Consider the following 66318-nt stretch of genomic DNA (forward strand, 5'->3'; position numbering starts at 1 on the left):
CACTAAACCTACTATGGGACCAAATCTGATGCCAGTTCTGAAAACAATCTTGTCTAGAGTGTTTTTATTTTTTAAAACAGTCTAAATAATCATAATCTAAGATAATTATGTATTTTTTGAAGGGGTGTTAAAAGTTAAAAAGAGTTTTTTTTTTTCTTTCAGAAACACATAAAACAATAAACAGAAACAATAAAAGCCAGTGTCCAAAAATAAAAGCAACATAAAAGAGGTGGCGCTTCCTGTCTGAATGTGGCCTGTGGACCAACTCATTGAGATGAACGTCTCAGAAACTCATTCATCACAGTTTTGGTTTTCCAATTTAACAAAGACAAGGCGGATGTTGGTTTCACTGACAAGTAAAGAAGAGAATATTACTGTTCTCTGTCGGCCATTTTCTACTATTATGATTAAAACAGATTTTCCTCCATCTAAAGAAAGAATTCAGCCTCGTTCTGTTCCTTTAAGGAGGGTGAAAAACACATTGACCATCTATCATACTGTACTACAGACACCCTCACCTTCACTGCCTTCTTCCTTATTCTCACTCCCATCCTCTCATCTAGTCATCTTCATCTCTACATGATTGTACTTCACCTTCACTGTGGTCAAATGAAAGTCTTTCACCCTTTTCTTCATGAAAGAGGAACAGAAACGATGATTTTATTCCGTATATGTAGGAAAACTGTTGGAAATATTGTGAATATGTAACACTGCAACAGCAGACTATGGCCTACAGAGTATACTACTAGCATGCATTTTATTTTAACACTGCCAACATCAAATTCCTAATTATATTTTAAAAATCTAATTAAGATAATGAAGAACATTTTACCTTAGCTGGGGCTGGAAGTTTCTGAGACCACATCACTTCCTGGCAGCAGAGTCTAGATTGGTGATCGATGATTTATATAATGCTGCAGCTTTTTCTGTCTTTATACAGCACCATAAACCTTTACAGAGTTAAATGTTTGCAGTGTGATGAAAACAGATCTGGCAATCAGAATTTTCCTAAATATTCGTGTTGATCACATTTGACCCCGATCATAGAATAAAGGTGTAGCCTGTGAAAAATATGTAAAGGTGAAGAGTTGAAGGGCTCTGTTTGAGCTTTACCAAATGAATGCACAAAATAGACTCATCTGAGTCCTCAGCTGATGTCTGAGCTGAATGACCAGTCAACCTTAAGGAGATGGACGATTTTATTCATTCTAGAAAGCTGGCATTAAAACTGAAAACCACTGAGAAAGGTAAAACTTCATACTGACAGAAACCATCGTTTTCTGTTTCTGTGTCCAGTTTAGATCCACGGGCGTCCATATCTCTATTAATTAGTTATTTTCCCTCAGTTTGTCAGTTCAGCTGCACCACATGCTGGAAACTTTCCTGACATGCTTCCCATGTCACTAATCGCCTCCCGAGCAAGTATAAGTAGGTCAGTTTCCTGCACCTATTGTCAGATCCTTCTGTTTAGTGTCATGTCTGCTTGCTGGAGATCTTTTTTCAAAAAATCATCACCTTCCTTATGAAACCTCGGTTTTCCTCTCTGTATTTAGGTCCTGCTCACCAAGTCATACGAGTGAGTTAGCATCATTAACTAGTTCTATCCCACCTTCAGCCCACTGGGCCAGAGGACAGGTGTCTTTGTCACGAACATGTGAAAAATCTGAGAGTTAGTTTTATCTTTATGATGCTTGATTTAAGGCAAAAAAAATACAAACAGTGAGTTCCAACACCAGGGGAGTCATACTGGATTAAGGATTAATTGAACTATTGCATAGGTAATAGTAGCTAATAGTTCTTAGCTAAAAATGCAAATTGTAATATCCAAATGTAAAACATGGATGAGATGTAATTATTTTTATTTTCTGTGACTATCTGACATTCATTAGTGTTGTTGCTGTAGAACCAATCAGCTTGTTTCTTCGGCCTGCGGTAGCAAGCTGACATAAGCATAATAATTAGCTTTCAGTAAAAACATCAAAACATGTTATTCAGTAATACTATTACTGAGTTGTAGAAAAGATTTATCCTAAAACCACAATTCAAACCAGGAGTCTAGAGAAAATGCTCAGGATCAGCTACAACAACCTCACGGACCTCGTTATTAGGAAAACCCTCTAACTTAAAAACAGACATAAACTGGGTAAAGTTTAAATAGGTGGGTGCTGATTTTTTTCACAATGACAATAAAAGTTTAGCATGTCACTAAAATGAGAAGAAAACAAAAAAAATTGCTCTAGGACGATATTTTATGACGGTTTGGGATCCTCTGCCATCATTCCATCAGGTAAAAACTAGAACTGGAGGAACAATTTCATTGTTTTGCTTTTCATCTCAGCCTGACAAAGCTGCAAATCATAACTGCAAAATGCAAACTTCAGGAGTTTAAAAGAGCTTCAGATATAGACCGGATCTGGGATCTGAACGTTACCTGGAAGAGCTGGGTCTTCAGTCAGGTCCAGTTTGAAACCTTTCAGACCTTTTTACAAGCTGTTTTTGCTGACCTTGTATCCCTGCCTTTGAATTACAGGTCAGAGCAGCGGCCCCTCTGAATACTTTTAGGTTCTGTGAATGTCTACATGATGGACATTTACATTACACATGAGATAAGAGGAGAAAAAAGGGACGTTCGGGGAACACAAAGCTGCTCTGATACGTCAGGTATGCAGCTTTAAAACCTGTTAGACGTGCAGATATCAGAGTGTAAACACTCCTGTGAGACTGCCGTTAAGTTTAGAACATCTGATAGCACCTCAGGGAAATTCTGCGAACCCCGCACCAATATAGGATGTGGGCTATTTAAGCCAAACAATATAAGTTAGAGGCTAAAACATTTTCCGTCCTGTCAGTTGAGGCTGATAAAGTCCCAGCGGAGAGGCTCGGAGAACATCTGCAGTTATGCTTCTGTGCCTGGGAGCAGCTTTGTTAATGTAGCTGGACCTGCTCAATGTCACCCTGAGGAGCTTCGTTCAGGAATATTTTAACGGCCCAGAGGAATCCAACCTGCTCACATTTAGCGCTCCCTATGCTAACGGTTCAAACGGCTCCTCATGATGGGCCCCCTCACCCGTTTTTTACCCATCAGTCACAGACAGGCGCCTCAACTGCATCTCATGAAATTATTTCCACCTCAGCACTTCTGTCTGATATGATGAATCACAGCAATATCATCAAAGCATCAAAGAGCCTAAAGAGATAAAAGATCAGCGGAACAGAAACAGGACAAGAATAATCCTGCTGATAGCAGCACACAGCTTCTTCATCCACTTCATCCATGTGTTTTAGTTTCCTTCGTAGGTCCCTTCCAAACGTCCGTCCATCCAGACTCAGCTCTTGGATTGCAGGTATCTAAAAGTCGAATGGGTGGCAGATCTTCAGGCTCCTCTTTATTGGAACCAGCTTTCAGTTTTTCACTGTTTTCAAGACGAGGCTAAAAACGTACTTTTTGATGAAGATTAAAATCATTGCATGACAGAGGTCTGAGGACGTCTTTGCCACTCCACACCGTTAGACGTTTGAAGGCTTTCTTGCATGTACAGCCCCTTCCATGTCACCCCACAGCATCTGAAACGGATAAAGATCTGGCCTTTAACTCAACACCCCGTTGTGTGGACATCTTTTCTTACAATCCCAAACTCCCATTGACTGGATATAAAAGAAGAAACAGAAACACACCTTAACCCTAACTCCCAGTTTGGGTCTAACTAACAGATACTTTTTTTCTGTGCTTATGTTGCTCCCCTGACAGATTGGCGCCCTGGGCGGAGAGCCATTTTGCAAAACCTCCAAACAGCTGATTTAAATAAATTGGTTATTTAATCACCCAGACTCCAAGATCTACTGGATCCTACCAACTAAACACAGCCCTGTGAAAGTATTCATACTCGTTGAACCTCTAATCGGGTTATGCTCCCAAACTTAAATATATTTCATGATCCTGACAACCCAGAGTTGAGCATAATTGTGGAAAATGATACATGGGTTTCAAAAATGTTACCTTAAAAATTCTAAAAAATGTAGTGGACATTGGACTCATGGGTGAACACAGCACAATGCTGCCACCACCATGTTTCACCATGAGGATGCAGTGATAGTTTTCTGCTACGCACGGGTTCTGCATGCAGGTCAAGAAGGTTCAGATTTGGTGTCATCTGTCATGAGCACCTTCTTCCCCATGCTGCTGTGTCTCCTACATGGCTTGTGGTAAACTGGATTTTTCATGGCTTTCATTTAACATTTGCTTCCTTCTTCCCACTCTTCCGTATAGCCGCGGTGGATCTCTGCTGCTCCCCCAGAGTTATCATGGGCTCCTTGGCTGCTTCTCTGATTAATTTAGGTGGACAACCATGCCCTGCAGGTTTGTAGTTTTCCATTCACTCCCTTTTCACGATTGAACTTTTGATATATTTAGACCCGAACCCTGTGTTCAACTTCTCCAGACCTCTCTGCTGTGTTCCTTGGTCTTCATGATGCGGTTTGTTCTCTAATGATCTCCTACGAACCTCTGAGACCTTGGGAGCAAATCTAGTTTAATTTACTTTAATTATTAACCAGTGCAGTTAGTTGCTCAGGATTTTTTTAAAGGATATTAGATTGAAAGGGAAAAATATAAACACATGCTGACACTTCTAATCTGTATCCTTTTTATTCTCCACAGTAAATTCCTGATTTATGGAGCTGATTGAGACATTTTTCCATGGTAATCGAGGTCTAGTGATTAATATTAAAGGATTTATTGGCAAATACCAATAATAATTGAGTATTTCTAAGTTATTGTGGGAAGGGAGATTTTGTTTCAAACCAAACATACATGCTATTTTTGTTGTCCTGCTACATTTCTGGAGTAAATGTACCCGTCCTGTTATTACTCAATGCTGACTAAATTTAAGCAGCATTCCAGAGATTAGCGGGTAAATCGGAGAGAAAGTGTCACACCGCGGGATGAAGGATGCGTCCAAGGATTACTCATTCCTGTCGAGCTGCAGAGGGACAAACACTTGAAACTAGCAGTGCCACAGTAATCCTGGGGTGAGGTGACTTTAGGACACTCAGCAGCAGCCCAGGTGACTCCCAGGGACAGCAGGAGGTGTCTCTGTAGACTCCAGAGGCGAGAGGACTCCTCGAAGGAGTGGTCTCAACTCCTGACACACCATAAAACTCTCATCAAACCACTCTGTGGCTTCACTTTAAGGGGCTTGGAAGATGGAGCAGCAACATGGCTGTGACTGACAGAAGCTTCACCGCCACCAACAGGAAATGAGCTATGAGCAGTCAGGTGAGAACTGATGGCAGCGTGTTAACATGTTAACAGGCTTTATGGAGGCAGCCTCAGGGGAATTATGATCAAATTAAAGCAGCACTAGGAGGAAACACAACGAAAGGTGTCAGAGTAACATCAATAAACCATTTAGTTCAGGCTGGAAAACAAAAACAAAACAAAAACTGAATTTTTAGAGGTTTTGAAGAGAGAATTAGTCTTGCTGGTATGATATTTAAAACTAGAATTTGGTGCAAAAGTTTTGATATTTAGTTTTTTTTCTAATCCAAACACGGTCCAAATTATACATAAAGGCATGCACACTAATATTTGGTTGAATGTCCCTTAGCTCCACCTGGGGCTGCACGGTGGAGCAGTCGGTAGCACTGCTAGGTCCATGGTTTGAATCCTGGCCTGGAGTCTTGGAGTTTGCATGTTCTCGGCGTGGATGTAAGAGTTCTGACCTCGGCTTCCTCCCACAGTCCAAACACAGGACTGTTTTCTTAATTGGTCTCTCTTAATTGCCCTTAGGTATGGGTGTGTGCATGGTTGTTGGTTGTGTGTCTCTGTGCTGCCCTATGATCATGGGTGGTTCTAGACAGGGGACAACAGGGGCCAGTGGCCCGGGTAGAACTGGTCCTGGCTTCTGTACTGAAGACATGATACTAAATCAGTTTCTATTGATGTATGTACTGGCACAGAAACCGTAACTGATTGGTTCCATGGAGCAATTAAATGTTTTACCTTTACAGTTTTACTTCAACAGTAAATTAAAAATTATGGTGTTGCACTTTTAGCTCCAAAGATGGGATCCCAGTTTTCTGCCAGATCAGGGGCCTGTAACCTGCAACTCCAGATCTGCAAGTGGTTCTGTGGCTCACTTAATATTTTAAATGATGAAATATTGCCCTGTTCTTGTTTCATTCTTTTGTTCTGAGAACATGAAGTAACAAGGTCAGGTCTCTGCTGAAACCATGCTGAGATGTTAAACCATCTCCTGCCCCTATCTGTGGAGCTCCTGATGGGTTTTTAATGTTTTTTTGTTTCTTCATAAAACATTTGTATGCTGTGTGGTCGCTGCTTCCAGCTGCTGTCAGCAGATAAAATAAATCTGCTCAGGAAAACAGTGTTTGACAAATGGTCTTGTCACAGGGGTCCAGAGCCTGAAGGCTGCTGGTTTAACCATGAGAACAGAGTTCTGACAGATTGTCATCCAGGTTACAGACAGAACCGCTGGAATAATCAGAAAAATGTTGCACTACTACTACTACTACTAGTACTACTACTTTATTTATAGCGCAGGTTAAAACCGCAACAAAGTGCCTCACAGATTAATCGAATTAACATTTAAAACATAAAGCAAGTCAAAAGGACAACAACAAGATCAAAGCAATAGAAACAGAACAAGAAATCTCAGACTGTTCCAAATGCCAGGGATTAAAAGTGCGTTTTCAAATGAGTTTTATAAATGGACGGTGAGGCGGCATGTCCAATGTGCAGCCGGAGATCATTCTATAGGGTGGGAGCAGCAACACTGAAGGTTCTGTCCCTTCTGAGTTTCCGTTTAGACCTCAGCTCCTCAGGAGCAGCTGATCAGCTGACCTGAGGCATCCAGGAGGAGAATATAAGTGAAGCAGCTCAGAGAGGTAAGACGGAGCAAGACCGTGTAAACATTTAAAAACCAATAAAATTATCTTTAAATGGACTCTAAAGTGCACAGGCAACCAGTGGAGGGAAGTCAGGATGAAGGTGATGTGCTCCCTTTTACCAACCCCAGGTAAAAGCCTCCCAGTAGCATTCTGGACCAACTGGAGACGTTTCAGGGAAGACTGGCTGAGTCCAAGGTAAAGAGCAGTACAGTAATCAAGCCGTGATGTAATGAAGGCAGGAATTACTGTTTGAAAGCTTTGCTTTGAGAGAACTGGCTTTACCTTTGCCATCTGCCTAAGATAATAAAAACTGGACTTAACCACAGCTCCAACCTGGTGATCTGATTTAAAATCGCTGTCCATTTTAAAACCAAGATTAGAAACTGTCTGCTTTAAATATGGCGCTAAGGAGCCCAAATCAATAAAGGGACATTCACAGGAGCCACTTGGACCAAATACCATCACTTCTGTTTTTTTATCATTAAAATTAAAAAAGAATTAACATAGAGGGCTTCTTTTCAGCCTATATATTTCTGAGTGTCGTCTGCATAACAGTGAAAGAGGATTCCATGTTTCCTGAGTATCAAACCTAAGAGAAGCAGGTACAGGGAAAATAACAGGAGACCTAGGATTGAGCCCTGTGGAACCCCATAGGATAGCGGAGCAGAAGAGAATTCAGAATTGGCTATCTTGACACACACCGTGTGACATTTACTGGATATGGTTGTATTGATAGTTTGAAGGAATGTTTCTGTTAAATCTGGTTGGTGAGCGTCGAACATTTCAAATTAGATCCTATCTTCTGGTGCAGGGGGGTCACTTGAACTTCCAACCTGAAACTCAGAGATTCTGACTTCAGTGAAGATCAAGTGAAGCCCAGTATTATCCAGGTGGGCCATGAGGAAACGTAGGTCCGTTTCAGGGCCAACACAGAAGAAGATGAAATGCAGCTAGGAGTTTGGAGTTAGCAGTTAATGTAACATTCCTGTTTTCAGGAATGTTACATTCCAGCCTTCTGGAGAACACCAGAGGTGGACCAAATTCTAAAATGTAGATATTATGCAAAGTTGATGGAGATCATTTTTTGTATTTTTTCACTGATGCAAACCCACTGGACCAAGGTCTGCTGATTCAGTGGAGGTGGGTTCTGTGCACACAGGTCAAGTTCAAGCACTGGATCTGTGAGGACTTTCATGTCTACCTGCTGAACAACCATCAGCTGTTGGGAAAGATTGACCCCTCTAAAAACTGGAACAGCTGACCTTTTAGTTTGTGCTGTGATCATGTAAAAACATTTCATGTGAAACATTTTGATTTGCTTTAAGTTAAACGTTTTCACTCTATTTTATTCAGATATTATTTCCCTGTTTACATCACAGAAAGAATAATCATTTTGGCCAAAATTGTCACGGAGTGACATTTTTGTACTCTGTTTGTGGATTTGTGTTTGTTTACCTTTTGCTTAGATGTTTCTATCTCGGTTTTTGTATCATGTTTACTTTTCTCCCTCTTCCGCCTCCTAGTGTTTATTTCTTAAGTTCTTTTATGGTTGTTTTCTTATTACTTGGTATGGTTTATTATTATTATTGTAATTATTATAGTTCTTCCCTGGATTCTCTGGTTTTATTTATCTTTAGTATCTTTATGTTTAATTGTGTTTTATTATTTGTTCCTTTGCAGTCTTCTTGTTTACTAGTTTATTTTCTGTTTCCTTTCCAGTTAATTCAGTCATTGTTGTTAGGTTTCTGTACTTTTGTATTCAGGTTTTCTTTATGGGTTCTTTGTTTGTTCTCAGGTTGTTATTGTTGTTCCTATGTTCCCTCTAGTTTCTCTGTTTACTTTAGTCATGATTATTCTAGTTTTCTTATTCCCCATTTGATTATTTATCTTTGTCTATAGGTTTGCTTGGTCTGTGTTTCTGTTTATTGTTTATTAGTTACTTTGCCCATCCTCATCCTTTGTATTTGTTTCACCTGTTCCTTCTGCTTCCCTGCCTCCTTGTCACACCTGTTCCGTGTTCCGTTGATTATCTGCCTTTGTTATCTCACAGTATATAAGTTGGTTTTGTGTCTTTGTTCATTGCTGGTTCCTTGTGTTCGTCACACCTCGTTTCTCGTCCATGATTATGCTTTGTCTTGCCTTGGGAAACTTGCAGTGATTTTGCTACGTTTTTGACCCTGTAAATAAATCTTTGAATTACAAAGATGATCCTGCTGAGCTCTTGTCTGCACTTTGGTCCGATCCAAAACCACATCGTGACAAAAACTGATCCATCGGATGCTGTTTTAATGTGACAGAAGCCAAAAACTGAATGTGATTTAAATGCTTATGATGTTGTTTTTTTAATTCAGCATATTTTTCATTTTATTAATATTAACTTTGGGAGATTAAAATAAGTTTTTACTGCATGAGTCATCACTTCAGTGCAGAGAAGTAGATCTGCTGAGCCCTGAGACTGTGTGGGACTGAATTGGACCCATATGTGCTGTAAAGTGGCTTCAGTTTATGTTTGTAACTGAATTTGGATCAGGTTATGCTCTAAACTTAATTAAATACATAATCATAATTTAGAAATCTGGATGGGGGTTTAAACCTTCTGGGGTTCCTGCATCAGATCTGGTGAGCTGAAAGGAGGGAAAGCAGAGATTCCTGGAGCTGGAAGAATGAAACAATGTTTAGGTTCTGTTGTGTTCTGACTGTAACCTCAGAGGTACGCTCTGAGCAGCTGAAAGTTGAAACTAAGTGAAAGAGAAAAGCCTGCGGGTGTTTGTCCTCAGAGCTCGGATCCAGCTCAGCAGCAGATAACCAACACTAAGGCATAGTGTCACAACAGTTTCAGCTTTCTGTGCCAACACACCCGAGGGCCCCATCTGATGAAAGACGACAGTCAGAGATCCTGACCGCCGGCTGCATCCTACCTAGGAACCACCCGCGAATGACGGCTGTCAAACAAGAAGCTACGTTGGCGGCTGACGAGGAGTCAGTCAGACCTTCGGCTCAGATGCCAAATTGCAAAGTTCCTCCCTGCAGCCTCATTAAATACTCGTCAGGCTTCCAGTCTGGTCGGAAAGCCTTCAGATCTGCACAGCAAACGGGATTGGAGCCAGACAGTCCAAATATTGAGCGATTTGATCCAGTTGGAGGAAACATAATGAATCTGAACTTATTTAACCGGTTTCCTCCTTCATTTACAGACCACAGGCATGACTGCTCATTTCATCACAGTGAAACCAACCCAGATCAACCTGGTGATCATCTGAGAACATCATCTCTTTCCATTTCGTGGAACTGGACGAGATAAAACGTGCCTGCCTGTGTTTTGGTGTTATAAATTGTTCCTCCTGCTTGCTCACACAGGCTCACTGATAAGCAGAGGTCACCCTGCTCTCATTCATCTCAATGAACAACGTGAGATGTTCCACTGCTCCGTCTGTAGGAGCCTGATTTGTTCTCCCCAACAGGAAGCATTTCTCACATTCTGTGTAAGGATTCCACAGTGGATGGTTTGGTTTGTTGTGCAGAAACAGTTAACAGCTACTGCACTAAAACACAGACATCAGTATTGGGTGGTTGATCGAACGATGGAAAATGAGGATCCTGAGTTGCTTTGGAGCAATCAGCCAATAAATATCGGTTTTATGCACCAAAACATGATCTAACACAGAACTTTGAGAAGAGTGTTAACAAACTTCAGTGTCTTATTGGGATTCTACGTGAACTGTGCAGTAGAAGTAAACCATGCATGGCTTGCATTAAAAAAAATAGTTTTATGGTCTTCTTGTAAAGATTTGACATTTCTCTTCGTTCTAAAACCTAAAATTAGATACAAATTTTTTGTTAGTTTCAGCAAGTAAAAAAAGATTGTAACGGTTGCTGACCCCTGACCTAGACTTACAGGACAAGCAAGAGAAGCATTATTGAGAAAAGCAGTTAAGGGACCCAGGGTAGCTCTGGAGGATCTGCAAAGATCCACAGCTCAGGTGGGAGAATCTGTCACCACAACAACTATTAGTCATATCATGCATTCCACAAACACTGGCCGGCTTGGGAATGGAAAAACAATTCCAGTTTCAGCAGAGAAATCAGACACCAGACAAGCAGCTGTATAACTCTGTTCGCCAGGAGCTGCCAAATGTTCCTTCAGAACAGTCCGCCCAGGTTTTCTGTAGAGGAGGCTGTTCCGATGCAAAGTGGTGAAGGCTGCACACTTTCATCATGTCTGTCCCTGTTTTATAGAAATGCGCTGATTATCAAGGCTAAAATAATAAAGGCCTTTGCAGTGAACAAACATGCATCTGATAACTGCAGTCAAAAGTTAAAACCATTCACACGCCTGCATGTCTGAATCTGCAGCCAAAGCTTTTCTATGTTAACTTCAGCCTTCAGAGATGAGGGATGAACATCAGGAGGACATCAGTCTGAGGCTCCCTCTGCAGACACTCTAATCGAATCTGAAATGAAACCAAAGGGGGCTTTTAATGACCACATTTGTTTTAAACCGTTTCCTGAAACTCAACCCTGACAAAAACTAATTTCTCTCCTTTTACAGTGAGCCCGGCGCCGCCCAGAACAACCTCCACAGTGAAGGTGGAGGACGACTTTGTCCTCACTGCTCCCGGGCAGCTTCATGTACGACACAAATGTGTCTGAGTCTGAGCTGGTAGGCAGCGCCGACCTCTATTTTCCCTTTGGTGAAAAAGTTCTGTAGAGATGGAAAGTGGAGTCCTGCTGGGCTGGACTTCAAAGCTTCCAGCTGAACTTGTTAATCAGAGACCAGAACCAAAGCCCATCTCTCCTGGGGCGCTCCCTGATTTACAGCAACTGAAATAAATCGCATGTAATTTTAATCCACTGCAAATCTGCACTGTCTATTTCAGACAGTAGTTCTATGAGCTCAACCTGGTCCCACGTGGATCATTTATCTTCTACATGTTTCTGGACATCTGAAGGAGATGGAGAAGGACGACTCTGTTGGTGCAAACTCAAAGTTTACAGAAGAAAAAAATCAAGCTAACATTCCGGAGGAGCTCATTAAATTGCTAATTTTGTTTCCAGTGAACCACTGATGAGAAAAGGCCTTCAGACTGTTTCCTCTTACATATATTTACGTTCTGCAGAGCACCGCGTTAAGACCCGACTGTTGTTGTTCTGGCAGAACCACTCCCTAGAATACCAACAAAGACTTCATTTTCACTCTGTACCTTAAATACACCTCATATTATTTGATTTGTTACATACACTCACCGGCCACTTTAATAGACACACCTATTTAATTTAGCCAATCAAATGGCAGCAGCTTAATGCATTTAGGTATCTAGACGTGGAGAAGACGACTTGCTGAAGTCCAGAGAATCGGAATGGGGACAAAGGGGGATCTAAATGATTTTTTATGTGACATGGTTGCTGGTACCTGACAGGCTGGTCTAAATATTTCAGAAACTGAGGCAGACTCATTTGAGACGATAGAAAAACAACAGAACCACTTGTTGCTATCAAGGTGTTCAGAATACCATCTTTGATTGGACATGTCAAACCTTGGAGTAGATGGGCTACAGCAGCAGAAGACCACCCTGGATGCCACTCCTGTCAGCTAAGAACAGGAAACTGAGGCTGCAGTTCACAGATGAGCTGGTTTCAGCTGCGACTTTTGAATTTGTAATTAACATGAAAGCAGAGACCCATCCTGTCTTGTATCAACAATTCAGGCTGCTGCTGGTAGTATAATGGTATGGGATTTATTTTATTTTCAACAAAACAAACCCAGTACTTCAACATGACGATGAGTTCACAGAAGCTCAGTGGCCTCCAGTCACCAGATCTCAGAACAACAGAGCAGCTTTGGGATGTGGTGGAACAGGAAGTTAACACCATGGTTGTGAAGACAACAGATCTGCATGATGCTACCATTACTCAGTGGACCATAAGAATGTACCTGGTGAATCACCAAGACTTTATGCAGTTCTGAAGGCAAAAGGGGTTCAAATTGGTACCTGATAAAGTGGCCGATGGCATAGGCCATCCATGTCTAACTCTGTGGTCGTCTAACTCAACAAAAAGAGACTCGGACCTCTTTTTCTTCACTGCCCCACAGTCTAAGATGTTTCCACATATAGGAACCTTGTTTGGGTTTGGTTGCCTGTTTTCGTTTAGCTCAGAATCATAACATCAAGTCCGGCTCAACAGTATTTGGACCCTGCTGGTAAAATTCTTGTTTTACTTTTCTTAAATGTAAAATTATTAGAGATATAACGTGATTTTGTTGTATTAAAACATAATATTTGTTGTCAAAGCGAAGTCTGTCCAACAAACAGTGGTTTTTGATATGGGCCATATTGGCAGTTGCACAGGGCGTCACTCATAAAGGGGGCGCAGAACACCAAGTTTTAAAAAATATGTATCTATCTGTAATTTAAATCCTGACCAGGTTTGTTACTGCTTTTACGCCAGTGTGTTGAAGAGATGCCATTGCTAACTGTCAGCCATAAGAGCCTCATCTCTCTATTTTTATCAACCACAGAGCTCATGTTGAATGAGGCACAAGTTACCTTGTGTTGAAGCAGTGCCTATGGGTTTTGTCAAACTGTTCTGTAGCAGCGGTTGGAGGCGGCTGAAGCGGAGGATTGCCCAGGACACCATCCATGAAAGGGCGAAACTGCGGAGCATTTACCAACACTGACAGTTTCTAAATTATCTGTTTGCAGGGATAAATCCAATGGTCTGTGGATAAAGTTTCCCTGCACTGTGACCTTCCACAGAAATTCAGAGTGCAAATGTTTGTGGGAAAAATGCTTTGGTGGAAAAACCTTATTAATGAACCAAGTTTAAAATGTTTTTTTCAAACTTAATAGAGTCTTCAGACTGGGTTTCCCTTCGTTCTTTATTTGGTGGTGTTTCGAGCTGTCTCAAAAAGCAGTAGACATTCTGAAGTAAGGTTTCTGTGATTGTACCAGTGACACTCAGGAGACATAAATAAAGGAAAGAAACTGAAACATATCTGAGCGTTTGCTTTTAAATGAAGACCTTCAAGTATTTTAATTTACTTGAAAATAAAAAGCGGATGGTCGGAGAGGTCTAAGGGTGACCACAAAGGTGCCTGACTGTCAGATGAACTCCCAACACAGCTGAAAACACAGCAGACTGAGAACGAGGAGCTGAGGCTCAGATTTCTGGGCTGACCGAGCAGCAACGTGTTTTATCATTTAAAATCAGTGGAAGGAGTAGGAGAGCGTATAGTTCTGCTGCAGACACAGCAAATGAAACATTAACTGTGTCAACTCTGATCCTGCTGATGAGCAAACACTCATCGTAATTTTTTCCCACCCACAAATATTAGTCTTCCTCTGATCCTCCTCTTCTTCATCTTTTTCTCCTCCTTTGCTTTCATATTCCCATCTGTTTATGTCTGCACCTCCTCATTTCTTTAGCTGTTGGCTCAGCTGGTGCAGAAAAACTAAAAACCTTCTACATCGTTTCCCACTCATAGATCTGCAACCATGCAGAGGAACAGAAGAATGTGAGAAGTTTAGATCCACTCACCCTGGGATTAAACGTCATGAAATTCCGGTTTTCCTTTTTGTAACCCTTCTTTTTCCAGCGTGGAACATGACCACAGAACATACCTGAATGATTTTTAAAAAACAAGAATTGGATCCTTAAATTTAAATCTGAACTCCTCCATTTGGACACTCAAACATACATAGGTGTACATGATGATAACATCATCACTTTCCTTTCATTTTGAAGGAGCTTTGCAGTGGTAATATCTAAAGAGCTGTCTGACGACTGGAGCAGCTAAGGAGTCTGGTGAAGGCTTTAAAGACATCTAAAAAGAATTTAAATTCAGTTGTGACCATGTATGGAAAGTAGTCCACAAGTGGTGGGCATCTAAAACAACTGCCAGCATATCCAGGTGTCACTCTTCAAGTTGAACCTGAAAGCAGGCTGCTAAACTGTCATCGCAGGACCTACAGCAGCGTCCTGCTACAGCCAACAAGACAATGCACTCATCTGATCTGAAAGAAACTGCTATCTGGAGCAGCTGGAGTCAGAAACTGTTTAACTTTCAGCACTGGTCTGAAAGGAGCAAATCATGAATTATTTGGACACAGGCTGTGTTTGGCATAAATCAAATATAGAGTTCCAGGAAAAGAACCCCATATCAACCGTGAACCATGGAGGTAGATCCCCCAGCTCACCACAATTAATCTGTAAAAACCTTAAAGATAGCAGAACTAGAACCTGCAACATGCCAATGACCCCGAAAATACAAATAAATCCACCAAGAACTGGCAGAGAATTAAGAACTGGAAAGTCCTGGCCCTGATAGAGTCCAGATCTTGATCACAATGAGGTGTTGTGGGGTAACTGGGGATGAACATGCAAGAAACCCATCGAGCATCTGAAAGTGAGAAGTGGGTCAAACCTTCCTGAGACCAATGCCAGAAACAGGTAGATTACTACAAGAAGCTTCTCACCGAAGTTATTTCAGCTGAAGGGGGGGAGACTAGTTAACTAGAGGAAGGGTGTCCTAACTTTTTATTTTTTGGTTGATATCATTTTTGTGTATCGAGTAAAACAAGGAGAAATTTAGTTTTTTACAACCAAGGAGAGACGCTAGTTATTCGACACACCACCACTTTGTGAAGGTCTGGAAAAAGACCCAAACTGTTTTATTCAGCTGAAAGAACACGGGTAAAGAATTTAAAGAACAACACAGGATTCACCAAGACTCAAGCCAGCAATGAACTGGAAACTGCTGGATCACCAGTATCACTGTCCACGGTGAAGCCAGATTGGTTTCTCCATGGACTGAGAGGTGCTGATCTTAAAGAAGCCGCTGCTCTAAAACAAACACTCGTTGTGTTAAAATCTTGTTGGGTCTTCTTGAAAAGAAAGTTTGATGCTTGGACAAGACAAAGATTGAATGTTTGTAGGATTCAAGATTAGACTGTTAAACCTGTACACTGGACCAACTGTATTGCATAGTGGTGGTAGCATCATGCAGTGGGAATGTTTGACTGCCAGTGACACTGGTGGAGGATGGGATATTAAACAAGGATTACCTCCCAGCTCTACAGTTTCACATCACGCTAAAAGCTAGATGGTAAAAACACACAGCTAAACTGGTTTTAGGAAGGGCAACGCATGCTAGCTGACTAGCTAGCTGACTTCAACCAACTGAATTATCAACTAAAGGCATGGTCTGGGTCAGGAACCAGCTCATTTAAATGAGCTCTATCAATTCTGCCAAGTAGAGTGGGCCAATATTCAGCCAGAATGAAGCATGCTGATGGGTTCAGAAGGTGTGTGGTCCAGCTGCAACTAGCTAAACACTAGTGAGGGTGTATGTATACATCTGACACTGTGGATCATCATTGCAGTTTTATGTAATTCAAATAATTCATCAATATCTTTAATTAGTTCATCTAAACTGACTGAAACAGTCTCTGCTTTGTTATGTTTGTTATGTAGACAGTCTGTAGTGGAGGTTCTTGTAAAAATGGCGCCCTGGGAAACAGTCTAACTGTTCTCACCAGTAAACACAGGAAGCAACCTACCCATCGGTCAAAGCAACAGACAGAAACATATTGTTTGATGTGGTGCTTTTGAACCCTCTCCACCCCTTTCTATTGCTGCCCTGGGCATCTGCCCAGATGGCCCCTATAAAAAACCAACAGTGGGCCCCTTTAGAGTTGAATCCATGGGCAGGACCAATCACACAGCTAATCGAGCCTTTAAAATGTCTGGTCCTCGGTAAATCTAAAGAGGAGAGGAGAGACTGGGGGGTAAATAATAGAGATTTCTAAAAGAAACACATTTCCAGAGAACATGTCCTGCTTTGAATCAATGTCGTCTCTGGATATAAGTGGTATGCTTTTGTTGTTCAGTAACACATTCATACATGCACTGTGGAGGTCTGAGTAGTTTTTGTCCTGGTACAGAGTAGCTTATGTTCCTCCATCAGCGGGTAAAAGGAAAGAAGACTTTGATGCGTGTTAAAAACGCCAGGCAGTAAAACACAGACCACTGCGACATCCGGCCAGCTGAATGTTGAATGAGAATTAAAGGAACGTCAGGAAGAGAGGAGCTGAAAAGAGACGTTTAGAGGAGAACAAAAGCAAATGTGCTAAGAGGACACACTGAGTTGTTTCAGACGCTGACAGAAAGCTTGTTTCCATGTTTTATAACGTTGACCTTCATGGCACTAATGTTAATAACTACAGCATAAAAACTTTCATTCACTGACACATAATTAGTCCTCGGTGTTTTCAAAGCAACATGTCAGGGTTTAACATCTGTGCTGTGGTCCTCATATGACCGGGCTGACAGACCCGAGTCAGAGAGCATCAGAGCTGCAGCTGTCTCACAGGCAACGTGGGGATGGTGTGAACAGACTGTAGATACCCTGACAGGTGAGTTCAGGTGTTCCAGTCACTATCCTGAGGACAGGTGTGCCGAAGTCAGCCGCTCGACATGCAGACTGGGTCTAAAGCTGTTTGTGAACGAATGAGTCACTCTCAGGAGCTCAATGAAGTCCAGCCATGGCACAGGTTTCCTCGCAACTAAATATTCAACAAACTGTGGGTGGTTTCTATTACAAAGTGAAAGGAATTGGGACAGACAGTAACTCAGCCACAAAATGGCTGACTTCATGGTGACTCTATGGTATGGGGCTGATTTCCAGGAGCTTGGCTTGGTTCTGTCCGAAGGAACTTTTAATGCTTCGACATCTTGGACAATTTCATGCTTTCAACTCTGTTAGAGTTTGGTTGGGGTCCCTTCCTGTTACATGGCTGTTAACAGAGACCTGCATCCAACCAAAATAATGGAAAGTTAAGTGGATGGAAAAACTGTGTAGAAAAAGGTACAAAAGACAGAGTGAGAACCACAACCTTAAGACCAGAACGTGAAGAAAAGTGCACCAGAAAAATGTACTTTTAGATAATATTCCAGTTTACTGAGAAGGTTTCAACATTGTTTGTATACTGTCAGATGATCAGGAAACAGCCTGATAAAACCATGATTTCCCCGGAGCTGGAACAACCAGGTGTCTGATACGCATCTTTCTACTAATGAAACGATTTACATCCCATCTCTGCTCTGCATGTCGACCACGTTAAATATAAATCAAATCTTCTGGGAGTTCAATGTGTCTTTGTCACTTAGTATAAGTAAAAGGTAACTTCAGATTTAATTTGTCATTTACATAATATAAAAAACCTAAATGACCAAAAAGATAAAAACGAAATACTTTTATCTAATTACAGCCATCAAAAATGTGCAGATTAAATTCTACATTTATATGTTTATTTCCATGCAAAGAAAAATGAAGAGGTAAATGTCAAGGTCAACTTTATTTTACATCACATTTAACACAGCATGGCTGCCAGACACGAAGCTAAGTAGCAGTGGAGCGACCCCTCAGGTGGAGGTGTTGAAATATTCAGTTAAAAGCCAGCAGTCAACAGATGAGTTTGGTTTAAACAACTGAGAGTTTCATTGTCTGACATTAAAGACAAACGTGTCGGTTCTGGCCAAACGTCTCGGTTCTGGCCGGACCACAGAGATCAATCGCTTCAACATTGATACACTAAACAACTCATTTCCTTTGCACAGACTTTTCACGCTTCACAGCTGCGCTCCTGATTGATGGTTTCCCTTTTTTCACCGTTTCATTTCTCTGCTTGGGTTCCGATTGTTCTGATATTTAAACCGATTTGATGTCAGATGAAAAACGGCAGATATTTGATGAAGGTCATTCAGTGCGCCAGGAGACGGGAGCGGGGTTTGACCCTACGACCTGAAGCAGCAGATTCAAAATGCTTGTTTAGCTGCAGATTAAAACTCTAAATAATTTCCAACCTCAACAGAACAAAGTGAAACAAACTGCGACTGAACTTCAGTACAAGAAACAAACGGAAGTGAAATATGTTAGAAAACATGAATATTGACTGCATTTGTCAGGAAATTAGAAACGTTTTCCGAGCTGCTCAGAATAAACAGATCAATAAACACAAACAATAAAAGTGCAGCTCTGATATAAACAGATCAATAAACCACTTTCAGAGTCAAACAGAAACATTTTCTCCTGGAAGCTCGTCTGTTTGCTCTGAATAAAACCTGTTTAAGGCTCGTACAGATGGTCCTCTCGTCTTCCTCGCTCTCCACCTCTGATGAAGAAAATGCTCCTCATCATCACCTCCTCTCATTAATGTCAGTTATTACTCCTTCCTCCTTATTTATTACTGAAAATATTGAAAGTGTCTCCGTCACAAATGAAGAAACGTCCTGAAATCTGGCGGTAAACAAACTGATCACCAAATCACTCTAAGCTCTGTACGGAAAGCCATTTAGACAATAGTCTGAAACATACAGAAAAATGACTTGAAATAAATTCTGAAGTAAATACAAACATAATCATACGGCAGCAAAGGTAAATAAAGGTGCCTTTATTTTATTTTTTCATTTCAGGAGACTTTTATTCCATAAAGTCAAACTAATTTGTTGGAATTATTATTATAAAACTTATGTTGGAAAAAAGATTATCTTGAAAAACCTTAAGTTTAACTCCTGAAACAATTAACAGGTACGAAATGAAATTCTCCTAAAACTAAATTAATATCAAATTTAAATTTCTTGAAATAAATAAATAAATATGTGAAATTAGCTGAAGTAAATGGAAATGAAATTTAAATTTAAAGTTCGTGGAAATGGATTTTAGAAAAAAGGTTTAAAGTAAATTATCTTGTTACATAAAATTCCCATTGATAAACTAAATCAGAAATATTAAATGTTTGTCTCTAAACATAAATAAACCGGAACTTTAGGCATAAAAGTCACCTAAAATAAACAAATGTGAAAAATGTCAAATATTATATAAATAATGTACTTTCAAAATAAAAGTATTTAGGAAAAAGTATAAACTTTGAAAGTGAAAGGGCCCAAGGAAAAAAGTCAAGGTAATATAGAAATAAAAGTCACTAAAACATAAATCTAAAATTTCAAAATAAAACACTCCTTCAAAAAAAACTAATGAAACTTAAAACATTAAAATAAAAGTATTTTAAAATAAATAAACATAAAATGTAAGAATAAAAGGAAACTGGTCCAAATGTGGTTTGATAAACTAAATAAATAAATTATTAACTCTATATTATGCATCACCTCAATTATATGTTCATATTTACTTATTAGTGTAATTCAGACTTAATTTCACAGCCATGTTATTTTTATTCTTCTTATTAATTCATTATTAGTGACTAAAACAGCTTTTCCGGTGCTTTTCCTGAATGTTTCGATGGAATTGTCTTTTGGAAAGCTGTAGCCATGTCCGCTAATCTGAGGACAGGTTATTCCCATCATAGGTCTGCAGGGAAAAAAAGCGTTGGTGCCCTAAACGGATTTAAAGGTCTTTTTCCTGTTTGAGGTCAGTCTGACATTTAAAGTTTACTATATGAGGTCAGCATGGAGAGAGTGATTTACTTTAGGAAAAAATCAGCTCATTTTAAGCCTTTTTACTGAACAACTGAAGCCTTGAAAACCCTAAAAACGTTTGGTTTTGCTTTGAAGCCGAAGAAAGAAGCGGCTCGCTCAGATTCGGCAGCTACAAACAGAGGAGCGCCATCTGATTTTGGCTCTCGAGAGAGAAAACAGCTGCTTTATTATCCCTCCACCTCTGCTCCATTTGAACCATGACCTTAATGCAGTAACATTAAGGCTGTAACTTAAACAGGCAAGCAGCTCTGTAGGCAGGAGGTCACATCACAGTAAGGTTGTGAGGTCGGGGCAATCTGGACTCTATGAGGGGGAATGATGAGGCGACGAGGACAGAAAGACGGGAAGACGAGAGGACCTTCTGACAACAGTCAGTAAAATCTGTTGCATTAACTCAGTTCATCAGAGGCGACAGCAGCTCACTGGAAACCCTCCATCCCTCCTTCTTCTCTAACAGAGACAACATCAGCAAACACATGAAGACTCTTTCTGCCTCTTCCTCCTTCCAGGCACTTCACTCTCTGGATGACAAAGATCTTCCTGCAATGAGATCAATTAGAGATTGAATAAGGATTCAGAAATGACCTGGAAATAAAACAATGTAAACACGTGTAAGAAGGTTTCCATGAATAACAGAGCAGTGATGGACAAACCTGCATCCAGTCTGGTTGCTTCCATAGGATAAAGGAGGAAGAGTAGCAGCACACTGCTGCTGATCAGACCCAAGAGATTACCTGATCATCATCATCCTCTATAGAAGCACAGCAGTTTTCCGCTCTGCTGCGGTGTGTGTTAACACAATGCCAAGAAGGAAAGTCATCAGCTGGGAACAGTTTAAGGACGGCTCTCTTCATGCTGCACCTCCTTTAACTAAAACATCATCTTCAATTATTTCTGAACCGCTTTCTGGAGAACATCCTACCAACTCAGAGTTGGTAACCAGTTAAGCTGTCGTGCTCTCAGATTATTAGCTCAGCCTCTGACAGGAAACAACAGAACAGCAGAGCTCCTGGTTTTGGGTCTAGAACCAGTTGCTCCTCACCTCTGAGAGTCTGACATGTGTTTTGATCCCTGTTATACCAAGTGGTTTTAATGTTCTACCAGTTTTACTGTGTTTTCATCCACTGTCTCTTTTCTAAGTTTGACCAGAACTTATTTTTCTCTTGACCTTAAAAGTTATCAGCGCGCAACAAAAGTTTTTTTTCTAAACTAAATCTGAGCAAATGCAGTTATTAAAATGGTTTTATTATTCAAAAAAATCTTCTTCCCAACAGGAAACGAATAAAATCTGTTCAGGGCCTGAAGGGAAAGAAGAAGCAGTAACTATGAGCCTGATTCTGTGTTGGTTTCTGTAATGCTCCTTTCTGCCACAAGAGGCACTGCAGCGACCCACCCGTCCTGACTGCTGCCCCAAGAAGAGACGGGGATGTCCCCATTTAATGTTTGTTTGACTCTAGCAAGACAGAAAAACAATCTTACTTTTCGCGTTTTTTTTTTTTACCCGTGGATATATTTTAAGAACATGACAAAAACATTTAGGGTAGATCAAAGACCTTGTTCCTGAATAACTCACTTCCTGTGGTGCATTTCCTCAGGTTAGCGTGTAAATCTGTCTCACCGTCAGTAGAAAGGAGACTGGGAGTTAATGTAGAGCCGCTGTGCTTGGGACGCAGTGGGGGAGAAGGTGGAGAGAGACGGCAGGGGGGAGAGGGGTGGTGGTGGTGGCGGTGGAGGAGATGGTGCGGGGAGGCAGGGGGTGAAGGTCTGGCCCCCGCACCTCAGGAGGCCGGGACTGCAGTCGGAGGGCGACATGGTGAGCGGAGGTGAGAGACTGCTGGACAAATCATAGGGAGCTCCAGGCAGGATGGATGAATCTGGAAGGAGAGAGGGAGGCAGGTTTGGTAGCTATGGAGACTAGACTGAAAGTTCTAGATAGAACCGGATCGTGTTGGTCGGGTTAGTTATTATAGTATCTTCACTAGTTATTGGCACAGAACGCTACATTTAAAATCAGGTAGTTAATTTTGAGTTATTTTAATCAACACAGATGTTGGATAGATCTCTGATCTCTGGTCTGATTTTAACATAATGTTTGTTACAGCTGTTTACTGGGGAGCGAGACTAGGTGGAGTAAAAGCTAACGGAGTCCCACAGAGCTCTGTGCTCAGGCCTGTTTATTTTACGTATTAAAGACCACGATAAACTATCACACTCAATGTGACAAATAAAGATCTTTTAGTTATCAGGCTCCTCTCCTGTGGAACCAGCTCCATGAGGCAGACACCCTGTCTACTAGGTCAGACTATCACAGGACAACCCATTTATTGAGACCATTTAAACTACCATGAATATTTTTAGACTGTGGGAGGAACCCACATCCACAGGGAGAACAAACAAGCTGCCTGCAGGAACGCCCTGGCCTGGGTCTGAGCAGCATTGCTACCAGCTGTGCAGTTATTCATTACTTGCATTTATCGCAGTTATTATCGCTCTATTTTCTCTCTGAGTTTCTTCCTCCTCAGACCCGTACCTTGGCTGGTGCTTCCCTGGACAGAACCAGGAACAAAGCTGTCTTTGCCAATAGGAGGCCCGCTCACATCGACTCATTTTTTTAGATAAATGACCTTTTATTAATCAGCAACGGATGATCAACTGGTTCTAATTATACTATATTATAATTAGGACTGATCTGAATATATGACTAGATAGTACTGGATGGTGTCCGATAAAAAGGAACTGCTGCTGCAGCTAGTCGCTCTGTTTGCTTACAGTAACCCCCCATGGAGGGTGCGTTTCCATGCTAGTGTCTGTTGTGAACTGGAGCTGTATACGTTTAACAGAAGTTGTATTTTTGCTAAATGAGAGCTTAAAAGGTCACGTTTCTACATGTTTAAATGAACCCGTTTTTAGCCATGCAGCAGCAGATTCATTTTGGGTCACAGTTGGTTGACAAGAGATTCTACTTCTGCAGCAGGAAGATGAAGATCGATGAAGAAATCAAGCAGAGATGAAGAAGGAAAACAAGGACACGTAGTAGTTGGTGTAAGCTCTATCAGAACCAGATATTCAGCGTCTGTGGAGCAAACTGATGCAGTATAAGAGAGTTTGATTGAAAGCAGTCTCCAGAGGATGAACCTCCAGCAGCTCAAGCTCTCTTCGTGTTCCTCCTCACACTTGTGTCCAAAACAGAAAAAGCAGCTTATAATTGAGCTGGTTCTGGCTGCTGGATTCTGCTTCAGAATGTGTGGACCTGAGTGAGATGCCTCACTTCTCTAAACCTTCTGGCCCTGAGCAACTCCCTCTCGCTCTGACCTATTTCACCACTTTGTCTCTTTTTCCATTTCATTCTGATGTCGGGACCTCCGTGAGTCAATCACCATGGATTCTGGATTAATGCTCCAGTCCAGCTACTTTATTTTTAGAAAAAAATGTCAAATCTAGGAAATGTGATGAAAGTTGATCGGTTAGATGTTCGAGAATCCCACATTTCATGCGTGTTGAGTTAGAAAAGGTTCCCATCAGGCTGGTTTCAGACTGAGGTTGGTGAGAAATATCCAAGGTTTCTTTATGCAGAAAGTGTCAAACCAGCCGTGTCATTAAACCAGTCAAAAGAGAGTTAGAAGGTTCCTGCAGAACACATCTGACCAGGAGTAAAGGGACAGTCTGGTGTGTCATAGGTGCCATTATGTGAACACCAACGTCTGCAACTAAACTCAGCATCTAATTCACAAAGCAAATGGCACTAATGATGTGAGAAAAAAACACAAGCAGCAGGGGGTGATTTTAATTGTGGTGTAAAAGCAGCATGTTAAACCACCAGTTAAACCAGTTAATAAACATGCTGGTAGTAGTGTGATGGTGGGGGGCTGCTTTGCTGCTTCAGGACCAGGTTGACCTGCTACCAAAAACTCTTGACGCACGTCCAGCAAGCAGTTTGTGACATTTTTGACAAACTCATTGGGGTTTTGCAGGACAATGATCTAAAGCACACCAGCAAGTCCACCACTAGATGGCGCAAGAAACCATCTGAGATTAAATCTGACAGATGAACTAGGCCACTGGTATTTTCAGAAAATGTTTGATGGTAGTTGCTGCTGCCAAGCAATTATTATTTAGGGGGCGATTACTTTTTATTATTTATGAGATTTGTTCCCTTGATAAATGGAATCATCATTAGAAAATGTTATTTTGTATTTAGTCAGGTTTTCTTCAGTCTGAATGTTGCCTCCAACAGAAACAGAAGAGAAACGGTGATGTTCTGATGTAGCCTGAATGGTTAAGGAACCAAACGTGAACGTCTCTGAAGAATCAGAAGATGTTCTCCAGGTGAGAATCATAAATAAGTGTTGAATATTTATGATGAACCAGCTTCGACTGGCAGCGTTTTCCTCTGCTGAAGTTTAAATCTGAGTCAGAGCTTCCACCTCATTTCCACCAGAGCTGAGTGTGTCGTTCCTGCAGCCAGGCTCTGAGAGACGCTGGCAGTCGCAGCTTCGGCTGGCTCCTGTTCACACTCTGACAGATGCTGACAGCGCCCGTCTGAGCCGCCAAACACCGTCGCCCTCTGTCATCTCTGCTCTCCAGACAATCAAGGTGCTGCTCTTTAAACCAAGTTTATCCTTCAGGGTTCAGGTGATCTGCTGTTTCACCGGGGGGGCTCCTAGGATCCTGAACCTGGTCCGAGCTCTGCCGAAGGGACAAAACATGGACGTAAACAGATGACGACGGCGAGGCTGAACGTCTGCAGACACAGAGCGGCTCCGAGCTGCAGCCGTGAGTGAGTGTGTTTTAAAATGTGCTGCAGATTATTATCACCTCATCAGGAATGTCATTAAAACTAAGAAGGTCAGTGTTTATGACGCTGCACAGCATAAAACATGGAGCCAGCTCTGCGATCGCAGAGATATGACAGAGACGACGCCATGTGCATATTTCTGAGGTTGTCCATGAGGCGCCTCTCTGACCTTTCAACAAACTGGAAACACTGGTGGATGGAGAGGAGCCAGCAGGCAGCAAAACGTTCAGCAACGATCCAGGAAACATTATTGGAAATAACAGATTTTCTGACCCCATCACTGCAGGCTTCACCCAAACCTCCAACTAAACAAGAGTTTTTATAAAACCAGCAACAATATATTAAAAACAGGAAGAACAGAATGAAGTTATTTCATTATCAATTAAAAGATTCATGCAGTTTTAACTAATTACGCCACATTTATTTATGGATTTAAGAGAAAAGTAGAGGTCCAAAGATCAGGCTGATACAGTAGCTTCCAAAAGTATTCACACCGCTTATATTTATTTCCACATCTCGTCACTATCAGGGTATTTTAGTTTCAGATTGACACAACGTAGTGCATAAATGTGAAGTGGAAGGAACACATTTTTTCCAATAAAAATCTGAAAAGTGTGGTGTGCTTTTGTAATCAGCTCCTCGGGGTCAATACCCGACATTTTCAGCCATTCGTCTTTAGAGAGCAGGTCAGGTTCAGTCAGAATGGATGGAGAACATCTGGGAACAACATTTTACATGTCTTGCCACAGATTCCCAGATGGATTTAGGTCTAGACTTTGACTGGGCCATTTTACCACAAGAATATAATTTGATCTAAATCATTCTCTTGTAGCTTTGGCTCTATGTTTAGGGTTGCTGTCCTGCTGGAAGGAGAACCTCCAGCCACATCTGACCAGAGCACCTTCTTCTACATGTTTTCTGTGTCCCTACATGTCCTGAGGTAAACTGCAAGAAGGTCGAGCTGTGTATCTCTGTAGCTCCTCCAGAGCTCCCATGAGCTCTTCCTCTCGCTAACAAACCTCTGGGGCCTTCATAGAACAGCTAAATTCATACTGAGATCAAATGAAACAGAGGTGGACTCTTTTTAAATATATATATATATATATATTAATGTATGTATAGACGTGGTGAATGTTTCTGCTTCGGTAGAGAAATGTTCCTGGCCTCACAATAAAATATCTACCAGTAATATAAGTTTACATGTTTCTTCTCTGAGCTCCGTCCATATTTCCAGCAACCCCACCGCTGCTGCAGCCAGTCGCTCTGTTTCCTTACAGTAACCCCCCCCCCATGGAGGGTGTGTTTCCATGCGAGTGTCTGACTACAGGCTGAAAGGGTTTCTGCTGCCGACTGCTTGAGTGTATGAGTGTGTTGTTACCCAGGTTCCACAGCGTGGTCTGAGCTGCCAGCTCCTTGGCATCGTCCAGCAGCACACACAGCTTATCAGGGAGGTAGGTGGCTCGTGTGGATGGCAACACCACCTACATGAACACACACACAGTAATGAAGAACATAGACTCTGGCCTCCTGATGGAAAAGATTCAGTTCTGATGGTTGCTGTTATTTTCAGAGCCCTTGGTCATCAGACCGGTGGTTCTGTTTCAACCTGGTTGGTTCGCTGATGTAAACATGAGGTGGTGTTGTCGTTTATTTCTTTACTGAAAGGTTGTAAAGGTTCCTCAGGGCACTGTGAGCAGTCGGAGGCAGGGTGAAGGGTATATATATATAACAACTCCTCACTCTGGGATCTTGTTTCAAAGCAGCTGAACTCAAAACTACTTTATTTAAGATTCAGCTAATTTATTGTGAGTCTAATAAACAAGAATGAACCACACTGAGTGCTGACAGACTGAATCTTGACAGACAACGATAAAAGGTCAGTAAGTGTGTTGGGTTTTAAGACCTTGTAGATCAGTAGCAGCTTCCCGTCCTGTCCAGGGGTGGAGTACAGGTGGTACTCGGGCGGAGACCAGCAGTTCTTGTGGCAGTAGTACTCCAGCAGACTGACGGCCGACCCGATCTGACTCTGCTTCAGGGCGAGCAGGCTGATGGGGGTCAGGGGGGTGCAGGGGAGCAGAGGGAGCATGCACCGGCCCGAGTCCTCTGAGGCAGAAAAGGCAACCATGAGATTTCTCCAGATGAGAGTGAGCGGTCTGCTGCACTCAGGCTCCTCCCACATACATGTTGCATTAAACGGCTATTTGAAATGAGTGGGTGTGTTTTAATGTCCGCTGGACCAACAGAACCCAGAGCTTAGTTAAGCCGATGCTGGTTCTGAAGGTATGATGACTTTAAGTAACGACACCACACTATCAGAGAATCACCATTTATTACACAAGCATTTAAAATGTCCTACACAGCTGTGGGACACTGTGTCGGACACAGCTGACTGACAGCTGTGTCCACCTAAGATCTGTTCTTTATAATCATCTGTGTTTTATATACAGACAGCTGTAAATAACCTTTTAATGTTTTATTTTTCTGGTAAAATGCTCCTGCAGCTGGAGTGAACCGGACTCTTCGCTGTAAGAATTGCTCTTTTGATCCAATTTGAATAAATAACTGAATCTGACTGCATTGCTCAATGATTAGGATTAATTGGAATGTATGAACCTGACTTTTGTGAAGAGCCTTGAGACGACACGTGTTGTGAATTGGCGCAATATAAATAAAACTGAATTGAATTCTTTAAAAAGAACCAAACGGTACAAAAATACCTTGAAGCCACAGTGATGGCCTCCTACAGCAGTTCTTCATTCGACTCATTTCTGGACTGCGATTACTTACTGTAACGAATAAACAGAAGGAAGGTTGTTTGCTGTTCTGACAAGTCTATGATCCATGGAGCTTTACTCTACCAGAATGAAGGAGTAACATCTGCCTGTTTAATGTGAGCATATGTCGAAGCTATAGGTCACGGTTGGAGAAAAGCTTCTGTTGCATCTGATTAACGACCCTCCTCTCATTCCTGCTTATCAACATTTATGGTTTTAGAGATTCTCAGCATCTGGAGCTCCTTGCAGGTGCACCTGAGCTCTGTGACTGACTTCATCTTTAGAGGTTTACATCTGAACCACTCTGAGGACCACTGAGTTCATCATTATCCAGTCTGGCCGGCAGCAACTCTCTCAGTCTCTCCTGAACAAACAGAACCAGACAACATGTCTGACCACTGCTGGCTGTTAGGACTGACTTTGATTTCTAAAACAGACCCGTTTACTGCAACTGTTCATTAGCAACGGCCTCCATTGCTCCTGGTTCCATGTAGATGAATGCAGCTCTCTTTGCTTCGGTTTCATTTAGGAAACTAATTAGTGTTCAAGAGTTTGTTTGAGGAAAGCTTTGAAGTAATTTGGATAAAAACGTTCCTGTTAAACAAACGTGTTCCTCTGAGGTTCCTCCCTGTGGAGGAGCAACATCACCGTTGAGGGTTCATCTGTGGGACAGCAGAAGGGGAACAGTTGATGTTCTCGACGGCCTCTAACAGTCCTTGTTTATAGCTGATTGAGCAACTGTTCCTGTCCTTCCTGCCCTGACGACCTTCTCGCAGGCAGCCATGTTGCTTGTTTATGTTTGGCTTCATGAGTTGTGGAGCGCCGTGAGCGCGGTAAGAAAACTGTCTGCCTGGGAACATTTAAAGCTTCAAGCTGAGGTCTTCTAACACCCGTCTGCTGGATCTCAGCTTCACTTCCTGTTTTAACTGCGTTTAAATTAAATAGAAATAAGCTAAACGAACGTTTGATGACATCCACTCTGGGCTGATTTAGCATCACACTGGTGGTGCTAAATCTGGCTTTTATGTAGATTTGATTTCTGCTGCCACTCTGACTCATAACTGGTCAAATGTTTTGGTCTATTTGAACAACGTTAGTTTGATGACTTTCTGTGTTTCTGTTAAATAAATCCGTTTTTTTCCCAACTCTATGTTGTGGTTTAAACATCTACAATCAACCAACCCACGGACCGAAACACCAACTGTTAGAGCGTCTGCAGCTCATTCCTGAGGCTCAGTGGGACTGAGTGACACATGGACGTTTTATCGGCAGGAATAAAAGCTCTGGAACGGTTCAGTGGAGTCTGGAGGGAGCTGGATGTTTGTGTCCTGGATCTAAACTGAGTTTCCTGGACTGGACTTTAGAGTCAGGACGCAACCATTTGCTCCCCTAGAGTTCCTGATTCGTTTCGTTTTATTCAACCTTGAGTTGCTGAGTTTCACTTTTAAAGACCTGCAGATGAGATTCAATGAGAAGAAAGGAGCTTCATCCTTTTCTTGGTCACGCGTCACTATTTGATCTCTCCTTCCTGCTGTATGTGGTATAAACACATCCTCCTATTTCCAGGAATAATCTGCAGGCGTAGCTTGGCCTCATCGCTGGATTAATATTAAGAGTTTATCAGCACATGGGAGAGGCTGTTCTTTGTGACCTTTACCCTGAGAACCACAGATGCAGCCCGCATCGTAAGACAGAGGTGGTGTTTGAGTTCTCAGCGCATCCAGGAGAAGGTTTTACGTAAGAGAAGCAACAGCGAGCACGACTCGGCTTCTCAGGAGAGGAAACATCCGCTGTCTGGGTGGTTAGGCTGAAATCAAGTCTTCAGGTTTATTATTCTGTAAGAGGCCTTCTGACTCCTCAGTACCAACAAGGCGAGAAACTGATCTGGATTCAGTGGACATTTCTTCATCACAGCCGACATGTTTATGCAGCCAAAGGCAACATCTCTCCTCGTCTGTTTTTATCTGAGATAAAAGCAGCTTTCATTACAAGCGAGGCCGTAAAATAAAGAGCTTTAAAAGATGTTGGTAAAGAACGTTGAATCATTGAAGATCATTTCCAGAAAGTTGGAGGGACAAGAACCAGACCCGAACCGTGTCCTGGTCAGGATGTTCAGGAACCACCGAGGTGAGACCCTGCAGTGAACAGGAGACAGCTGGGACACCAGTGGAGCCAGTTAACCAGCAGAATGGACCAGGACAAGGCCAACTAAGAAAGAAGCTTCTTGTAGCTTCTCACGTGGACAAGCAACGTCTGACGGTCAGATGAGACACTGAAACACACTCCACTGACGAGGAGTGTGTTTGAAGAAGCTTAATAAAACTGTCAACCAGGGTGGTGGCAGTATGATGCTGTGGGACATACAGGTCGACTGCACAAAATGACAGTAATAAAAAGAAGCAGGTATCTTAAAAGTCTTCAACTTTGCCTCAAATGAAGCAGTCCATGGAATAAATGTGGTGTTCCAACAGGACAAAGACCTTCAGACCAAGCAGGAACACCTCAGATTCCTGGAATGCTCCTCCCAAAGCCCCAACCTCATGGCTGGAAGGCCAGCTCTGTCCAGAACATTGGTCAAACATCCAGCCAGAACTATAGACAAGCTTGGTGCTACCCACACCAAGCTTGTGGTGGAGGTCAACATCTCACCACAACTGGGTGACCTCTCTTCTTTTGTTGTGAGAAGATGTGAACCCGTTTCTGCGTGGTTCTGTAGAGTAAAGGAAGAAGGTAGAGCAACGTAGTAGAACGATTAAAACAAAGCAGGCAGCACCAACATCTTGAGTTGTTTAAAAAATCTAAAACATTTTCAAAATGTTTCCCAGAAACAGAAGCTGGGCCGGTTCTGCTTCCAGATTCTAGGACCCTGGTGCTGTTACTGGGTGGGCTTGTGACCCGTAACCCGGGTTCTGTTCCTCTGATGTGGTTCTCTGTGGCTCTGAAAGCAACGGATCATGTGTCTTCTTTGGATCATCTCGTTTTTCCAGCGTGTGGAAACTGGTTCTTCTGGAGCTCTTTGCATGATGGAGGATGGCAGAGTGGAGAGTCCAGAAGGTTCTTTACATGCATGAACGATCTGCTCTAACAGATTCTACTTTCACCATTGAATATAAATGGCATCCTCACCTCCACTGTCATAATGGGGGTTTCCAAGGCGAGTCTGCAGGGGCGTGGCTCTGAGCAAGGACCGTCCTTCGCTAGCACCTCCCATGGCTGTGTTTCCCAGGTAACCCCTGGGGTTGTACCTCCTCCCAGCGGCGCTCCCGTCTTTGATCCCAGCTGGTTTGGCCAGAGTCACCTCTACGATGGCGCCGTCGATCTGCGCGCCGTTCATGAGGCTCATGGCGGCGATGGCATCGTGGCGGCTGCGGTAGTGGATGAAGGCGTAGTCGGTGAGCTTCTTGACCCGCTCCACGGAGCCGGGCTTGAATCTGGAGAATTCCCGATGAAGAGTCTCCTCAGCAGTGTCCATCATCAGATTACGCACCTGAAGCAGGAGAGCAAACAGTCAGGTGTGAACATGTTTCAGAACGTCAGAAGCCATGAAGCGTTCAGAGCTCTACTGGATCTGTTCATCTGAAGCTCATCAGTCCCTGTGTGTGAGTTCTGCTCTGTAACACCGTCTGTGTGTGAATGAACCTCGCTGTATGGAGAGGTCTTCACCCTGCGGAGCTGCTCACCTCTAAGTGTTTTCCACTTGAAGTTTTATCTGAAGACCGCTTCAAACAGCAGAAACTGTGGGGAGTCGTTTCAGTCTTTATCTTCTCTGCTTCTTCTACCTTCGCTGCATTAAACACAGCTCTGATGGGAACTTTCAATATGCTCCCCGTGGGCCTGAATGTAATTTGAGATTTTTAATACCTGGAATATTCTTTGCTCCAGGATAGAAAGGTCAAAATGGTTTTATGTTGGGTTTTCTCTAACCCCTACAGGTTCTGAATTACACATACAGGCTCAACTATAGACATACACCCCAAGTAGCACTAAGTGAAATGTTCCTTAGCAAGTTTCATCTCCTTCACAGGCCTCTGGTAGTCGCCAGCAGGCTTCTGCATGCTCACCGCTCAATACTGGAACAAACGTTGGCAGAAACGTCATTATAATGCACCAATAGCAACAAAGCAGCCCCACAGCACGATGCTGCCACCACCATACCTGTCAATAGGAACGGTGTTGTTAGTTTTGAAAGCCCCACCGTGACTCCTCCGAATATACTTGCTCATTGTGGACACCTCAACGTGTTGTAGACTTCCACAGGTGATTTCAAACTAAGGTGCAGTCACAGTGGCGTATGTATACCACTAACGCCTGTCGATGCATTTACCACACGTACCAAGGATCTTTTTCAAAACAAGAGTCTCTAATTAAAACAAAAACACAAATTTACTGATTCCAGACTTGAGCCTCGGTGGTTCCTCTGATGTTCCTGAACATCCAAAGCAATTTCATCTCATCAGGGGATCTTCTTCCAGAACTTCCCAGCGGTGACACATCTGAACAACTTGCATTTATTTACAACAGTTTGAACTGATATTCCCGGTGTTTTGTACAGTTCTCCCTAGAACTCCTTGGTCCTGGTCAGGCCAGTCAGCGTTGTCAAACAACTCATTCTTCTGAGGCACAGAGAAACATTCGGCGGCAGTGAATCCTGATCATTAAACAGAAGCTTATTATGAGACTTATTATGATATTCAGGTGAATGCATCTATACGATCACCATATTTAAGCCTTTATGTGTGACTGAGCCTCTGTGTGGATCAGAAAAAATCAAAAATAAACTCAACTTGTTTCTAAAAACCATTTCAGTGGTTTGTTGTATCATCATTCCACCCTGACCAGAAGAACAGCTCAGATAAATTAGAACAAGCTGCAAATTAATGTGACATTCATGTTGATGACGAGTGTCTCAGCACAGCCAGATGTATCATGGGAAGATCATGGCTTCAGACCTTCAGGCGTGTTTTTGTGCATCCAGGTGAAGAATTAATAACTGTGATGTGACATTTTCCATCCGTGTTGCAGCAGGACATGGAGCTTTGTTCAACATTGTTTGTTTTTGCTCTCAAGTTAAAATATTAAAAACTGAAGATGTCAACTTGCTCCCAAGAAGTCTCGCTTGTCCTGATTGGTCCGATATAATTAAGCCCCGCCCACTACAAACAATAAATTAGATGTGAAGTTTAAGTCCACATCTGACTGCTGAATGAGTTATCTCTGGTCTTATTGATTTACAACCCAGTATATAAAATAAATAGAAGAGTAATGCTGGACTCCTGAACGGTACCTGTCCCCCACTGTGGCAAACCTCAAATGTTATCCATGTGGTCTCCCACAGACGTCCACAGACGCCCACAGACGCCCACAGACGTCCACAGACGCCCACAGACGCCCACAGACGCCCACAGACGTCCACAGACGCCCACAGACGCCCACAGACGTCCAGACGTCCACAGACGTCCACAGACGCCCACAGACACCCACAGACGTCCACAGACGTCCACAGACGCCCACAGACATCCACAGACGTCCAGACGCCCACAGACGTCCACAGACGTCCAGACGCCCACAGACGTCCACAGACGCCCACAGACGCCCACAGACGTCCACAGACGCCCACAGACGCCCACAGACGTCCACAGACGTCCAGACGTCCACAGACGTCCACAGACGTCCACAGACGCCCACAGACGTCCACAGACGTCCACAGACGCCCACAGACGCCCACAGACGTCCACAGACGCCCACAGACGCCCACAGACGTCCACAGACGCCCACAGACGTCCACAGACGCCCACAGACGTCCAGACGTCCACAGACGTCCACAGACACCCACAGACACCCACAGACGTCCACAGACGTCCACAGACGCCCACAGACATCCACAGACGTCCAGACGCCCACAGACGTCCACAGACGTCCAGACGCCCACAGACGTCCACAGACGCCCACAGACGCCCACAGACGTCCACAGACGCCCACAGACGCCCACAGACGTCCACAGACGCCCGCAGACGTCCAGACGTCCACAGACGTCCACAGACGTCCACAGACGTCCACAGACGCCCACAGACGTCCACAGACGTCCAGACGCCCACAGACGCCCACAGACGTCCACAGACGCCCACAGACGTCCACAGACGCCCACAGACGCCCACAGACGTCCAGACGCCCACAGACGCCCACAGACGTCCCTTTTAATGTGTTGTTGACAAGCTTCAGTCCCTGAGTCTTTCAGCTGAGCTGTGTTTCGGCTGCAAAGTGCAGCTGAAGATGAATGAGGGAGGAAGAACTGTGAGTGTGTGTGTGTGTGTGTGAGTGTGTGTGTGTGTGTGTGTGTGTGTGTGTGTGTGTGTGTGAGTGTGTGTGTGTCATAAGATGTTATAAACAGAAATCATTTTCTAATTCAACACCGGGGCGTTCGTGTATGATTTAAGTGTTTGTCGGGTCAGGGTGATGAAATGCACATGCTTCCTCACTACGATGACGACCTCTGGGTTCAGAGGTCAGCAGAGATCTAACTGAATCTCTTATTCACCGCTGCTTGTCGAGCAGCAGGCTGGATGTTCTGTCCACATCCTACAGAGCTGCATGTGCATTACATCTCCCCTCATTCATCTTATGCGTGAAATCTGCTGGAAACTTTCAAGAAAAGACTCACCGGCCACTTTATTAGGTACGTCTGTTCACTCGCTAACAATCAGCCAATCACGTCTAGACGTGGTGAAGACTTGCTGAAGCCCAAACTGAGCATCAGACTCAGACAGAAATGAGATCTGAGTGATTTTGAACCTATGATTGTTGGTGAAAACTGCACCGATATGAAAGTTTGGGCCGATAACTGATATTTACTGACATAATATATTCGCTACCGTCTCAACACCGTGAAAAAAACGACCACACAGCTGACATCACTTCTCTGCTTCAGTTAAATACCCACAATCCTGTGCTGCACCACTGTCACATGACCCAACAGACACCATGGCCACCCCATAACACACACAAACGGTCCCAGGGGGCAAACAAACATCGGTTTCTATAATCGGCCCGGTTTTCTTGTCGGACCGATACCAATAGGGTAGATATATGTTGCATCTCTAGTTAAAACCAACAGAAACGGCTTGTTTTGAAACTATGAGTCACTTCATCGTCATTCTGCTGTCCGGCGCTTTGTGACTTTACTTACTGGCCTGAGTGGTTGAGATCCTGCTGATCTTCTGGGATTTTAACAGAGCAGTCAGGAAGAGTCAGTGGGAGAGGTGTGGACTGTTGTGAAATTATAGAAAAGCTACAGAAGTTGGAACAAGGTATGCTAGTTCACAAACACGTAGAACCTTAAAGGAGAAGACAAGCGTGTCCATCCCTTTATCACCAGAATGTGCCTATCTGCTGAGGGCTACCTCCAGGTGGAGCCTGAACCATGAACTTCATCTCAAACTGCTTTCTTCATCATGACGGTGACTTCACTGAGCTCTGAAGGCCTCTAGAAGGTCACTAGATCTCAGCCCAGTAAAGCACCTTGGGGATGTGGTGGGAGACTCTCCTCATGCAGGTGCAGCAGCTGTGTGATGCTCTCAGGTCCATCTGGACCAGAATCTCAGGAGAATGTTTCTGACACTTTATTCAAGTCATGCCACATGGAATCAGGACCGTTCTAAAGGCTGAAGGGGATCCAACCTGGCATGGTGTGCCTAATAAAGTGGCCGGTGAGAGCAGGCTCTTTTATGACTGATCTCTACACCGTCAGCTTATTAACTTCCTCTAAGTTTAAAATTTGCTTTATGTCAATAACAAAAGTGCCAAGAAAATGTCAACCCAGCAGAACCAGGAGCGGAAACAGAATCTGAACGACAGGAAGAAAAAGGGAAAACAGAAAGTGGGTCAAAGCAGAGGAAGGAAAGGAACCGTGAGAGACCTTCCTAGTCAAGCTGTAAATCATCTTCAGCTGAGTGAACTCTAGGAATGAAAGACAGAATCTTTTCCTTTCCGGTCCAGGAAGCAGGAAGCACCGACTTCCCTCTCTAAACTCCTGCCTAAGCGAAGCTGCAGAGGTGGAGCGGCTTCACTGTGAGGTCGGAGTTCAGATCGGATCTCCGCCTTCCAGAGAAGAAGCCTCCACAGTAATTGGTCCCCAGGAGGCAGAGCAGCTCCTGTGAAGTTCCTCTCTGCTGCTTTGCTCTCGCACATCTTTGATCTGCAGGAGGCTGCTGAATATTTCAGAGCCTTCGTCAGAAAACACCGACCTCCACCTGCAGAGCGGCGCTGTGGAGGTCCGCAGCTGAACTTTGGACTTGGAACGATGTGGGTTTAAACCGTGCGTTCTGATGGGTGTGAGACGGCTGCTGGCGTACGTACGTAGAGAACTCGGACGCGCTGCATCACCCCCTCGTCCACGTCCTTCTCTGGCTCGGCCCAGTCCACCTGGATGGAGTGACCCCACAGCTGGAAGGTTCCTGCCAGGCAGCATCACAACAGGTTGAAAAGCAGAACCACAGACTGAACGTCACAACAGAACCACAAGAAGCTGCTCTGGTGTCTCTTAATGACATAAAGATCATCTTCAACAACTCAGCTTTAACTTAAATAATGAATTAACTCTTTTCCAGAATGACACCAAAATAAATCAGTTGTTCTGAGCTTCTGGACGGTTCAGTCAGGCTGTTAACATCCATTTTCAAGTCCTGCCTCAGGTTCTTATTGGATACAGGTCTGGACTTTGACTAGGCCGTTCTAACCCATGAAGATGTTTTGATCTAAACCATCCCATAGTAGCTTTGGCTGTACGTTGCCTGCTGCTACAGATCCATCTGTGGAGGGTTCCCAGTCCAGATGTTTGGAGAAACCACAAACATCTCATACCAACCATCAAGCACGGTGGTGGGCGGATCACTGGGACCAGAGGCACTTTCCAGTCATTAAGTGCTGGGCGGCTGAAGCTTAGCCCAACCTCTGAGCGGTAAAACCTGGGACCTAACAGCAGGGGGTGCTGTTTGCTTTGACACTGAATGTAAATACAGACGTCATCTAAAGCTCTGGATTACATCACATAGAAGCTGTCAGATTTAAAGTATTGATGTAAACTAAAGACAACATCAGGGTTGTGTGTTTATTCATTCTCTACGGCGCTGATTTTATGACTCTGATTTATGGATATTTCCTGTTCGTTTCCTCAAACAGAACTTATGCTGCGCTGCATTCAATAAAACCAGAAATCTCATGACTAATTGGAAAAAAATCCAAAGCATAAACAACTAGAAGTTGTTGTTGAAGAGGATCAGGAACATCAGGTTTCCTCTAAGCTCAGACTGACACTAAACTCTATGACTCACTTTCTTCAGCATATGTTCTTACAAAGCTCTGCCTCCCTCTGCTGGACACAGACAGGAACTGACTGAAGCATTTTACCGGGTATGAGCGTCCTCCGGGCCATGGCTGCAGCTTTGTGGGACTCGTACTCGACGAAGGCGAAGCCTCGGTTTCGGCTCTTATCCACGGTGCCTGGGTACACGATAACATCCACCACGCCGTCGGTCACCTGGAAGCACAAACACACAGAAGCACAGCCATCTTTATGCTGCTTCAGGAGAAAAGCTGCTCCTGAACCTCAGCCTGACCAACATCCCTCATCAGATCCTCTGTGTGTTAATCAGACCAAATGTTAGATCTCTGAGCGTCTCTAACAAGCTGCTGTCACGTTAAATCCAGACACACATGACAGCAGCTCCTCTGGGATCAGCTCACATCAGGGAGGCAGGGAAAGAAAAGACAGCTTCTGCACTCCGGCTGGATCCTGGTGGCTCCTTGGAAGGAAGCAGCAGAAGATAAACGCTCCAGAAAAAGGCCTGTCAGCAGTTCAGGTCCCTGGACACGAGTAACAAATGTCTGATTGGCTGATCAAGCTGTTTCTCTGAACCCACGTTGACTTCCAGGGTACTAGATGTTCTCCAGTGAGGGTCCCTGGATACCACAGAGAAAACTCTCCATGGAGACCGCAGTTTCTGGTTGGTTGTTTCATTTGGTTCAAGAGTAAACTACTCCGACCCGACGGTTCTAATTAAACATGATTAAAACTGATTATTTACTCCTGGGTCTTCTTTCCTGATAGCTACAAAATAAAAGTCCCAGTTTCATGTTTCCCATCCAACAGAATGTGTCGTGGTGCCGGTTCTGGATGAACGCCAGCATGTGAAGTGAAGCTGGTGGAGCGATGCGGACACGCCCACACGGCTGCTGGTTCATCAGGGATCCTAGAAGGACAAGCTGAATTTAAAGGGACGGTTTGCTTCCACTGCTGTCATTTTCTAGCAGAGGAAATGGTTTTTACTTGGAGTTTAGAGTAAATCAGTAAATGGAAGGAAAGTTTAGTCCTTTTAAAACAAAGAAATCAGCTGCTTGATGGACCTGAATGGTTTTCAGATCACTGAATGCTCAGGCTCAGCTACATTCAGCAGCAGTGAGGTGTTTAAAGATGAACTCATTTAGGTTTTAGTTGATTCAGGTTAAAACGGCAGGAAGTTGACCTCCAGCAGATAACAGGAAGCTGATAAAGGTTACTAAGTAGCATTAAATCTTTGCTGATCTCATACACTTACAGGAAGCTGACCCACAAACGTTCACTGTTCTTGCAGCCGGGTTATTGTAAACAGAACCAGATCTGCAGGTTCTTACTGGGAAACTGTTTCTGAGGCTGACTGGAGGTAAACTGGTTGGAATTTAATCATCCTGCTAAAGACCTGAATCATTTCCAGAAGACTTTGAGGCGCTGAGCTTCTGATACCAGTTAAAAGCTCTGGGAGGAACTCTGACGTCTTCATTCCTCTACTTTGTGACACAACAGAAGAGTTTCTGAAGACCTTCAGGTTAGAGACAGAAAAAAGTTGGACTGACTTGGACCATCACTGTGGCTCATCAGAGGATCCTTCCACCATTGGAGAGCTGAGACTGGATCCCTGAGGAACATCCTCAGCCGGACCTCATCTTTCCAACAGGTTCTACCTATTCTGAGCTGCTGTAGGACTCATCACTCACCTTCTTCATCTCCTCCATGATCTCCTCCTTCTTCTTGTCTTTGGGGATGCAGCCAATGAAGAGGCGGCAGTTGTCCAGACTCACGCAGACCCCAATGAACTTCCCGGGTCGTACCTCGCAGTTGTCCAGCATCTGGATTGCTCTCTGGGCTGCTTCTCTGGACCAGTATGGAAGCAAATTGTTACCATATTTCAAATGAAAAAGCATTTCCAGAAATACTTTTTCATTTTAAGAATGCGGCTGCATTATTTGACCCATAAATAAAATTAGTAATCAATCATCCTATTTGCATTTTCTTCTTCACGACTGCACATTTTATGCCATAATCAAAAAGAAAACTAAGCAGACATTACTTTTTCGTTTTCGTGGTCTGCCCACAAAGTTCTGCCCAGAACTCGAAAACGAAAAAGCATTCAGAGCTGCAGGCGCAGAAGAGTGACGTCAGCAGCCGCCCTTCCTCAGCTCCCTGCTGACCGAGCTACCCACCTTGTTCGGTAGGGGGCGCTGTGCACATCTGCATTGCATTACATTGCAAAATTGATTGAATTGCAGCAGGACCGAGCTCAATTTGTGGCGGTGGCAGAACTGGTTCTGGTAGCAGGCTGTGGCAGCCTTATGGCCCGGGACATCAAGCGTGTTTTTAAGCATTTATTTATAATTTTCTGTGAGTGACGATTCAGAATAGCCGCTCGTGCTCTATAATAAACCGGCTGTTTGTGCAAGAAATCTTCGTCATCCTTTCAACACGTCACACAAACACATAGTGCTATTTATTTTCCATGTCAAGTAAATACAATCACCTTCTGTTATGGGTCTAAAGCTGTTTATCAAATAATAATCAATAATGAAATCATTATGTAAAGGTAACAGGCTATAACAACAATGACATCTAGTTTGCCGATAATCAGCATCAGCTTCCACAAAAACAGCGGCAACCGCATTGGCAAGTTTTTACGGCCGGTCTGCCACCTTCTGGCATCCTCGTGGAATCCCGTGCCACCCTGCAGCAGACTGTGGTAGTTCCGGTGGTAGTTGATAAGGTGATTGTATTTACTTGACATGGAAAATAAATAGCACTATGTGTTTGTGTGACGTGTTGAAAGGATGACGATTTATTGCACAAACAGCCGGTTTATTATAGAGCGTGAGCGGCTATTCTGAATCGTCACTCACAGAAAATTATAAATAAATGCTTAAAAACACGCTGGATGTCCCGGGCCATAAGGCTGCCACAGCCTGCTACCAGAACCAGTTCTGCCACTGCCACAAATTGAGCTCGGTCCTGCTGCAATTCAATCAATTTCTCAGCATGTTTGCAATGTAATGCACTGCAGACGTGCACAGCGCCCCCTACTGAACAAGATGGGTAGCTCGGTCAGCAGGGAGCTGAGGAAGAGCGGCTGCTGACGTCACTCTTCTGCGCCCGCAGCTCTGAATGCTTTTTTGTTTTCGAGTTCTGGGCAGTACTTTACGGGCAGACCACGAAAACGAAAAAGTAATGTCTGCTTAGTTTTCTTTTTGATTATGAGATAAAATGTTCAGTCATGAAGAAGAAAATTAAAATAGGATGATTGATTATTAATTTTATTTATGGGTCAAATAATGCAGCCGCATTCTTAAAATGAAAAAGTATTTCTGGAAATGCTTTTTCATTTGAAATATGGTAACGATTTGCTTTTCTGGACCAGAACCAGCAACATCGTTGATTAACGATGTTCAAACAGAAGCGAAGTCGCTGAATGTTGTGTGATGAACTTTACTTGTTGGTGTACATGACGAAGGCGTAGCCGCGGTTCTCTCCGCTGAACTCCATCATCAGCCGGAACTCGTAGATCTTCCCGACCTTCTCGAACAGCGGCACCAGCTCGTCTTCGAACATGTCTCGGGGAATCTTCCCCACAAAGACCTCGCAGCCCCGCGGTGGTGCCGGACCTTCCCAACCTGAACCACAGAAACCAACAGAACAGAGATCAGACAGCTGCAGGCTCCTGATGCTGTTGATTCCAGAACCGTTTGGGTCGAATTCCAAATCTCCTAAAAGAACAAAGCTTTGTAAAACTATTCATACCCCATTAACATTTTGTCACATTGCATTGTATTGGTTTTCCAGCCTCTGCCAGGTTTTCCAGGATCATCCTGTGTCTAGCTCCGTCCATCTTCCCATCAACTTTGAGCAACTGCCCTCTCCCCGCTGAAGAAAACCACAGCATGATGCTGCCACCCCCGTGTTTAACAGCTAAATGAAGTTCTCCAAACACAGTGTTCTTCATGAAGGTTAAAAAGTTACATTTTGGTTTCATCTGATGGAAAATCCTGTATCATAGACCTTCCTCTTCACCGCTGTGCATCACTTTGTTCTGGTCTATCAAATCAAATCTCAATAAAACATAATGAAGTTTGTGATTGTAACGTGACAAACGTTGAGGCTCTGGAGACGGTTATGTCTTGTTTAACTCAAATGTCAAACTGCTCTGTGACTTCATTTAGTTTTAATCAGTTGTTTCTGTGGACTCTGGTGTACCTGGCGGAGGTCCGCCATACTTCCTCTGCCCGTTCTCCTGCACCATGTTGTATCCCGTCTTCTCCATCAGAGCTAGCAGAGCCATCTCCTTCGCACACGACACTCTGAAGTCATCCTTGAAGTCCACGTCCCCGGAGTGTCCATCTAGGTCCTCGTCGGACGACCTGTCGCCATCTGTCCAATAAAAAGCTCCACAGTTAGCCATCTGTAACCCCCCAGATCACGTGATGCAGGACATCTTAACATTCATTTTAAATTTGACAAGGTCTAAATCAGTACAAGAACATCACATGAGGGATGATTGAGTTGAATGATGTCTCCTCATGACAATAAACTTTTATAAAGATGAAAACACTTTTTACACTGCATTTATACTGAAGTATAACTCAGAAACTATAGTTTAACTTGTCTTGCTGAAACTGACCTAGATCATATACATAATTGTAAACAGGCATTAAATCACTCACTAAATCATTCATTTTTAAGTTTTTATTACCATTAAACACACTTACAGCATTATTTGCTTTAAATTAGCATGTTAAACAGCTAAAACTGACACATACAGCCATTAAAACTAAAGCTAACCATGCTAGCAGCTCCCCAAAAGAAAACATGTGACGTTCCGAAAAACTTAGTTTGTTAAACGACTTAAATTATTTTCAAAAACTTTGACAAACTACTTAAAGTAAACTCTTACCGCCTCTGTGCTGAAGCATTTCCTCTCTGACTAAATTATTCGTCCTCTTCGCAGTAATAAAACAGTCAGGATAGAAAAGAGCTGCGGTCTTCAGTCAAAACGTCGCCGGGAAAAAAAAAGAAGCGTTGCCTGGCAACGATTAGGGCGGTTCAGAGCCGCGACGCTCTGACTGACGTAAACCTGCTTCATTCTCAGCCAATCAGAGATGTGCTTCTCAGAGTGGAATGATTTTATTTCATTTTATTTCATTTTATTTCATTTTATTTTATTTGCTCAAGTCAATTTAAGTCAAATTAGCTAATAAAAAAAAGTTTACTAATTTTGCATGAGTAATTTTATTTCATTTTATTTTATTTCATTTCATTTAATCAGGTTCAACCAGTTAAAGATCTTATGTGGATTGTGGGATCCAGTAGGGGTTTGAACAAAATGAAATAAGTAAATACTAAAATGAATTCAATTCAATACAAAAAATACTTTATTAATCCCAAAGGGAAATTAAATGTTGTTGTAGCTCATATTTTACAGGTTTCTTCAAGTCCCTGGTTCTGATGCTGCTTCCCCAGCAGATGATGGCAGAAGAGATCAGACTCTCCACAACAGACTTATAGAAGATATGCAGCATCTTGCTGCAAACACCAAAGGACCTAAGCTTCCTCAAGAAGTACAGTCTGCTCTGTCCCTTCTTGTAGACGGCTTCACAGTTGCATCTCCACTCTAGTCTGTTGTCCAGGTGAACACCGAGGTATTTATACTCCTCCACCACCTCCACTTCTTCTCCCATGATGGAAATAGTTTTTGACTTATTCCTGTTTCTCTTAAAATCTACAATCATCTCCTTTGTTTTAGTCACGTTCAAAATGAGATGATTGTTTCCACACCATGACACAAAGCGGTCCACCACCTTCCTGTACTCATCTTCTTGTCCATCTCTGATCCACCCCACGACTGCAGAATCATCCGAGTATTTCTGCAGATGACAGGAGTCTGTCTTGTACTGGAAGTCTGAGGTGTACAGAGTGAAAAGTAATGGTGAGAGTACAGTCCCCTGTGGTGCTCCTGTACTGCTGACTACCTGGTTAGACTCACAACCCTTCAGTCTCACAAACTGTGGTCTGTTTGTCAGGTAGTCTTTGATCCAGGAGATTGTTGAGGCCTCCACCTGAGTCTTCTGGAGTTTCTGACAAAGCAAATCAGGTTGGATTGTATTAAATGCACTGGAGAAATCAAAGAACATGATCCTCACAGTGCTGCTGGCTTTGTCCAGATGACAGTGGGTTTGTTGAAGCAGGTGTGTGATGGCATCTTCAACTCCAACTCCACAGCGAGAAGCAAACTGAAGGAGGTCCTGATGGTTTACTGTTTGCTTACTCAGGTGGGCCAACAGGAGTCTCTCTAAGACCTTCATGATGTGAGATGTCAGGGCAACAGGTCTATAGTCATTGAGGACTGATGGGTGAGTTTTCTTTGGTACCGGAACAAGACAGGAGGTCTTCCACAACACCGGAACCTTCTTCTGGGCCAGGCTAAGGTTGAAGAGGTGCTGCAGAATCCCACAGAGCTGCTCTGCACAGGCCTTCAGGACTCTAGGGCTGACATGATCTGGACCAGCAGCCTTATTCTGATTCAGTCTCTCCAGTTGCATCTTCCCCTGACTTCTTGAGACACACAGGTGGAAGCGGCAAGCAAAGGAAGCATCAGCATCTTCTGATATGGTTGAAGGCAAATATGTAGAAGCAGAAGAGTCCATGTCTGAGGTGGAAGATAAAACATTTGAGGTTTGACAGAAAAGCTGTGGGTCAAAGGAGGGTGGAGGTTCTGTTTGGCTGTGAGCAGGAGAGGAGGATGTTGAGCTTGTTTCTGAACTGGACCTGTTGAAGAACGTGTTCAGTTCATTGGTTTTGTCCAGACCTCCATCGGTCTGATCTTCCTTCTGCTTGAAGCCTGTGATCTTCTTCATCCTGACCAAACATCTCTCATATTGTTTTGCTGGAGCTGCTCTCCAGCTTCTTCTTGAAAACAGTTAATATGCATTTAATTACTGAATCACTAATTACTTTCACTATATTTATTTCTGTTAAATACTTGTAATAGTTAGGTGTTCTGAAATAAATTCAATTATTCAATAATTCAATTAATCAAAAATCAAATCAACTGCAACAAGAACATACATTTAAAATGTTACATAAAAAATAGGAATTAAAATATGTTTAAAGAATTAAAAATGAACATAGAAGTAATAAAAACAACAGAAACATGAGGGCAGGAAATTCATTTAAAGTTAAGTTAAAACATGTTGGTTAATTTTGACTGGAATATGTTTGAGAGAGATTAATTAATTAATCTGTGAAGAATAAATCATCGTTTTGAAAATAAAGTCAAAAACACACATTTTATTCCGTTTTTATGGGCAACAGTGTGTATGGCAGCAGTCAGAATGGCTTCAGTCCCAAAGGATGGATTTATTCTGGCAAAATGCATCAAGACATTTAAATACTGAACTATTTAATTTGATCTGTTATGGGACACTATAAATCAAACACAATGTAAGGTGTTTTATTTGTTTGTTGTCTCTGTTTGTGACGAATCACTGATTAAAAACACAATCAGGATCATTTAAGACTCAGATTGTGTTGTTGGCCCAAGGAAATCATCTCTGCAGATCCCAGTCTTCATGTTCCAGGTCAGCGTGTCCACTCAGGAGGCCATCCAGATGAGGAAAGGCAGCATCACGGCCAGCAGGACGGACCAGGTGTTACTAACTCGCAGGTAAACCAGCAGACATGCAGCCAGCAGCGCCGTCACCTTGGCAACGCCTCGGCTCAGCAGCAGCTTCCTCATCGTCTTACAGAACTGATGGAGACAAAGCAGAGAAGTGTCAGAGCTGCAGTTTCTCTTCTCTCAGTGCTCTTTTAGCATCCCTCTGCTGTGGTTTTCTTTTCTTCATGTTTCTTCTTCTAATTGGCCTTAATTTAATTATTAGAAAAACACTTTGACCTCATCGAGCTGAAATACAAGATAAGATTAAAATCAGACATGTTGACTAAATGCATAAGTAATATGAGAGTTTATGAAAACCAGAAAGAAGCTCAAGTCTATATTTAAACGCAAAATACATCACAAAATCCACGATGCAAAGTTACAATACCTAACATAGCCACTAGATGGCGACACCACACCGTGCTGGATATGGATTAGAGGTCCAGTTCGTCAGCAGCTTGTTTTAGGATTATTATTCGCGGGTTATTATCGTTAAAACCTCCAAAGTGACTTTTTTCTCTCAGGCCCAAGAAACCATCTAAATATTTAGTTCTGAGTGAACCAGCTGGTTAGTTATGTAACTAATACAGCAACTAAAAACAGTCGTTCTAACATTTTCAACTCTTTTTTCAACCTTATTTTCATTTTACTGCATTTAGACGCACTTGCATTGGTTAAGACGTTTATTACCTTCGAGAAGTGTCATGAAGTATATAAAAAAGAATAAATCACTAGTAACCACTGCAATAAAAACATAACATGTAAAAATAATTTAAAATCAGCATGATTATATGAAAAAAAAAAAAGTTAGACCATGCAGAAATGTGGACAGATGTCTCCTGCATTCCTTTCTCCAGCCTTGCTCCTCCTCTGCTCCATACAGCCTGGTTAGCTCCTTCTTAATTCTTTCACAATCTCAGCCTCCTAATCGCAGAGAGAATCTCCTGAAACAATGGAGCTTTCACTGACCAACAGTTACTGCAACACCGAGCTTAACCCGATTCCAGAAACACGCTGGTCTGATCTGTGTTTGCTGTTAATCTGCAGCAGGATGCAAGAGTTGCAGAAAAACTTGAGACACATTCGGAACCATGAGTTCTCAGACTAAACCGAGTTGTTTCTTATTCTCCATCAGGTTTTACTTTATGTGCCGTGAAGTTAACTGATTTCTGACTGTACTGCAACATCACCTGGAAGGTCTGGAAGCTCATGACGGTGCCGTATCTGCAGTACATGACGAAGTGCTCGCAGTTGTACCACAGCAGGCTGTAGGCCACGTCTCCCAGCAGCTTCTCGGCCCGCCGGGCCACCTGCTCCCCCTGCAGCGCTGCACGGCTGCACATCTGAGAGGAGACGACACGTAAAATCTGGATCACAAACCTTCAGCATCAAGATACCTCCAGATTCCTCCAGATTCGCTCAGTGCAACGTTTATCGTTGGGGTCAGAAGTTTACATCCACTCTCCATTCATTTTGGACTTTTATTCATTAAAAATTGTTTCTTTTTAACAATAATTTTTAAAAACAGGAGTTAGTTATAGAGGCCAAATGTCTTCAACAGGGAAGTTTAGTGATTAAATATGGCATCATTGATCTTTTTAGTCACAATGACAAGAGGCGTGTTTGAAGGAGTCAAGCTGAGGCTCTCAAACCTTAAAGCTTTATTCCAACTGTTAAGCATGGTGCTGGCAGCATCATGTCGTGGGATTGTTTCACTACCAGTGGTCTTGGTGCATGAGAAATAATGATGAAATAATGGAGAAAAATGGACCACTTCCAAACTCTTCAACTTTAACTTAAATCAGCAGCTAGATGGTCAAAACTTTGTTGAGTTTTCCAAAAGAACAACGATCCCTCAACAAGGCGGGCCTTGCTCCAGTTTCCTGTCTGTCAGTAAAAAAGCTCTTCATTTATTGGTCCATTTGGGTTCAAACATCCACCCGCTGTCATTGGAGACAGATCATGGTGGGAAAACCCAGTTCCCAGACGCCAAGCATCAGGAATGGGTTTGCTATACAGGGTGGCCTGGCTCTGCCTTGGAGATAAAATAAGGAGCTCTGAGGCCAGATGTTGCTGCTCTGCATTGAAAGGTGTCAGTCAAGGCTTGTCATCAGGAAGCCCCCTTGATGGCGCTCTTTGGGGCTTTCCAGCCATAATCCTACTTGGGAGAAACAGCAAAGAAAACCCGGACCTTCCTTTGTCGGACCCTTTGTTGATGGACAACCAGCTAGACGTCTAGATTCATGGATAATCAACAAAAAAACACTAATATAAAACAGAGTTTTAAATACTGAATATGGATGTTGCTGGTACCAACATTCAAGTTAATGTTATTTTAAAAACATAAATGTGGTTGGAAATAACTTGAAGAACAGCTGGATCACCTTGTCCATTGGGTTGATGATTATCTCTGCTCCATAGGCGAAGTCTTCCACTGAGTCCACCCTCACACTGCCACACTGCACACAACATCAGCCTTTAAAATGATTTAAAAGGCATTAAAACACACCGCTGTAGGAGTTAGCCTATGGTGTGGCGTCCACTTGACTGGTGTGGGGATGTCATCTGTACTGGTTCACCAGATCACTCCAGGCTGAACCACTGGTTATCAGCACAGGCCTTGACTGCACATACCATAGGTAGCATTCATGCTATACCACATACAGTCAACAGGTGGAGCCAAACATATAAAGAGGACAGCAAATCGAACGAGGACCCAATGGCGTCCAGACACACAATAAAACAGGCTGATCTGTTAGCGAAACAGAGACGATGCGGTATGAGCATTCGTATTTTGTAGCATCGTAACTGTAGAGCAACTCTGCCATCCACAGGTCAACAGTGGTACTGTAGAAGCTACAATCCTTTCCTCCAGTAGATCCTGTTTCAGAAAAACGATGAAGGAAAAGGTGGAGAAGATTAAAGGTTACCTTAGTCAGTACTCCCAGTAAGAGTCTGGTGTTGGTCACCATCTGTTTTATCCGAAACTGGTCACTGGAGACGATGGGCATGATGTCTGGGATGAAATGAGCCACTCTGCAGGGAAAGATGGAGAGATTAAAGTAAGGAAAGAGAGAAAAGGAAGACAGAAAAAGATAAAGAAAGAAAATGAGGAACAAAACGAGGAGAAAGTGTCAGCAGCTTACAGAGAAAAGGAGACCGACTGTATAGGATATGTTGAAGGAAGTATTCATGTCACACATTAGAAAGAAGCAAGACTAACAAAAACAAATTTTCATCTGTTTCCACATTTTAACCTCCTGATGACCAATCAGAGCGCAGCATCAGACTCACCTGCCTCCTCCCAGGTAAATCCCAAAGTGGGTGAAAAGAGTCCGAGGGACTTCCAGGAGGTCTCCCCTTCTGAACATCAAGTCATACCTGTCCTTCTCCTTCTCCTCCTTTTCCTTTTTCTTCTCCTTCTGCTTCTCCTCGGGTGGAGGTTCGACTGTTGTCGAGGAGATGAAGATCAGAGCCAGGAGCTGCAGAGGAAACATGGTGAGAGGAGACCCAGGGCACAGTGAAGCTGAGTCCTCAGAGAGGGTTTATTCAGCCGGTGGGAGGTGCAGAGAGGAGATTATGGAGTCTGACCTGATCAGTCAGAGGAATTTATACAGATGGAGGCGTGGTATCAATCTATCTATCTATCTATCTATCTATCTATCTATCTATCTATCTATCTATCTATCTATCTATCTATCTATCTATCTATCTATCTATCTATCTATCTATCTATCTATCTATCTATCTATCTATCTATCTATCTATCTATCTATCTATCTATCTATCTATCTATCTATCTATCTATCTATCTATCTATTATCTATCTATCTATCTATCTATCTATCTATCTATCTATCTATCTATCTATCTATCTATCTATCTATCTATCTATCTATCTATCTATCTATCTATCTATCTATCTATCTATCTATCTATCTATCTATCTATTTATCTATCTATCTATCTATCTATCTATCTATCTATCTATCTATCTATCTATCTATCTATCTATCTATCTATCTATCTATCTATCTATCTATCTATCTATCTATCTATCTATCTATCTATCTATCTATCTATCTATCTATTTATTTGCAGGTCCTTCTCAAAATATTAGCATATTGTGATAAAGTTCATTATTTTCCATAATGTAATAATGAAAATTTAACATTCATATATTTTAGATTCATTGCACACTAACTGAAATATTTCAGGTGTTTTATTGTCTTAATACGGATGATTTTGGCATACAGCTCATGAAAACCCAAAATTCCTATCTCACAAAATTAGCATATCATTAAAAGGGTCTCTAAACGAGCTATGAACCTAATCATCTGAATCAACGAGTTAACTCTAAACACCTGCAAAAGATTCCTGAGGCCTTTAAAACTCCCAGCCTGGTTCATCACTCAAAACCCCAATCATGGGTAAGACTGCCGACCTGACAGCTGTCCAGAAGGCCACTATTGACACCCTCAAGCAAGAGGGTAAGACACAGAAAGAAATTTCTGAACGAATAGGCTGTTCCCAGAGTGCTGTATCAAGGCACCTCAGTGGGAAGTCTGTGGGAAGGAAAAAGTGTGGCAGAAAACGCTGCACAACGAGAAGAGGTGACCGGACCCTGAGGAAGATTGTGGAGAAGGGCCGATTCCAGACCTTGGGGGACCTGCGGAAGCAGTGGACTGAGTCTGGAGTAGAAACATCCAGAGCCACCGTGCACAGGCGTGTGCAGGAAATGGGCTACAGGTGCCGCATTCCCCAGACCTGGGCTACAGAGAAGCAGCACTGGACTGTTGCTCAGTGGTCCAAAGTACTTTTTTCGGATGAAAGCAAATTCTGCATGTCATTCAGAAATCAAGGTGCCAGAGTCTGGAGGAAGACTGGGGAGAAGGAAATGCCAAAATGCCAGAAGTCCAGTGTCAAGTACCCACAGTCAGTGATGGTCTGGGGTGCCGTGTCAGCTGCTGGTGTTGGTCCACTGTGTTTTATCAAGGGCAGGGTCAATGCAGCTAGCTATCAGGAGATTTTGGAGCACTTCATGCTTCCATCTGCTGAAAAGCTTTATGGAGATGAAGATTTCATTTTTCAGCACGACCTGGCACCTGCTCACAGTGCCAAAACCACTGGTAAATGGTTTACTGACCATGGTATCACTGTGCTCAATTGGCCTGCCAACTCTCCTGACCTGAACCCCATAGAGAATCTGTGGGATATTGTGAAGAGAACGTTGAGAGACTCAAGACCCAACACTCTGGATGAGCTAAAGGCCGCTATCGAAGCATCCTGGGCCTCCATAAGACCTCAGCAGTGCCACAGGCTGATTGCCTCCATGCCACGCCGCATTGAAGCAGTCATTTCTGCCAAAGGATTCCTGACCAAGTATTGAGTGCATAACTGTACATGATTATTTGAAGGTTGACGTTTTTTGTATTAAAAACACTTTTCTTTTATTGGTCGGATGAAATATGCTAATTTTGTGAGATAGGAATTTTGGGTTTTCATGAGCTGTATGCCAAAATCATCCGTATTAAGACAATAAAAGACCTGAAATATTTCAGTTAGTGTGCAATGAATCTAAAATATATGAATGTTAAATTTTCATCGTTACATTATGGAAAATAATGAACTTTATCACAATATGCTAATATTTTGAGAAGGACCTGTATATCTGCATGGAGTTTGCACGTTCTCCCTGTGCATGCGTGGGTTCTCTCCGGGTACTCTGGCTTATTCCCATAGTTCACAGACTGTTAGGTTATTTGGTCTCTCAAAAAATTGCCTTTAGGTGTGAATGTGTGTGTGTGGTTGTTTGTCCTGTGTGTGTCTGTGTTGCCCTGCGATGGACTGGCGACCTGTCCAGGGTGAACCCCGCCTCCCGCCCACAGACTGCTGGAGATAGGCAGCACCTCCCTCCTGACCTACTATGGAAGAAGCGGTAGAAAATGACTGACTGAAAATATAACATGTCACTAAAATCAATTAATATGCAATATTCTACTACTTGAAATGGAAAAAAAAAAACAAGAAATAGATAAAAAAAAAAATCAAAAACAAAAGGATTTAAAAAGCTGCAAACTGAGGCAGAAACCTGTAATAAAGGGGTATCCAAACCTTTAGTCACATGGACCAAAATCATTGAGCCAAAAGTACTTACAGGTCAAAACATTTAGTAACTTAAGCACCAAGCAATTATATGGTGATTTTTTTCGTAGTTGCTCAGCAATAAACTAAGCGTGCTATTTGATGAGACAAAGTAGTCAGACTGGGATGTGTAAACTATTGCTGATCCAAACCTTTGCATGTTATTGCAGGCTTATTAAAAGAAAGGCATCAAGTTTGCTAATTCTTTTGGGCCTCGGGCCTCACTTTGGTCATCCCTGTTGTAAAATGAAAACATGCACAGAGAAAACGGATTCAACATGACAAGCACGAGACATCCAACAATGACACAGTGGCACAAAATATCAAACAGCCACTAAGAAATTCAAACATTTTCAAAAAGAGCCACAATGAGGCTGAAAACGGTTAAACATAGCAGGAAAAACCACATGGTGAAAGGACATACTGTAGAGGGACAAAACAACTGTAGAAAAAAGGCAGAAAATGTCAAAACATGATTGAACAATGATAAAGATGTCAAAAAATGCCAAAAAAGGCCACACGGGGGCGCTGTGTTTCTTCCTTTCTCTGCAAAGAAAGTGTTTGTTTCTGTGAAGAAGCCAAATAGTCTGCATAAACTACTCCTCAACAGATGTCATAAAACTATTCTAGACAGATGGAGATGATACGGTACCACCTGGGACAAGGTGAGCCAGGGTCGGCATAGCAACCAGAAGCAACAACAAAACAAGAACATAGAGATGCAAACAAATAAACCATGGCCAACATCTGTTAACAAGCGAAAAAACAAGAACATTAGAACATGAAATTAAAGCATTGGGTTAAAAATATGCATATATTATATACCTATATATATCTATCTATATATATCTACATATGTCTATATAGATATATTTATCTATATCTTTATATATGACATATATATATATATATATCATATATAAAGATATATCTATATATCTTTATATAGTGATATCTTTTTATATATATATATATATATTGATCTATATCTATAAGGCATTAGTCATATATATATATATTTATATTTATTATTGGTTATGTATTTTTATTGTTATGTATATATTTTACATTAAATGTGTTTATGTGACTTATGAAAAAAGCACATCAGATCATCTTTCTTCTTTATTTACACAAAAACAATACAAAGAGTTACGAAACTGTAAAAAAGTTTGTGACTGTTAGGAAACAATCAGGTCCTGAAGGATATTTACAGATATTTACATCTTCACCAGGTTTCAGTGCTGAACCAATCAACAAAACAGCTGCAGAAATACAGTTTTACGTCTTATTGTAGAGATTTAGCCAAGAGGACTGGACTTTATCGAGGTGCACTGACAAGACTCTGGGGAAAAGATCCAGAAAAAGGAAGTTTAGAAACCAGGCGTTTGAAAGGTTTCAGCTGACGAGTGCTTTTAGTCGTCAGTAAAAGATCAAAATTAGAAACATGACCTAAATAACACGAAATTAGAAGTGCATTTGAAGAAATGTTTAAGAACTGAACTAAAATGTTCATTTCAGCTGTTTTGGTTCCTGTCTCTTTAAGAGCTTTCTGTCTTCTGATTGGCTGATGTGAAGTGGGTAAAACTGGCAGAAAATGTCTTCACTTTCATTGAAACCATCAGATTCATCATACGAGGTTAGAGTTTCTGTCACTTGATAAAAACCAAACACCTCCATTTACCACTCCTCCATTTTATCTGTTTGCTCAAACACATTTCTCACAAAACTATCACTTTCCTCACAGTTCAGGTCTACAAACAGGCAGCTGAAATGACATGAAGGTCAGACGTTGGACTTGGTCTTTCAGAACAGAGTCTCTGGGTTTGTCTTGAACTGGCAGGCCTCCAACACTGAAGGTGAACTGGGACCAGGCGGCTCTTAGCTGGCCATCCACAGGGTGAAGGGGATGAGGGCGGTGGGCAGGGCCGTGCTGGGGGATACTCCCAAACACACCATGGAGAGGAGGCCCAACAGGCCAGTCAGGAGGACGCTCCGCTGGTCCCGGATCAGCGACTTCAGCCACTGGCAGAACTGAAGAGACACAAAACATTTTCAGGATAGAATATAAAGTCCAGATGGACTAGTTAAAGTATTCAAACCCTTAAACTTGTTCTCAGTTTTTCAGTTATAAATCACTAGCTTCAACATTTTTTAACCGACAGCTTAAAACAATGTAGCAGAGAAATGATATACGGTCTTCAACATCTGTCACAAAAATCTGAAAAGTGTGGGCTGCATTTTCATGCACCCCCCCTGAGTTACTTTAGTGAACCACCTTTCACTGCAGTTACGGCTGCAGGACGTTTGGGCTTTTTCGCTACCAGACTGACATTTCTGCCCATTCTTCTTTGTAAAAAAGGTCAAACTCAGTCAGATTGGAGGAAAAGCAGCAGTTTTCAAGTCTTTCCACATATTTGCAATTTGGTTTAGGTCTGGACTTTGATTGGGCCATTCCAACACATCAATATGTTCTGGCAGTTTGTCTGGGGTCAACGTCCTGCTGGAAGGTGAACATCTGCTGTCCCTGTTGAGGAGAAGCATCCCCGCAGCATGACGCCGCCACCACCAGCTTTCACCAGAGGGACGGTGCGTTCAGGGTGATGGGTAGTGTTAGTTGATTGAGGGCAAACATTTTAACTTTGATCTCATCCGCCTACATGACTGCTGAGACGCCTACGCACTGCAGCTTGGGACAAACTGCAGACACGACTTCTTCTTGCTACCAGTCCATAACAGGTTGTATTTGCTGCAGAATAATTAGTGGACAGTTTGCCCCATCCTGTCCGTCACATAAAATCCCACTAAAATATAAAAAAAACATTTTTTAAGGTCCTGGAAAAATCTTTAATCTTGTTAAGAATTAAAAACAACGTTGCACTGATTTTAGCCTAAATTTGGCTCATCTAATCCACATTTAATTCATGTTTCACACGCTTGGACGCCTTTTTCCTTTCATTGATGTAATGCCTACATTTTTTATTTCTTTTAGACTGAAGACAAAGAATTTCACAGCACAACGGAGAGTCCCTTAAAATGTCCGAGGACACGGATATTACACCTGGTTTTAAACTGGTTTTCCACTTGTTTTTTTAAAGTTTTAGACAGAATTTTGCTGTGGTTTGCTTCACACCACCTGAACCTTTCCACATTGAGTCTCATTACAAACAAAACTTTATTGGGATTTATCCCGAACATCTGGTGCGACATGGTGGTGGCAGCATCATGCTATGGAGACGTTTTTCTGGGGAAGCTGGTCAGAACTAATCAGAAGATTGATAGAGCTAAAGGTATGGATCATTTTCTTTCCTTTATACAGACTACTTTGTGTTAGTCTGTCGATTAACATGTTAATAAAAATACTGAAATGTGTGGTTGTAGCATGACAAAATGTAAACATGTTCATACTTTGCAAGGCTCAGGGTATATTACTGCTTTTCATTGTTTACAGTGAGTTCTAGACACAAGAAACAATACAGAGACGCTAGAGGCACAAACAACACACAGAGGTAATAGAAAAACTACAAATTATTCCCAGTTATGTCAGTAAATGACATCTGAAATGTTAATTACAGCAGTAATAAAATGCAGACGTTCTGCTGCTCAGATTTTTCCCTGCATCAGGTTTCACTTCCTGTAATTTCCAGCCCAAACATCTGACCTGTGTGCTGCCTCAGAGTAAAGTCTGTAAAGGTTTAGGGGATGGGGGACTGAGGGCCAACAGGAGCTCTTAAAAGAGCCTCAGAGGGCCCCAACGTAAAATAAACATCAGGTCAATTATCCTCTGCTACCAGGGGTCGGCATTGGCTGCCATTCTGCCATCGTGTGTTTGGAAATGAAAAGCTTTAACCATTTTAACTCAGCTTTAGCTCAGTTTGTTTTCTATATACATTATATTTCTAACGTATATAATTAGATGCAAATATTTGCTTGTGTGAAATTCACAAAACAGTGTAGGTTGCAGGCTTAAAGCAACATTTTATTGATAAAAAAGGAAATTAAGTCTTTAATGATTTCTTATATTTATTCATCCGGACTTTATTTGTAAAAGTGTAACTCTGCTTATAAGATGCATTTGTGTCAAGAAGTTTCAGCTGGCCTAAAACAAATCCCACCGAGCTGAAAGATAACATCTAATTCTTTCCATCACTAAACCTTAGATGATTTTAGATGTGAGGATGTTTTTATAGACAAAACAGCCAGATGGTGGCGATACGTCATGCTACCTAGCAAGCTAGCCCCTGCTAAAGAAGAGCTAAACACTTGGTGAAAAGAGTTTAACTAAAAGTGTTAACTGAATTTTATTATTATTTAATGTGGCATCATCTAAAATCAAGCGATTGTTTTATTTCTATTTTTGATATTTTTTAGCATTTGGTTGCTAGTCTCCATTAATATCACAGAACGGTATGTATGATATGACACGCAAATGGAATGCAGATATTTACCAGGTTTCATGTTCATCAATGTCTACATATTTAAAAAGAAGCTTTGATTAAAAGCTGAGAATAACATGCAGAAAACATACAGTTTTAAGGTAGTTTAGTTAAAATACAAAATAAAGACTTTGCTCCATTAATGATAACCTCATACACTTCTTACTTCACAAATAACAAGCAACAAAAAACCCAACGATTGGTCTTAGTGGGACAGTTTAACCGATCCCGGACGAACCCCCATTCGGGTTACAAATCAACATCAAATTTAGCATTTGGTATATAATGAAATTAATTGGCAGAATCTGTAAAATGATATCAGTTAATATCGGAGTTTGATAAGTTGTGGTTGTGTTGCGTTCAGCTGTGGATTGTTTTTATAGAGGTGATATGGCTCACCTTCCAGGGCGGGACACCCTCAGGGGCGGCACGCATACGCAACAAAATGAAACGTTATCTGTAAGTTGTGCTGAAATTGTGTTTGGTTGGGCTTGTTTTCATGTCCCTAAAGGTGAAATCCATTGTTTAGAACAGGGATAAGCACTGTTAGAAGATATTTAGGCTTTTATTGCCTATGAATGGTTTTCATACCCCGCCAAACACACACCCACATTGTTTTTATGGGATGAGGGGTTGAAAACTTTTCAATAACTTTAATACTGTGGCCATCAGTCAAATTACTATTCAACAATGGTATCGGAGGAAATGTGAAAAATAAAAGTGTATTTCATTCATAGCAGCATAAATGAAAGACTAGAAAGTCCGTGCAGCACCCGTAGACCCCAACATTGCTGCTGAAAGGGCAGTGAGGATCCAGAGATTAAAGCTTTGCACAAATCAAACTGAAGATGGCGCTACCCGGAGCCTGATCAGTCTCCATTCTGTCATCTCTGTGAAACATGTCCTGCGTTAACCACAGAGAGGTGCGGTCCTGGAACCCAAGGAGCTGATTTGAAGAGCCTGCACTGCTGTCGTCCATCATCAGCATCCACAGCGCAGACTGAGTGACTCTGCTGCTGGCAGGGAGCTCAGTCTGAATGAGGCTCTTGTTCTCAGGACTTTTCCGAGGAGCGACCCAGATTTTCCTGTTATGTGTAAAAACAGCCTTACAGGCTCAAACAGAGGAGGAGGGATGTGCTGATTGGATGTTAAACTTAAAGGAGTTTTTACATTAATCTTCCATGAGCATTTATTTCCATCTTTAATGCTTCAGTAGACCGAAGGAGTGGCTCACAACGACGTTTGTTCTTTTTATGAAGCCAAATTAGGTGATTTTTCCTACATTTCATGTTGCACTTCAGCTTTTAAAAGTTACTAGGAAAATCCACCTTTCTTTCAAAGTGGTTTAATTTACCAGGCAGAGATGTCTCCAGAAAAGTTTGGATGAGGTTGCCAGATGGAGGAAACTAATAATTTCTAAAAATCTGATAATTTGGTACGTTGAACTATGTTTTTTAATCTAGTGCCCATAGTTTTATTATTTTTGACGTAAATATGTAATTGACGGATATTTAAAACAGACAAACATGTACAATAAAATAAGCCAGCAGATAAATAAATAAATGTTGCATCTCATTGTAGCTCGTCCTCGCTTACAGTCTAATGCATAGATAACATGCATAAAAGACTGTCTGGGCGGGGCAAGAAATGTAAGAGAAATACATTTTAGTTCCATAGTTGCATCTTTGAGCCTCTCCAGAGGAAAATGGGTTCTGGTGGACCCAGATATGTTCTGTTATTGTATTTAGCCCCACCCTGCCTCTTTGTGAATCTCTGTGTGCAAAAAATCAACGAAGCTGCAGAAACAGTCTGGATGCTTGGCAAGAAAATGAGGAGTGCTTGAGAAGAGTTGCTCCGGTGTTTAGGTCTGCTCTGCAGCATTCACAGTGTGAGCTTTCAGTGTTTTATGAGGCTGCAGAGTCAAACATGCATGAACACGTGTGGTCTCCTGCTGCAGGACGTTCTCGCTAATAAAACCGCTCATTTGCAGTAAAACAAAAGAGGTTCCTGTGAGCTCCAATGTGCAGAAAAGTTCTGCATGCATGCAAATGTTGGTTTATATGGCAAGCCGTTAGTGGCAAATATCACTTTTCCAACCTGCCTGGAAAAGAGATGATGTAGAAATCACAGTCTAATGTAAGGACCCTATAAAAGACGGTGAGGAAATGTTCTGGGAGTGATCGTGGCTCAGTTGGTAGAGTACCAAGGTTTTTATTTCTCGACTCAGCCAACCTGGGTTAGGTTCCTGGATTCAGGCCATTTGCTTCCTGTTGTCCTCTATCAACTTACTGCACGGTAGAGGCCTGAATTACCACAAAACATGTTTGTAAAAGACATTTGATCTGGTCACTCAACAGAGCTTGCATATGTGCAGAGAACAGCTCTTTCTGGACACAGAAAATTGTGTTTTCTAGTGTGGCTGTTCATTGTGCAGCTCGATCGATTTTTACATCATTTCTACTTTGGAAAAAGGATGATTTTGGCTGTAATGGCTTGCCATACATAACAAAGTCAGGTCCTATGAGCACATTTTAAATAATCGCCTTTGCAGATTTTTTTTTTAAGAGACGGTCTTTTGTTGTTTGTAACTGATCAAAAATGAACGGGTTTGAGTACAGATCGGCTGAGGCGTTAAAGGCTTGCGGGAGATGCAGCTCACCTTGTCGGTCTGCAGGCTCTGCGCAGCCCCGTAGCGGCAGTAGGTGACAAAGTGCTCGCAGTTGTTCCACAGCAGGCTGTAGGACACCCCGCCGACCAGCCGCTCAGCCTGCCGGGCCACCTCCTCCCCGGGCAGCGGGCTCTGGAGCACCGCCCGGTCCATGGCGTTCAGCAGGATCCCGGCTCCGTAGGCGAAGTCCTCCACGGAGTCCACCCGGATGCTGGCGCGCTTGGAGAGGACCCCGAGCAGCAGCCGGCTGTTGGTCACCATCTCCTGGATCTGCCGGCTGTCGGAGGTCAGCACCGGCAGGATGTCCGGGATGAGGTGCGCTACGCGGTTGTCGCCCAGGTAGATCCCGAAGTGCGTGAAGAGGGTTCGGGGGACCTCCAGCAGATCCCCCCGCTGGAACCTGTGCGGGGCTGTCGCTGCTGGTGCTGCGGGGGGCTGCGGGGCCGGGTCCTCCCGGTCACAGCTGCGGGCCAGCGGTGGCAGCAGGCTGGACAGCTTGATGTGAGCGAGGAGGAAGAGTCTCTCCAGGAGGAAGGTGAGGGTGTCCAGCATGGCTGAAGCAGGAGAGGAAAACTGGCTACTTTCTTTAACTGGTGGGTCTGTTTCTGGGCGGCTGCCTGCAGACAGACCAGTTTTACTGCGGGGGCGTGGATGTGTGTTAGACAGAGAGGAAGAGGGGCTTTCCAACCTTAGCAGGATGCAGGGCAAGGTCTTCTGATGCTGGATGCGAGAAGTTACTACAGAACACCTGATTAGAGAAACTGGGATGGAAATAATGGCCTCCACATAAAGACTGACCTCATTTATCAACCAGCTAATCATCAGAAAACCACTGAAATCTCCTCCTGATTAACTCCTGCTGGAACAGTAATAAGACCTAACAAAGGTCAGGTCAGCATGAACTGAAGGGAACATGATGGATATAATAACTATAATAATGATGTCAACCCCGTCTCTGTATGTAAGCTAACTGGTTTTCTACATTCTTTGCTGGTTTCCTCTGTTGACTTCATGGCTGTTGCTCCGTTGCCCTGCTTGTTATTCCCATGCCTGTCCTGTTTCTTCAAACCAACATCATAAATCCTGTTATTGTTCTTAATAAAGTTTTCTTCACCTCGCTGCTCTGCCTGCATGACAAATATTAACAGTAATTGCTACATTATGAGGAGGTTCCAATTACCTTTTTATAAACACGTTTCTGACCTGAAAAGTAACAAAAATAACAGCAAATAAACCAACATCTAATTATGAACATCTGATGACTGTTTCATTCCCTCCATCCATCCATCCCTCCATCCATCCATCCCTCCCTCCCTCCATCCATCCATCCATCCCTCCCTCCCTTCCTCCATCCCTCCATCCATCCATCCCTCCCTCCCTCCCTCCCTCCATCCCTCCCTCCATCCCTCCCTCCCTCCCTCCATCCATCCATCCCTCCCTCCCTCCATCCATCCCTCCCTCCCTCCATCCCTCCCTCCCTCCATCCATCCATCCCTCCCTCCCTCCATCCCTCCCTCCCTCCATCCCTCCCTCCATCCCTCCCTCCATCCATCCCTCCCTCCCTCCCTCCATCCATCCATCCCTCCCTCCATCCCTCCCTCCCTCCATCCCTCCCTCCCTCCCTCCATCCATCCCTCCCTCCCTCCCTCCCTCCATCCATCCATCCCTCCATCCATCCCTGAGGTCAGGTCATGAAGAAAACCTGATCAGCCATTTCCTCAGCCTCTTCTCCCTCTCCTGAAGAAGATCCTCCAGCAGGAACCTACAATGTTCCACTTCACATCAGAACAGAAGAGAAGCGAACTAAGAAGATTCTGTCAAACAAAAACCTCAGAGCCGCTTCTAACTATACTGGTCCTTCTCAAAATATTAGCATATTGTGATAAAGTTAATTATTTTCCATAATGTAATGATGAAAATTTAACATTCATATATTTCAGATTCATTGCACACTAACTGAAATATTTCAGGTCTTTTATTGTCTTAATACGGATGATTTTGGCATACAGCTCATGAAAACCCAAAATTCCTATCTCACAAAATTAGCATATCATTAAAAGGGTCTCTAAACGAGCTATGAACCTAATCATCTGAATCAACGAGTTAACTCTAAACACCTGCAAAAGATCCCTGAGGCCTTTAAAACTCCCAGCCTGGTTCATCACTCAAAACCCCAATCATGGGTAAGACTGCCGACCTGACTGCTGTCCAGAAGGCCACTATTGACACCCTCAAGCAAGAGGGTAAGACACAGAAAGACATTTCTGAACGAATAGGCTGTTCCCAGAGTGCTGTATCAAGGCACCTCAGTGGGAAGTCTGTGGGAAGGAAAAAGTGTGGCAGAAAACGCTGCACAACGAGAAGAGGTGATCGGACCCTGAGGAAGATTGTGGAGAAGGGCCGATTCCAGACCTTGGGGGACCTGCGGAAGCAGTGGACTGAGTCTGGAGTAGAAACATCCAGAGCCACCGTGCACAGGCGTGTGCAGGAAATGGGCTACAGGTGCCGCATTCCCCAGGTCAAGCCACTTTTGAACCAGAAACAGCGGCAGAAGCACCTGACCTGGGCTACAGAGAAGCAGCACTGGACTGTTGCTCAGTGGTCCAAAGTACTTTTTTCAGATGAAAGCAAATTCTGCATGTCATTCGGAAATCAAGGTGCCAGAGTCTGGAGGAAGACTGGGGAGAAGGAAATGCCAAAATGCCAGAAGTCCAGTGTCAAGTACCCACAGTCAGTGATGGTCTGGGGTGCCGTGTCAGCTGCTGGTGTTGGTCCACTGTGTTTTATCAAGGGCAGGGTCAATGCAGCTAGCTATCAGGAGATTTTGGAGCACTTCATGCTTCCATCTGCTGAAAAGCTTTATGGAGATGAAGATTTCATTTTTCAGCACGACCTGGCACCTGCTCACAGTGCCAAAACCACTGGTAAATGGTTTACTGACCATGGTATCACTGTGCTCAATTGGCCTGCCAACTCTCCTGACCTGAACCCCATAGAGAATCTGTGGGATATTGTGAAGAGAACGTTGAGAGACTCAAGACCCAACACTCTGGATGAGCTAAAGGCCGCTATCGAAGCATCCTAGGCCTCCATAAGACCTCAGCAGTGCCACAGGCTGATTGCCTCCATGCCACGCCGCATTGAAGCAGTCATTTCTGCAAAAGGATTCCCGACCAAGTATTGAGTGCATAACTGTACATGATTATTTGAAGGTTGACGTTTTTTGTATTAAAAACACTTTTCTTTTATTGGTCGGATGAAATATGCTAATTTTGTGAGATAGGAATTTTGGGTTTTCATGAGCTGTATGCCAAAATCATCCGTATTAAGACAATAAAAGACCTGAAATATTTCAGTTAGTGTGCAATGAATCTAAAATATATGAATGTTAAATTTTCATCATTACATTATGGAAAATAATTTACTTTATCACAATATGCTAATATTTTGAGAAGGACCTGTAGTTGGTTTTTAGTCTTTAATGAGGTTCTGCTCTTCCGTCATTTATTTCTTTAAAACAAACAATGAATCTTTAACCTACTTATTTTTATGTAACATTTTTGGAATAGTGAACCATAATAAATATTGATGAAGCCATAGAATTCAGAGAAGTACTGGTTGACCTTCCTTTAACCTTCTGCCAACATCTCTGATCCTGACTGCTGAGGTTTCCCCAGAAACGTCTCGACAGACTTGATCTGAACAAAAACACCCAGGCTTCCAGCTTCCACCATGACGCCAACCAAATGTGTCCCAGTCATAACCTTCAGGGCAGCAAATGTTGTTCACACTCCCCCGTCATCACCTCTATGGGAACAGAGCGGCAGTCTCAATGCTTCAGCCAAAAAACCTCTTAACAAATGGCTTCACACAGAGGCAGGACTGAGGTGTTCGTGCTGCAGAGTCAGCTTTGGGTTCAGCCAGGAGTCCATGAAGGTTTTTAAAATGTTCTTCATGTGAACAAACCTGCAGGCCACTGAATGCTCACACTGGCACATCCTGGATGATCCGATCTTAACAGGATGCTAACAGGACAGGTCTGAATGTGTCAGTTAGCACCTCATATTGACCTCTGTGACCTCTTGTGACCTCACCTTCTTGCTTCAAAGGTAAATAAACAGAGTGTGTCAGAAGGTCCTGAATAAAACAGGCTGCAGACTGTGTTCAGCAGGCGTTCCTGAGTGATCAAAGTGGAATGAACAAGACCCGTTAGTTGTTCTGTGCAGTAACATCAGGTGGTTCTGCATCAACACCAGAACCGACATTTAAAGAGGAAGTGATTCAATTATGACGTCACAGAGCTCATTGTAAAGAAGCTAAATGTTTCCAATAAACTCTGTAGCAAAGACCCAGAACCAGCCTTGGTACCAACAAATAAACCAAAGTTCTTAGCCATCATGTTTTGTTGAATTCACCGGCCACTTTATTAGGTACACCTGCGATTCAACCAAGCATCTGGGAACAACTTTAGGTGTTTATATGTGGTGAAGATGACCTGCTGAAGTGCAAACTGAGCACCATGACCTACTGACCACAGTGTTCCCATCTTCTGATGGTTACTTCCAGCAGGACAAGACAACACGTCACAAAGCTCACTATCACACGCTGGTTTGTTGAATATGATGTTCTCACTGTTCTCCAGTGGCCTCTGCAGTCCCCAGATCTCAACCCAATAGAGCACCTATGGGATGCGGTGGAAGAGAAGAACTGGATCAACCGAGGAACTGTGGGGCGGCGTTATCTCAATCTGGACCAGAATCTCTAAAGGATTGTTTCCAACACCCTCTCGGATCTACGCCACAAAGAAATAAAAACGTTCGGAAGCAAAAAGCGGTCCAACCCGATTCAATTGATAAATGAATTAGATGAAGATCAGATCAGATAAACTTAAATAAGGCTAAGCTAAACGTAGCTAAGAATGAAACTAATTTGGTTTGATTGATGAGACAAATACAGCTAAGATTCAGATAAAATTAGATATAAGCTACAGTCTTATACAACATATCCTGCCTTTTTTCAGTATAAATGAATAAAATAGGTGCAACAGCAGTAAAATAGTGCCGTTAAATTTGAAACTGGGTTAAACGGAAACTCGGGCTCAGTTTTCAGCCGGCAGCTTCCCAAGAATCAATCTGTTGGAGCTAAAATCTAATTTCTGTATGTTGATCAGAGACATCTTTGGGTTTTTCAGATTCAGTTAAAGAATCTGTTTAAATAGTGGTTTCATGTTCATGATGGGTTAAACTGCCTAGTTAAAGGCTACTTGTGATTCTCTCCTCATTTTTGTTACTAATCCTCTTCTTCCTTCGTCCCCTGAAAAGAAGAAGGGGATTTTGAAGGATTAGTGGAAGATTATGGAAACGGACTGGGACTCACACAGTGAAGCACCCCCCTCCGACTGGTGCTGAATGAGTGTGGAGAGATGAGATTTGAAATGTTGAATGAGTGTGTTGATGTGACCCCCAACTGGGCGGCTGTGAAAAGGTGAATGGAGCTGAGTGACGGGCTCAGAGAAACAAATCTGGCTGGAGGAGGTTGCTCCTGATCCTCTCACATCAGTCAGTTCAGGTTTCAGGATTTAAATCAAGCCTCTAAACACATTAACTAGATGTTGGTGCAACCTAGTTGTTTGGGAAACAAGTACAACATGTCGGGAAAAACTGCTTTTTATGTCTGCTTTTGTACGTTTTTGCAAGTTTTGTTTCATTTGCATCATTTCATACATATATATTGTTGGGTTCTGGAATTTCTAATGCTTTGACACACTTTCTAAAAAGATATACGTCTCCTTAAAAGTTCTTAAGACGTTTCTGGCCAATAGTTAAGAGTATTGATCTTTGTTGGTGTTATTTGAGGAAGACTGTAGCATCGTTCTGTGGCCTTTTCATTCTTTTGGATTCAGTTTTGTGACCATGTTGGCGAATTAAACATCAATGTTGCTGATCCTTGTGTGTCCCCAGATGCTCTAGTCCTCAGACCGAAAATATTCTCTATAAACCTCCTCACTATGATCGTCACCATTTCTGAATGCAACACAAATCCATTCTGAACCCAGTAAAGACTTTCAGAGTTGTCTTAACTTGGGTACAAAAAGAACTCGGCAATAAACTCCCAGGTCGGGTATTAGCAGCTATGTTGTGTGATCGCCAATGTTACGAGACAGAGACCTGAAAGCGGTCACTTATCATTCGGCCAGAAAAGATCTGTCCTGTGTACAAACCACCTGTTGCCAAAACAGTTTAGTGAGGTTCTTGGACTGGCCGCGTTGGAGCTAAGGCAATGCAGTGAGAAGGTGGTCAAACTTAACTGTCTATAGAAGATACGTCATAGCACGTTTTGCACAGGTGAATACGAATCGATCTTGGTCTCTAGTTGTCTGACAGCAACAGCTTCTTGAAAGAGGGCCCAACCCTGGCAGTCAGCATCTAACCTTGGCTAAAGTCAAACTTCAGTCTGGCGGGGCGCGGCGCTGGTGGCGTAGGGGTTAATTGCGTGTTTGGAAGCTACAGTCCTCGAGGTGGCTGTCCTGGGCTCGCGTCCCAGAGCCAGAGACCTTTGCCAGATGTCTTTCCTCCATTTCCTGTCTGCCTTGTGTCTGACTAATTGAAAAATAAAGGCCTCTAGCGCTGTAAAAATAAAACATAAAAAGGAAAAAAAAAGAGCCACCTTCCAAGCAGACCTCAACCTGTGCCTCATACATTCCCAACAACCTTCATCAAAGGCTTGATAAGGTTTTCCTTGAGGCAGTATATGAGGTTTTGACTATAAAAAGAGATGCGTTTCCATAGATGAACCTGCTTAATAACAGTCATCTGTCAGCCCCAGATTAGCCTCAGAGACGTGGTTGGAGTCTTGGACCCTACAGCTTATCTATCTTCAGCTTATATTCTACATAAGCTGAAGATAGATCTCCTGTATGGAGATCTGGCCAGCCACCCTGGGTCTCCAGGGGCTTCATAAGGTGCTTCTTGAACATCTGGGAGGTGTTACCCTCGTAACACTGTGGCCTCTTACTGTCTGACGACAATTCTTCGGAGATGGCCAAACAAGGGAGCCAAACCTTGTCCCTTAAGAATCTTGGCTAAGCAAACCTTATTCTGGACCAGTCCCTCTATGCATTCCTGGCAGCTGGCTCTAAAGGCCTGATAGGGTTTAGGTGTGATCACATCTAATTAAACAAAACACCGAATCAGGTGAAGGTACGTATCAAGGCAAGCGAGGTCTGGAAACTGTCTAGACCTTGGTGCTACTCCGATTTTATAGTTTTAGATTTTATAGTCTTAAACTGAGAAACACTCTTTACACAGTGTGATGCCCGGTTATGTGAATCTGCTGATAACATTAAAAAACGACACCTGCGGCCATAATGCTGGAAGAAAATTATGTACACCTCTGGCAAAGTCAGGTTTTTATGGCTATAAAGCTAAACGTTTTATCAGATTCGCATTTAAGAATGTTGGAAAAACTTTAAAAATAGTGAAAAAACTAAATCTCCCAGTGAATTTCCTTTGTGGATTTCCTAAAAGTGTTCACAACCAGGTTCTAAAGGCTAACTCGGCTCTACTGTGCAGAAACAAAATCACATCATTATGAAGTAGATGACAATAAATGATAGTTTTACTTTAATTTCTGCAGACAGCTTTAAATATTCTTCAGTCTTTCTAGTCAAACCTTGGGAAGGAAAGTGACAAAGACAACCACAAAGGGTACAAAGGGAAAATGGAGGCTGAAATGAGGACAAAGAGGGAAGAGAAATGACAGATGAGATGCAATTCATCTCCTTTTCTCAGCGATGACAGCGTGACAGAGACTTTCTAACGCCTGACAGAAAAGTTTGATTAATTTAAGCGTCTGGTTCTTTTGTTTGCAAACCACATCAGAATTCTCTGAGACATGCTGGTGTAAAACCATCAGATAAAACAAAATCCATGTCAAGAGGTTCCCATCTCACAGATCTTTGATTAGGTATTTGGAGGCTAAACTCCACCATTTAAGGCTTTGTGAAGGTCATTGATCTATCACCACCAAAAGCATCTGGGAATACTGCTGGCACTAAGTGGGGTACGTTGGCAGGAATCCTGTTTAAAGTCTGGGTAGAGCA

At 42.8% G+C, this 66318-nt stretch overlaps 3 protein-coding genes across 6 annotated transcripts; all 3 read right to left on the reverse strand.

Moving 5' to 3' along the window:
* Positions 1-18241: 18241 nt before the first annotated feature.
* Positions 18242-42349, reverse strand: rbm46 (RNA binding motif protein 46). 3 transcript variants are annotated; one of them, XR_007041263.1, is made up of 12 exons: positions 42213-42349; positions 41516-41689; positions 40755-40935; positions 38995-39151; positions 37372-37501; positions 36322-36419; positions 31096-31456; positions 27099-27298; positions 26574-26676; positions 21974-22274; positions 21054-21853; positions 18242-20940 (listed from the first exon to the last, which is right to left on the reverse strand). XR_007041263.1 is itself a non-coding variant. In XM_047385167.1 (11 exons), exons 1-10 carry the CDS (start codon positions 42229-42231, stop codon positions 22021-22023), a joined length of 1677 nt encoding a protein of 558 aa, XP_047241123.1. In that variant the 5' UTR covers positions 42232-42349; the 3' UTR covers positions 18242-20940; positions 22019-22020. The 3 variants fall into 3 exon arrangements, 2 of the variants coding, with proteins under 2 accessions (XP_047241123.1, XP_047241124.1); XM_047385167.1 differs by lacking the exon at positions 21054-21853 and having other exon boundaries at positions 22019-22274; XM_047385168.1 differs by lacking the exon at positions 21054-21853.
* Positions 42350-44585: 2236 nt separating this feature from the next.
* On the reverse strand, positions 44586-48487 carry LOC124881075 (lecithin retinol acyltransferase-like). Of its 2 annotated transcripts, XM_047386566.1 has the most exons (5): positions 48267-48487; positions 47903-48008; positions 47357-47431; positions 46163-46315; positions 44586-45065 (listed from the first exon to the last, which is right to left on the reverse strand). In XM_047386566.1, the coding sequence occupies exons 1-5, from the start codon at positions 48467-48469 to the stop codon at positions 44910-44912; spliced, it is 693 nt and encodes a 230-aa protein (XP_047242522.1). In that variant the 5' UTR covers positions 48470-48487; the 3' UTR covers positions 44586-44909. The 2 variants fall into 2 exon arrangements, with proteins under 2 accessions (XP_047242522.1, XP_047242524.1); XM_047386568.1 differs by lacking the exon at positions 47357-47431.
* A 3738-nt stretch (positions 48488-52225) lies between these two features.
* LOC124880260 (lecithin retinol acyltransferase-like) lies at positions 52226-59454 on the reverse strand. Its single transcript, XM_047385245.1, has 2 exons — positions 58209-59454; positions 52226-53147 (listed from the first exon to the last, which is right to left on the reverse strand). Exons 1-2 carry the CDS (start codon positions 59037-59039, stop codon positions 52995-52997), a joined length of 984 nt encoding a protein of 327 aa, XP_047241201.1. The 5' UTR covers positions 59040-59454; the 3' UTR covers positions 52226-52994.
* Positions 59455-66318: the final 6864 nt, after the last annotated feature.

The sequence above is a fragment of the Girardinichthys multiradiatus genome, chromosome 14 (genome assembly GCF_021462225.1).
Source record: "Girardinichthys multiradiatus isolate DD_20200921_A chromosome 14, DD_fGirMul_XY1, whole genome shotgun sequence".
Taxonomy (NCBI): Eukaryota; Metazoa; Chordata; class Actinopteri; order Cyprinodontiformes; family Goodeidae; genus Girardinichthys; species Girardinichthys multiradiatus.

Excerpts from the sequence above, each read along its gene's own strand:
- LOC124881075 (XM_047386566.1), bottom strand. The coding sequence starts at position 48,469 with ATGTTTCCTCTGCAGCTCCTGGCTCTGATCTTCATCTCCTCGACAACA. Across the intron at positions 48,009-48,266 it reads ATTTACCTGGGAGGAGGCAG|AGTGGCTCATTTCATCCCAG; the intron begins GTGAGTCTGATG and ends CTTTCCCTGCAG. Across the intron at positions 46,316-47,356 it reads TCATCAACCCAATGGACAAG|ATGTGCAGCCGTGCAGCGCT; the intron begins GTGATCCAGCTG and ends GTCTCCTCTCAG.
- LOC124880260 (XM_047385245.1), bottom strand. The coding sequence starts at position 59,039 with ATGATTAGCTGGTTGATAAATGAGGTCAGTCTTTATGTGGAGGCCATT. Across the intron at positions 53,148-58,208 it reads AGAGCCTGCAGACCGACAAG|TTCTGCCAGTGGCTGAAGTC; the intron begins GTGAGCTGCATC and ends GTGTCTCTTCAG.
- rbm46 (XM_047385167.1), bottom strand. Across the intron at positions 26,677-27,098 it reads AGCTGCTACTGATCTACAAG|GTGGTGTTGCCATCCACACG; the intron begins GTCTTAAAACCC and ends GTGTTCATGTAG. Across the intron at positions 22,275-26,573 it reads GACCACGCTGTGGAACCTGG|ATTCATCCATCCTGCCTGGA; the intron begins GTAACAACACAC and ends CTCTCCTTCCAG.